The sequence below is a fragment of the Physella acuta genome, unplaced genomic scaffold, assembly GCF_028476545.2.
Source record: "Physella acuta isolate Inbredline_101_S28 unplaced genomic scaffold, ASM2847654v3 ptg001889l, whole genome shotgun sequence".
In the NCBI taxonomy this organism is placed as follows: Eukaryota; Metazoa; Mollusca; class Gastropoda; family Physidae; genus Physella; species Physella acuta.
In genome coordinates, this window is record NW_026733394.1 from 1 (window position 1) to 52500 (window position 52500).

A 52500-nucleotide genomic window follows, 5' to 3' on the forward strand; every position below is an offset into this window, starting at 1 on the left:
AAACCAAACGGTTTTATCGAACGAGATTAGGCTCGTCTTGTTTAAAAAAAAAAAAAAAAAAAAAAAGGCCGCTCAACAAGTATCTGAGCGGAAACAAAAGTTATCTTCCCTTACCGTTTGGGACGGTGTTATCCAATGGTGACAAGTGGTGACGCGACTACAGGGGGCGCTCGTGCTCTCATCCCCGCGGGTCGTCTGCTGGCCTATCGTATGCTGTTTTCATTCTGCTTGATTGGTTGGTCCTACTGTTGGAGTTGTTTTGAGCCACTCTCTCAAGTTTTTTTGTACACTTCGTTACGATACTTCGTATCTATTCACCCCCCCCCCTTTACCTCTCCTCCCACCCCTTTTCTATCTTCTCACCCACCCCCCCCCCCCTTACATACACACTACACATACACGAACACATTGTTGGCGTTAAACAACAAGTCGTAATAAACTTAAATAAAATATGGATATGGGCAACTATCAGACTAAACACCGAAATATTTATATCAGCTACCATGATAAGACTAAATACCGAGATATTTATAATCGACAACCAGAATTTCTTCGCCCCCCCCCCCCAAGAAAGCCAACGCCCCCCTCGAACGAGATGGATTTACTAGCGCCCCCCCCCCCCCCGGAAATATCAAGTGCCCCATTTCCCCCCCCCCCCCCCCCCCCCCCCCGGAGAAAAAAGCCTGGAAGAAACACTGTCGACAACTATGATAAGACTAAATACCGAAATTTTTAAATTTTTATATAGACAACCATGATAAGACTAAAAACGAAATATATCTGTAAATCCTTAATATGACTACTTATAAGAAAAAAACTTTCATAATCTACTAGTTTTAAACCGTTCCTGAATAGTTTCGAAATAGTTAAAACATTCCTAAAATTATAATAATCTTCTATTTTTAAGACCGTCTCAGAATAAAATAGTTAAAACATTCTAAAATTATAATAATCTTCTATTTTTAGACCGTCTCAGAATAGATCCAACATTTTGAATTTGTTAATAATCTCTTAGTTTTACTTCATTCTGAAACAGTTTTAAAATTCTAAACTCTAACAATCTGCTGATTTATTTAAAAATGTAATGTAAGTTTTAATCTAACCCGTTCTAGAAACGTTCAAACATTCTGAAATTTCGACACCATGCAAACTTCAGCCACTGAAGTCTGTAGAAATTGCTGTCGTCTCTTCTTTAAAAAAAATAAGCCAGTTTTGTAAATGTACATGCAAACCATTAAAACAATGTTAAGCTTGAAACAAAATGCGAAACATTGTCTGGCCCAAATGGGACAAATGACATGCAGTTAGAAAATTTTTTCACTTTATGATGGTAATCTAAGACATTGCCGTCTAAAAATAGTTCATTCATAGCCAAGTAACGCTTCGGTCATACATTACATTAAGCCAAGTTTACCTTTCAGATGCGGAAAAATCTGGCCATGTTTTTGTTAGTTGTTTTTCGTTCCTGCCAGGTTGCATTGACCAGACTAAACGAAAATAACCGAAGGACAGTACTATTTGTTTTACGCTCTTTGGTTGGTGGTGCGACAAGGGAAGATCATCGATGTAGATCAGGGCTCAAAGAGCCAAGGGAGATCATTCTATTAACACGGTTAAACAAGGGTAGATAACCGGCGAGTAGACAAATGGATGCATAGTATAAACACGTCAGCTAGGGTTGTTAGTCGGCAACTCGACGTTTCTGTGTAGTTTTTGGTGTGCTCGTGTGCATACACTGATGTGTTCGATTGACAAATTGTCTTTTTACGATCGTTAAATTTACAAATAGTCTTCTCACGGTTGTTTGGTGTGATTTACGAAAAGTCTTTTTACGATCATTTGGTGTAATTTACAAATAATCACAATCTTTTAACATGATTTACAAATAATTATTTCACGATCTTTTTGCGGTGCTTGTGTGCGTAGAATTAAGCGCTTGGATTAAATTGTTGTTGAGGATTGGGAATAAGCTCTTTAGCTGAGAGTTGAGACTTAGCTCTTTTGTTTGAGGCGGGGGATTAATCTCTTTGTTTTAAGAGTGAAATATTATACGAGAATAAGTTATAGAACGATATTTTAGGCAGGGGTTGATTACAAAATGTTTTATAGTGATTTGTACAATCTGTGAACGTTCGTAAACCTGAAACGTGACACGCAAGGCGCTTGAGTGGAACCCCCAGGGAAAGCGGAAGAGAGGGCGCCCGAGACAGACCTGGAGGCGGAGTCTTCTTGAAGAACTGAAGACAGCAGGGACGTCTTAGGAGCCTGCAAAATTACTAGCCGTAGACAGGACAAAATTGGAAGGTTAGGGTCCCTATGTTAGAGGCCCTATGTTAGAGGCCCTATGTTAGAGGACCTATGTTAGAGGACCTATGTTAGAGGACCTATGTTAGAGGACCTATGTTAGAGGACCTATGTTAGAGGCCCTATGTTAGAGGCCCCATGTTAGAGGCCCTATGCTCCACTAGGAGCAAAGAGGATGAAGTCAAGTCAGAGGCGTAGCGAGGGGGGCGGGGGGTACATATGTCGCCGACTTTAGGTGGCGCCAAAATAATGGTTTGGAAAATGAAATTGAAAGTTTGAGGGGGGGGGTGCAAATTGAAAGGTTGTTCCCGAGGGGGGCGCCAAATTGAAAGTTTGTCCCCGGGCAAGGGTCGCTACGCCAAGTCAAGTAAGTCTTTAACCTGGTAGTTAAGACTACAACCCTAACCATATCACACCCGAATGCTATGACGTAACAAATCAAAAAATGAACAACCTATTCCCATACTTTTATTAGCTCAATGTTCGTATCGTTTTAAGCCATGAAGAACATGTTTTTATTGTTCCGTAACTGTTTCGGTTATCGTTTTGTCATGGAGAACATGTTTTTATTGTTCCGTACCTGCTTCGGTTATCGTTTTGACAATATTGTGTTTACATCACAGCCGCCTCAGTTTGTGTCGCCCTCTGCAGCAGACGTGCCTGATAAGGGCGGGGCGCGAAAGATTAGATTTCCGGTTGTGTTTTTCAATGAGGAGCCGCCTGGCCCGTATCACAGCGTCGCAATGTGTGAAGGGGAACTTGAACCTCTCGAGATTTGAACCAGGTACGTTTTTTTGTTTTTTTTTTTCTGGACAGGATATTGACACGGTTATGTGGAATTGTGTCAAATTAAATGGTTTGATCTGTAAGAAAGAGTTTTCTTAACAGCTTCACTGTCCGTAATCTAGGTTTGTACGCCTGTCTCAAGTTTCAATGTGTACATATTAATATGTCCTAATTTAAAATGTGTACTTCTGTTCTAAGTATAAATGTGTACATCAGTTCTAAGTATAATATGTACATCTGTTCTAAGTATAAATATGTACATCTGTTCTAAGCTAACATGTGTACATCTGTTCTAAGCTAAAATGTGTACATCTGTTCTAAGCTGAAATGTGTACACTTGTCCGACGTATGTGCTGTCACTTGTGGCCAGTGCACGGTGTGAAATCAGAACGTGGTTCACTATTTACTTGTGTCTGTTTGGATGTTTCTTCTTCGTTCTTAATTTTAGTGTTGGAAGGGATCCCTTCTAACACAATGAAGTATACGTGTCAACTGGTTATGCGCCATTGAGGCCGTTGACTCCGATTTCAGCCTGCTTTTATTTTTGGATCTGTTTCCATAGCCTTTGTCTATCCAAGAACAAACTACAAGGCGGTAGTTGAAATTAAACTAGCAAATTTAGATATATTAGTAAAATATTTAACCATGAGACATTGTAGATATTATCGTGATTTAACCAGGAGATATTGTAGATATTTTAGTCATTTAACCAGGAAATATGCAGTGTTTCTTCCAGACTTTTTTTTTCTCCGGGGGCACTTGACTTTTTCGGGGGGGGGGGGGGGGGGGGAAGCGGACTAAAATTGTCGTGAGGATGGGGGGCGGACACTGTTAAAAGTATATATTTTCTATATAAATTCCATTTCGTTCGGGGGGGGGGGGGGCGGTAGACTTTCTTCGGGTGGACTCCTCCCTCCCCCACCCGAAGAGATGCCTGGAAGAAACTCTGAATATGATATTGTAGCTAATTTACTGACTCAACCAGGAGATATTGTAGATATTTTAATAGATTTACCCTGCAACTATTATAGGCTAGTTTGTGCAATTTTTTAATGCTATTTCCACTGGGTTGTTTTTAGTTTTTTTTTCCAACTCTCACTATTTTTAAGGAGTTTATTTATTTATTTATTTCAAAATATTTTTATCCGAATTTTGAGCTGATGTCGACCGTGTCCCACAACCAAGGCTTTAGCAGGTCAAATCAATAAGACGCGATAGCACGTGATCCTGGCTCGTCCCCATAAACAACAGGTGTTAATAAGCTCACATGTACGTTCCTTCATTAGGCCAATGTCAGCGTGACCCGAGGCTCCCCTAACCCACGCGGGATGTGAAGAGGTTCAAATTATTTATTTGAATCATTAGACCTGACCTTTGACCCATGTCTCTCATATGGTTCCATAGTGTTAACAGGGGTTGACCGCAACTAAGAAAAAAAATGTATTCTGTCTTGACCACCTTTAACAACAGAATTAATCCTTTCCGACCACAATCAACAACAAAATTAACCCTATCCTGACCACAATCAACAACAAAATTAACCCTATCCTGACCACAATCAACAACAAAATTAACCCTTTCCTGGCCACAATCAACAACAAAATTAACCCTTTCCTATAACAATCAACAACAATATTAACCCTTCATCAACAACTGAACTAACCATGTCTTGACCGCAATCAAGACAAAAAATTAACCCTGCTCTAACTATAATCAACAACAAAATTAACCCTTTCCTATCACAATCAACAACAATATTAACCCTTCATCAACAACTGAACTAACCATGTCTTGACCGCAATCAAGACAAAAAATTAACCCTGCTCTAACTATAATCAATAACAGAATTAACCCTTCCACGACTATAAATAACAACAGGGCTAATCCTGTCGTGACCAAAATCAGAATTAACCCTTTCTTGACTACGATCAACAACAGAATTAGCCCTTTCATGATCACAATCTATAGAAAAATTAACTTTGTTCTGATGGCAATCATTAACATAATTAACCCTTTCTCGACCACCGTTAACCATAAAAACCTGATGCATGATCGCCCTTATAACGCGGGGGCGGGAACATATTACCTGGATCAGCTCCCAACCCCGGGCTCCCAAATCTGCTCGACTGGGATGGGTGTGTCGCCTTCCTCTAATTTTTGTGTAAACAATACAATCACATGACCCACATAAGGCAACTTAATACACGTTGACACGACCTTGATAATCCCACGCACAAAAACATAATTAACCTAATTAGCAAGAAATTTGTCTCCTTTCAAAACATTCCCCGCCCCCGACCCCTGCCCTCACCCCCCCCCCCCCTTCACTCTACCAAGAACCATATGGTGCCTTTAGGCTTAGTCCAGAAACGACGTCATTCTTTTTTTAACGAGTTGTATCTCTTCCCCTCCTCACCTACCCATCCTCCACCCCATACATCCCCGTAATGACGTCACACGTCAGCTTACCATTCCCACTTAAGTTGCATTATTTTTAAAATTTTAACACATTCTTTTTTTTTCGATATTGTAATATTTGAAGGGATTTCCTTCAATCCAGTTAAGTTTTACTTATCTACATGATTTGCGTTATATAGCCCGTTGATTCCGATGAAAGGCTGCATTTCTTTTTGGATCTGCTTCCATTGCCTTTTATCCACCCAAGAACAATCAACAAAGTATTTTTTGTTTTCATTTGAGTTTTCTCTCCTAGATGGCCTCAGTGTTTTTTCAGACTTTTTTCTCCGATAGGTGGGGGGGGGGGGGGAGGGTGGCATTTGAAACTTTCGGGGGGAGGGGGCGGACTAAATTTTTCGAGGGAGGTGGGGGTGGCGGACAGTGAAAGTGGGGGTGGAGGAGGGCGGTGGACATTCTTCGTGGAGGGGGGGGGGGGGGCGACGACTAAAACTCTGAAACACGTTTTCATCCTTCGTCACACAATTGTCACAAAATTCCAAAATCCTCCTCCCTCCAACTTTCCTTTTGAGTGTGACGCCGTTAATGGACAACCCCTTTAACGAATCCGTCTAACAATATTCTATTCTCCTTGGGGTTAATTGGTGCTTCCTGACAACAAGGACCAATCGCAGCCGATCGACATAAGAACCGAGCAGCAGTAAAAAGATGGATCGGGAACACCGACGGCGCTCACTTTTCCGCTCACCATGCCAACTTAAGTTGCATTTTTTAAATATTAACTCATTGATCCTTTTGTTTTTTCTTTTTGTTATTGTAATATTGGAAGGGATTTCCTCCAATCCAGGTAAGTTTTACGTATCACCGTGATTTGCGCTATATAGCCCTTTGATTCCGATTAAAGGCTGTATTTCTGTTTCAATCCAGGTAAGTTTTACGTATCACCATGATTTGCGCTATATAGCCCTATGATTCCGATTAAAGGCTGTATTTCTGTTTCAATCCAGGTAAGTTTTACGTATCACCATGATTTGCGCTATATAGCCCTATGATTCCGATTAAAGGCTGTATTTCTGTTTCAATCCAGGTAAGTTTTACGTATCACCGTGATTTGCGCTATATAGCCCTATGATTCCGATTAAAGGCTGTATTTCTGTTTCAATCCAGGTAAGTTTTACGTATCACCATGATTTGCGCTATATAGCCCTATGATTCCGATTAAAGGCTGTATTTCTGTTTCAATTCAGGTAAGTTTTACGTATCACCGTGATTTGCGCTATATAGCCCTTTGATTCCGATTAAAGGCTGTATTTCTGTTTCAATCCAGGTAAGTTTTACGTATCACCATGATTTGCGCTATATAGCCCTATGATTCCGATTAAAGGCTGTATTTCTGTTTCAATCCAGGTAAGTTTTACGTATCACCATGATTTGCGCTATATAGCCCTATGATTCCGATTAAAGGCTGTATTTCTGTTTCAATCCAGGTAAGTTTTACGTATCACCGTGATTTGCGCTATATAGCCCTATGATTCCGATTAAAGGCTGTATTTCTGTTTCAATCCAGGTAAGTTTTACGTATCACCATGATTTGCGCTATATAGCCCTATGATTCCGATTAAAGGCTGTATTTCTGTTTCAATCCAGGTAAGTTTTACGTATCACCGTGATTTGCGCTATATAGCCCTTTGATTCCGATTAAAGGCTGTATTTCTGTTTCAATCCAGGTAAGTTTTACGTATCACCATGATTTGCGCTATATAGCCCTTTGATTCCGATTAAAGGCTGTATTTCTGTTTCAATCCAGGTAAGTTTTACGTATCACCATGATTTGCGCTATATAGCCCTATGATTCCGATTAAAGGCTGTATTTCTGTTTCAATCCAGGTAAGTTTTACGTATCACCATGATTTGCGCTATATAGCCCTATGATTCCGATTAAAGGCTGTATTTCTGTTTCAATCCAGGTAAGTTTTACGTATCACCGTGATTTGCGCTATATAGCCCTATGATTCCGATTAAAGGCTGTATTTCTGTTTCAATCCAGGTAAGTTTTACGTATCACCGTGATTTGCGCTATATAGCCCTTTGATTCCGATTAAAGGCTGTATTTCTGTTTCAATCCAGGTAAGTTTTACGTATCATCATGATTTGCGCTATATAGCCCTATGATTCCGATTAAAGGCTGTATTTCTGTTTCAATCCAGGTAAGTTTTACGTATCACCATGATTTGCGCTATATAGCCCTATGATTCCGATTAAAGGCTGTATTTCTGTTTCAATCCAGGTAAGTTTTACGTATCACCGTGATTTGCGCTATATAGCCCTTTGATTCCGATTAAAGGCTGTATTTCTGTTTCAATCCAGGTAAGTTTTACGTATCACCGTGATTTGCGCTATATAGCCCTTTGATTCCGATTAAAGGCTGTATTTCTGTTTCAATCCAGGTAAGTTTTACGTATCACCGTGATTTGCGCTATATAGCCCTTTGATTCCGATTAAAGGCTGTATTTCTGTTTCAATCCAGGTAAGTTTTACGTATCACCATGATTTGCGCTATATAGCCCTATGATTCCGATTAAAGGCTGTATTTCTGTTTCAATCCAGGTAAGTTTTACGTATCACCATGATTTGCGCTATATAGCCCTATGATTCCGATTAAAGGCTGTATTTCTGTTTCAATCCAGGTAAGTTTTACGTATCACCGTGATTTGCGCTATATAGCCCTTTGATTCCGATTAAAGGCTGTATTTCTGTTTCAATCCAGGTAAGTTTTACGTATCACCATGATTTGCGCTATATAGCCCTATGATTCCGATTAAAGGCTGTATTTCTGTTTCAATCCAGGTAAGTTTTACGTATCACCGTGATTTGCGCTATATAGCCCTTTGATTCCGATTAAAGGCTGTATTTCTGTTTCAATCCAGGTAAGTTTTACGTAACACCGTGATTTGCGCTATATAGCCCTTTGATTCCGATTAAAGGCTGTATTTCTGTTTCAATCCAGGTAAGTTTTACGTATCACCGTGATTTGCGCTATATAGCCCTTTGATTCCGATTAAAGGCTGTATTTCTGTTTCAATCCAGGTAAGTTTTACGTATCACCATGATTTGCGCTATATAGCCCTATGATTCCGATTAAAGGCTGTATTTCTGTTTCAATCCAGGTAAGTTTTACGTATCACCGTGATTTGCGCTATATAGCCCTTTGATTCCGATTAAAGGCTGTATTTCTGTTTCAATCCAGGTAAGTTTTACGTATCACCATGATTTGCGCTATATAGCCCTATGATTCCGATTAAAGGCTGTATTTCTGTTTCAATCCAGGTAAGTTTTACGTATCACCGTGATTTGCGCTATATAGCCCTTTGATTCCGATTAAAGGCTGTATTTCTGTTTCAATCCAGGTAAGTTTTACGTATCACCGTGATTTGCGCTATATAGCCCTTTGATTCCGATTAAAGGCTGTATTTCTGTTTCAATCCAGGTAAGTTTTACGTATCACCATGATTTGCGCTATATAGCCCTATGATTCCGATTAAAGGCTGTATTTCTGTTTCAATCCAGGTAAGTTTTACGTATCACCGTGATTTGCGCTATATAGCCCTTTGATTCCGATTAAAGGCTGTATTTCTGTTTCAATCCAGGTAAGTTTTACGTATCACCGTGATTTGCGCTATATAGCCCTTTGATTCCGATTAAAGGCTGTATTTCTGTTTCAATCCAGGTAAGTTTTACGTATCACCGTGATTTGCGCTATATAGCCCTTTGATTCCGATTAAAGGCTGTATTTCTGTTTCAATCCAGGTAAGTTTTACGTATCACCGTGATTTGCGCTATATAGCCCTTTGATTCCGATTAAAGGCTCTATTTCTGTTTCAATCCAGGTAAGTTTTACGTATCACCGTGATTTGCGCTATATAGCCCTTTGATTCCGATTAAAGGCTGTATTTCTGTTTCAATCCAGGTAAGTTTTACGTATCACCGTGATTTGCGCTATATAGCCCTTTGATTCCGATTAAAGGCTGTATTTCTGTTTCAATCCAGGTAAGTTTTACGTATCACCATGATTTGCGCTATATAGCCCTATGATTCCGATTAAAGGCTGTATTTCTGTTTCAATCCAGGTAAGTTTTACGTATCACCATGATTTGCGCTATATAGCCCTATGATTCCGATTAAAGGCTGTATTTCTGTTTCAATCCAGGTAAGTTTTACGTATCACCATGATTTGCGCTATATAGCCCTATGATTCCGATTAAAGGCTGTATTTCTGTTTCAATCCAGGTAAGTTTTACGTATCACCATGATTTGCGCTATATAGCCCTATGATTCCGATTAAAGGCTGTATTTCTGTTTCAATCCAGGTAAGTTTTACGTATCACCGTGATTTGCGCTATATAGCCCTATGATTCCGATTAAAGGCTGTATTTCTGTTTCCACCCAAGAACAACCAACAAAGCATTTTTTTTTCATTTGAGAATTTTATCTCCTAGATGGCTTCAGTGTTTCTTTCAGATTTTTTTCTACGAAAGGGGGGGGGGGGTGGCACTTGTAACTTTCGAGGGGGGGGGGGGTGCGGACTACATTTTTCGACGGGGGGGGGGGTGGCGGGCACTGGTAAAAAGTATATATTTTCTAAATAAACTCTTTCTTTCGGGTGGATGGGGGGGGGGGGGGGGGTGGAGGAGGGCGGTAGACATTCTTCGTGGAGGTGGGGGGGGGGGGGGGGACGACTAAAACTCTGAAACACGTTTTCATCCTTCGTCACACAATCGTCACAAAATTCCAAAAATCCTCCTCCCTCCCCTCTATTCCCTTTTGAGTGTGACACCGTTAATGGACAACCCCTTTAACGAATCAGTCTAACAATATTCTATTCTCCTTGGGGTTAATTGGTGCTTCCTGACAACAAGGACCAATCGCAGCCGATCGACATAAGAACCGAGCAGCAGTAAAAAGATGGATCGGCGACACCGTCGGCGCTCACTTTTCCGCTCCGTGACGTCACGACCAGCCCCCTCTGATTGACGCGAACTTCGCCCACGGTTCCCCCCACTTCACCAAAATGGCCTCCGGTCAATCCATTTACCGTTAAAAAGAGAAAGAGTTCCAAACGATGCTGAGTAAGAGATCAAGAACTAGCAGACGACAAATTGAGGTGTTCCGGGGAGCTTTTCTGTACAGGAAATAAAAAAAATAAGTTGGGGTTGAAGAGAAATAAAAAAAAAGTTGAACAAATGAGTTGGTAGTAGTGTCCCTTGGGGTGACGTCACGGTCGATCGGGCCGGCTAATTGATTTCGTGACAAGAAAACCAGCAACACATCAGAGATGGGTGTGTTCTCATTAACCGCTGGTGTAACACAGGCGAGCATTGATCATGTTGACACTCCTGGCCAGTGAGAGAAGGGGGGGGGGGGGGAAATAGGTTTTTACCCATAGGTAGGAATAGTATTGTACTAAATTACTTTTTGCAGTGGCGGATTAAAAATGGCGAGGGGGGGAGGGAGGGCAGCCAGTCGCCTCTGTATTTATCTGACCACAAACATGTTTTACCCATTACAGATTTCAGTTTTTTATCTTTTAGTTACATGAACCCCAGTTTAAGTTGCAGCACGTTTTATCCAATGAGATCCAGAGGCGTAGCGACCCTTCCCGACGCCCGGGACAAACTTTCAATTTGGCGTCCCCCCTCCCAGGGACAAACTTTTAATTTGGCGCCCCCTCCCCTCATATATTTTTTTTTATATTTATAATGCCAAACTGTAGCTAAAATGAGCTTTTAATTTTTTTTCAACCCATTTTGGCGCCCCCTAGGGTCGGTGCCCAGGGACATATGTACCCCCCCCCCCCCTCGCTAAGCCTCTGATGAGATCAGTCGGTGATTACGTCAATAAAAGTGGTATAATCTCAAGATTAGAAGTTTCCATTTCCCGCCACAGGAATGGCCAAAATAACATTTGGAGATGGCCTTTGACTGAAGGATGACGGCCATGGACTTTCAGTTTGTGTATCTTTCAAGCAAATTTTAGTAGTACATATATTTATTTATTTTTGTGTGTGTGTGCGCGAATGTGTCCTCGTGCGCCTTATTCCGTTGCGCATTTTCTAGTCCATTACAATAAAAAGCAGCATAGTGATATAAAACAAGATATAAGTAATCTCCTTGTTTTTGTTTTTATTTTTTTATTTTTAGAAGCAGTTGCTGCTAACACAGTTTCGACTACTAGCCCGAAAGTCTCGCATTCGGATCGCGGGCTCAAGTCTGTAGGACGTATTTGAGTCCACCCAGCTCTGATGGGTATCTGACTCATGTTGGGGAAACATAGCCGGATGGGCATAGTGCTGACGACACTCCTCAGTTCACAGGAAACAGATGAACTCTACTACATCTGCTCCGTGTATATTGGACACGAACGGGAAAAGATAATGATGACTGCTATCCCATAGCTACATTTTTCGATTGATATTCATGCTTTGAGTCTGAACAATAGATATCATATTTTTCAGAAAGATGACATGAGTTAAAAACAGAGTTTCTTCCAGGCATCTCTTCGGAGGGGCGAAGCCCCCCCCCCCCCCCCCGAAAAAATTCTACCGCCCCCCGAACGAAATGAAATTTGTATAATTTATATAGAAAATATATACTTTTAACAGTGTCCGCCCCATCGAAGAAAGTCTACCGCCCCCCCCCCCCCGAAAATTTCAAGTGCCCCCCCCCCCCCTGGAGAAAAATGTCTGGAAGAAACACTGGTTAAAAATATAGTCATCATGTGTCGCCCCTCTATAGTTTTTACCTCAGTTTAAAGCTGATCCATTCATAGACAAACTCGAGGCCATTACTGGAAGCTTAATGTGCAATAAGACTAAATATACATAGATAAGTTTATATTTTCATCCAACATTGTGTTATATTTTGCATTAATGTTTTATAATGTTGTGTACTAAACTGCTGTATATTAAGTTTAACTGTTCCTATTGGCATGGTAGACAAAGAAGAAGTTGGTGCCTTATGAAGATACGTAATTAAAACGTCAATCAACTATTTATATTACTCAGATTTTCGTAACTACCTTTTTTTTAGCGAACTACGGGCTAACCATTTAGGAAATTTATGTGCTGTCGTTCTGGGATTTAAGTAAGCTTGAATGTTTACAAAAATAAATAATTTAATAACTGGGTTCAATAGCTGGCATCTGAACCACACTGGTCTTGTTGTCAATAGCCTACACGATTCTAAGAAAGTAGTTTTTTTTTGTTGTTTTTTTTTATATTCATTCACATTTCTGAAATTGTAATTGTAAACTCAAAGCGGTAACAACAGCACTGTTACCTACAGCTGTAACTTAACATAGACAACTTTTATTTATGCGACCCAAGAGGTGTGTTCAAAGACCCCCCTCCCCCCAGCCGCCACCACCCCCTCCTACGCCACTGGCCGTGTTGTCAAACGTTGTGTTACGTGTCTATTGAACACAAACACCACATCGCTTCAAGCTATACAACTGGTAGTTTGGCGATTGCTAGTTTTCGATTGGTAAACAAATCAACATGGCGGCGGATGTAGGCTACTCGCCAGCAGACGATCGATGCTACCCTTGTACGGGCAAGTTTTGTTCGGTCAAAAAAAAAGTTTTATTTTTTTAAGTTGTAAAAACAAGTTTTGTTATATATATATATATATATATATATATATATATATATATATATATATATATATATATATATATATATATATATATATATATATATATATATATATATAGGCTATGTAGATAAGAGATTTCCTTAGGAATGCCCTATAGTCTTCGGCTATAGCATCAGACAATAATATGTAAACAATTCAAGTAAAGGATGGGTGGGGAAGAGGGTGGTCACTTTTTAGAGAACGTCATACACATTAGGCGGAGATGAGCTCCTCACCTTGATATTGATGTGTCAGTGTGAGTAGCGGGGGGGGGGGAGAGGAGATAGCGTGTTTGTGCGCGGGTGAATGTGAGTGTACATGAGTTTTTATTTTTTTTAAAGATCGAATCAATGCGCAACTAAAAAAAATTACTCCAAGCTTGGCCGAAAACCACTAGAATACTAACCAGAAAGTCTTGAGTTCGAATCCGGGTCCATGGAACGTCCCTAAGTCCACCCAGCTCTGATGGGTACATATCTCAAGTATTTAAAGTAAAGGCGTCTTGGCAATTTCTTCACAAGTGAATGCCACTGAAACAGGTGAACTCTACTTCACTTGCCCCATGTAGGATCAGGTTCAAAAAGGGAACTTTATTTTGGCCTAAAACGTGATGAAACATTGACTGGTGTAAACATGAGCCTCTAAACTCTAAACTTTCATCTAATAACTTAGTCCCATTAGGTCTGCATGTATCTTACATGTATTTGATTAACAACATTAGCTCTACTACGATTTACAATACAAATCCGTACATCAGAGCCAGAAAAATGCGCATACTGAAAATTGAACAACGAAAAACTGCTAATGCAGAAAAAATACGCAAATATAAACTATACTAAGACACTTCAATTTTGTAATATTTCGTGGAAATGTGTTTAATTAAGCTACATATGCATGTGGTCGTTCTTTGTGAATGTCTATAAATGCTCGCTTTAAGAAAACAAAAATCCCTTCGCGTATTTTTTTTTTTTGCGCAGTTGTCCGTTACGCATCTTTCCAGTCACCGAGCTAAACATGTTTGAAAAATCGTCTTTATAGATACCTTTCTTCTGAATGTGGTCTCCTTTATGTCATGCTTTCTTCATTTGTTTTGCCTGTTTTATATAAATAAAAATAAAGACCAAAGCAGTCTATGGACACGACAGGCTCTGTATTTAAAAACAAAACTTTATAATGTATGAAGTACAGAGTTTTGTTTTTTCTTTGCCAGCTTTATTAATTTCTTAAACTTTGGTCTGGTTTTCTTGGCAAAAATTAGGAAAGCAAATCGTGAAAAGAAGGGAGGTAACTTTTAAAAATATAGGGAAATAGTTGTCGTTCTTTTCCTGTGGTTAGCAATCTAACAAAAACACCTTTACGTAAACTTAAGGGGCTTGAAATGATTATTTTTTTCTTATTTAGGAAGAGTTATTTTCAGCGTTTAATGTTTTTTATTTTTAGCTTTCTGGTTTGTTATTTCGTTAAACCCGCTTCTCATCGTTTACGCAGGCAAAGGGTTGCAATACAAATCTCATCTTTTGTAAATCTGATTGTAGAAAAAAAAACAATGTCCCAGTATAGGGCTGGTAAGTAGGTCACCAACCATCTCTACGGCTCAATAAAACCTAAATGAGCCATATAACTGGTTGGTGACCTACTTACCAGCCCTATTGGGTAATATCTGCTGGTAATGTGAAAACACGGAAGCAGCATTCAAATTTCAGGTCTTTAAATAATTACTTTAAAAAGTATTGTTAACCACTGTTGACTTAGCAAACATTCAATACAATATATATATATATATATATATATATATATATATATATATATATATATATATATATACTTACATATATTATACTTATATATACATGCTACATATATAGCCTATATATATATATATATATATATATATATATATATATATATATATATATATATATATATATATATATATATATATATATATATATATATATATATTGCTGTAGAAACTTTCACGAAGTTTATGTGAACCCAAACTCTGATCGAGTGGTAGAGCGCTCCAATGCTGACCTGAAAGTTTTGAGTTCGACTCACGAAATCGGGCCGAAACTGAGTCCAAACAACATCCATGGGCATCAGACTCGTGTTGGTAAGAGTAAGTAAAGCAACAGTTATGTTGGCCATAGTGCTGACCAAACCCTTTAATGTTAAATAAACAGACTAGCTCTGGTTTATCTGATCTGTAGGCTGTTAGGTCTAATTATTTTAACACACATATACACGCAAACACACACACACACACACACACACAAACAAACAACAAACTACTAACACAAATGTTAAAATACGCAGTTACGATTGAACTCAAGAATTAAATCGCAGAAGTGAAGAGTTTAAAAAACACGTGTAGGTTTCTAATTTACAAGAGTGTAGTTTATTTTCTGTTGGCATATTTAAAGAGTTCTACACGGGTTTCTCGTAGTGCCTTTTATAAATGTATCACTACCTCTGTAATTGTCCTTCAGTTGGAACAGCAGTTGTTCTTTTTTTTTAAATTATTATTTTTAGACATCTCTTTCACATAAATAATAGAATATCTCACAACAGTTAGGCTGGGTAAATCTAATTGAGAAATCTATACCCTAGCGCTGACGACCGGGAGAAATGTGACGCGTTGTCTAGACAAGTCTAACGTTGGCCTTTACATTGTGCTGAATCGTTGGTAGTTATCTTAGTAGATGTGTGTAGTTAAATGTTGGTCACAATGTATGTGTGTTAGAAATGTTGGTTACAATAAGTGATAGAAACGTTGGTTAAAATATGTGGTAGAAATGTTGGTTAAAATATGTAATAGACATATTGGTTGCAATATGTGGAAGAAATGTTGGTTACAATCAATATGTTGTAGAAATATTGTTTTAATATGTGGTGAATTAGCTGTTAGCAATACGTTCTAGTTTAGTTCAGCGTTTAGTTAATAGTAGTAATGTTTCTTTAAACAGTGTTTGCAAGGGTAACAGCCACTCAAAAGTTTCCACGCATTCCTCACGCTTAAGAGAGTTAAGACTTTTTAATTTTAAACAGTTTGAAAGTAGCAAGGGACTTAAGCTAACAAAATTAAAACCATTAGCTTTTGGTCGTAGCCTCCCCTGTTTAAAAAAACAAAAACAAAAAGGTGTAGCCTAACTTAACTAGAAAGTCTAAAGATACAGGTTTAAAATACACAATTTAAGTGCTATCGAGACAAATTCTTATACAGCATCGTTATCTAGTTTAATGGACACCAGCGAGAAAAGTCTCAAAGGTATTTGAGAGGTGTATAAATTCATTTAAAAATCATGCACAGCGTAGTTACAATTAATATGGTTATAAAATCCTGTCTATCTGTTTTTTCTCGGACTTTACTAAAGATTGGATGTATTTGATGTTTATAATATTTTCGGTAACTAAATAAAAATTTTAAAAAAAGCAAAAACAATTTGGTTTTCACGTGTAATGGCGACATAAACAATGGCATCCTGCTATTGGATAGGCCGCCATTGATTTTATTGTACACATTGTAAGCTAAAAATAGAAAACTAGGTCATGGGGTTTTAAATTTGCATTGTAATTTAAAAACTTGATCTGCAAAGTTTTGTAAACAAATAGTTATCGATCACTAAGTTACTGTACAGCCAATCAATATTTGTCTTACGAAAGTGAAACATCCGGTTATAACTTAGGCTTGATGAAAATAAATAGAAATGTAGCCTTAAACTCAACAAATTATTTTCAAGTTCTCTGGATTTGCAACTTTTATAACATTTATTCTAAAAATATAAAATTTCTAAATTAATTTTAGGCTTAGGTTTTTTTTTTATTTTTTTTTTTACGGTCTAAATCTAAAAAGCACGTTTTTATTCCATGTCAACAACATTGGGGACGGAATCTCGTCAACTCGCTCGCCTCCATTGGAGTACATTGATGTGTATTTTGTTTTATATAGATCTAAAGTATCATAAAAATTAAAAAGTTTAACTTTTTAAGTTTAATTTTTGTTGACAACAAGCAAGGGAAGTCACTATGAATTCAAAATGGCATCTTCCACTGCAGTCGTAGTCAGCGCATCGCTGGATCGTAAAACGTATTCTCAGACAACAGGTACCTTTTATATATATATAAAAAAGCTTAGTCTAAAAATGGCTTTCGATCTAGATCTAGATCTAGTTCCCATCCTCCTAATTTGAAATATAATAATACTGTCATCCACATTTTAAGGCTAGCTACTAGATCTAGCTACTGTAGCTAGCTGCTAGAGGACTAAACTAGACTTTATTTATTATTACATATATTACATAATATTAATTACAGGGCTAGCTACCCTATTCCCTATCATACTTAACTATAACTTAACTAACTATACTATGCTATACTATATATTTATATAATATTCTTTAACTTGTTACTTTACTTTAACAGACTAAAAAACTAAAGTTCACTAAATGCTGGGTGTCACTGTCAGACTTACACTTTTACTTTCGAAGTGTCTACTCGGAATAAGATTTTTCGGCAAAAGATAGTTCTGCGCATGCGCAGTGACCTATGGCTAGGGTTAGGGCTAGAATGAGGGTTAGGGGTAGGATTAGGGATAGGGTTAGGGATAGGATTAGGGCTAGGGTTAGGGATAGGATTAGGGCTAGGGTTAGGGATAGGATTAGGGATAGGGTTAAGGATAGGATTAGGGTTGGTATTAGGGTTCTGCGGTTGTAAACACACGCATGCGCAGTACCATCGAAAACATCGCCGCTAAGTCGTAGTTTCTCTCCATTGCGCATTTAAATAATTTTGACTTTAACCTGTAGACACTTTGTCACTTGTTTTCTACTCACTGTTCTGACTATCTGTACTAATTTAGTACTAGAATCTAGATTTAGTAATTAAGTCAAATCTAGACTACCCTGTAGTTAGCTTAGGTCATCACATTTGAAAACAAAAGTCTAGTCTCTACTTAAATTAAGCTAAGTATACATTTAAAATATCTCTGTTGTTTTTTTTTACCTCTTATTTTTCTGAATTTTCAAACTTGATGACTGAGATCTTCTTCTGTAATTTAGATTTTTTTTTTTAACTTTTAAATTATTTCTACATAGGTACAAGTAAAGTAAGAAGAACAGCTCATCAGATTCCTGATGAAATATTGAAAGATGTTGAAATTAATAATGCTATTAAACAGGTAGAAGCCATTTGGGTTTTTTCATAATGAAATATTTAACCAATATTTAAAGTTCTAAAAGGGCTATTTATTTTTGTTGAAGTCTTACAAGTTTATTTTAGTTGCCAGATAACTACAATTTTGAAATACACAAAACAATATGGAAAGTTCGTCTTAATGGAGCAAAACGAGTGGCTCTGCAGTTCCCTGAGGGGCTTCTGATTTATGCGTGTGTTATAGCAGATATTATAGAAAAGTAAGTCAAAATTATTAAGTTAAGATAAAAAATCTAGGTTGTGTTACTACCCCAGATTTTTCAGAAATAGTTATACTATATTCCTCAACTTCAGACACATTCTATATATATTAATATTTTCTCCAAAATGTTTCTTCAGAAACTAAAATGTTATTGCTTTTTTTTAATATTGATATTCAATCTTCAAAGAGTATTAATATCACCAGTGTGAAAACATTATAATAACCTCTAGATTCAATGTATTCCTTAGTTATATATGATATGTAACATCATACCTATTTAAACTTGAAGATTCAATAAAATAATGATTGTATGTTTGAAGTTTCACAGATGCAGATACAGTGATAATGGGAGATGTAACATATGGAGCCTGCTGTGTTGATGATTTCACAGCTAAAGCCCTGGGAGCTGATTTATTGGTGCACTATGGCCACAGTTGTCTAAGTATGTAGTCTTGTTACTTCATCTAAGCACAGCAGTTTTTTTGTAAACATATTTAGTTTCACCATTACATTCATCTAAATTTTACCTTTAGTCTGCTGAATTACATTTTATTATATTCTTCCTTATAATTTGTTTAATTTATTATTTTAACTACTTAGTACAACTTGAAACCTGATGATGTTAACTTGTGTTATTATTATTTCCCTTAGTTCCCATAGACCAGACAGAGGGCATTCAGATGTTATATGTCTTTGTTGACATTAAAATTGACACAATGCATTTTATTGAAACCCTCAAACTGAACTTTGAACCAGGAAGCAGACTAGCCCTGGTCAGCACCATACAGTTTGTCGCTGCTCTGCAGGTGAGTTTGTTATCTCCCCTGCCTGTGATTTAGTTATCTCCCCTGCATATGAGTTTTTCAAACAACAGTAGGTGAGTTAGCTACCTGCCCTTGTTATTGTTTATAATTTGCTCTGCATGTGTATATGTTATCTCCCCGGCATATGAGGTTTTTGCTACCCTGTAGCTACCTCCACTAATTGTTCACCATTTGCTCTGTGGATGTGTTTGTTATCTCCCCTGTGTGAATTGGTTATCTCCCCTGCAAATGAGATGGTTTTTTTCTCTCCTTGTTCCTGTTTGTGATTTCTTAAGTATACCAGCTAAGTACATCTTGCCACATGTATGTAAAAATTCTCCCTATTTGAACAGAGCGCTAGACAACAGCTGAGTCCAGAGTACACAGTTATCACTCCCCAGAGTAAGCCCCTCTCACCTGGGGAGGTTCTAGGCTGTACATCACCAAAGCTCTCGGACACTGACGTCATTGTGTAAGTTAGAATTCCTTATGCTGCTGTTTGTATGTGGCAGCAACTGGTGGTAGAGAACTAGACTGCTAACCTGAAAGTCTTGAGTTCAAATCCTGGTTCAAGTCAGTAGAACATCCCTGAGTCCACCCTGGGCATAGTGCTGACCACACTATCTTCTTGAATGCCGAGGCCATTGAAACAGATAAACTCTACTTCATCTGCTCAATGTGTCTTGGGCTCAAATGGGAAATGATGTATGACTAAAAAGTACCCTCTTGATCTATGACAATGATGTAACTGACCAAAAAATAGAAAGACAGTCCTCCACTGGCATTTGGAAGTAGCTGCAACTTGAAGATAAAGAAATTTAGAGACAGCTGTCCACTGGCATTTGTTAGTGGCACTGATTTAAGCAATCAACAAACAAATTGGAACACCATTGTCCACTGTAATCTGTGGCTTATCATTCTTAACAAATAAACCAACATTGTAGTAAGTATCCCTGTTTCATGTGTCAAGTTTATTTGTTTACCTTACTTAACAGTTTATTTGTTTACCTTACTTAACAGATACTTAGGAGATGGAAGATTTCATCTTGAGTCTATAATGATACACAACCCTGTTATTCCAGCATACAGGTATAGAAAAAAATAAAATAATTTTTTTTTAATTTATAATTAGTATTATTTCTATTCTGTATACCTGAAGAGTTTTGTTTTCATTTATCAAACTAGTATTGATTTCATGATAATATGCCTGTTTTTATAACCAAGATATTTTTTGACTGCTAGATATGACCCATACAACAAAGCCTTTACCAGAGAGTACTATGACACACCCAAAATGCACCAGATTAGACAGGATGCCATTGCAGTTGCCAGTGCAGCAAAAACCATTGGAATTATATTGGGGACCTTGGGTCGACAAGGGTCACCCAAGGTTATGGAGGTGATTTTTTTTTTCATTTAATTTATTCATATTTTAAGTTATAGATTTATAACTGGGGCTATTTTTAGTTGTGAATCTTTTTCTAGTGTTTACACTTGCAGCATCTATACTATAAACATCTAGAAAAATAAACTTCACTTCAAGTTCATTTTATCAGAACATGTATAAGGTTGGGGGCCTACTCACTTATTCCGATGGTTTGTCTAGACATGTATAGTATACATGTCGCAAGTGTAATCATGGTGTTAAAGAGTAACAATTGCAATATATATTGAAGCAAGTAGAAGAAATCTTAGTTTTTTTATACATACATTTATATAATTTAAGTTGCTCAAGCACAACGTGAGTGCTTATTTTATTTACTTGTATATATTCCATATAACAGTGTTCAGATTTTATATTGCCTGTAATTTTCTACACAGAAACTGAAAACTCAAATCAAAGCTTCAGGTCGAGATTATATAATTGTATTGTTGTCAGAAATATTCCCTGATAAACTCAAACTAATGAGTGATGTTGATGCGTAAGTACATTCTTATGCTTAGTTATTTGCTTCTATTCTTTTATTTTCCTGCTTTTAATACTGTAACTTTTAATACTGGGATTGATTTTTTTAAATTTCACTTCTAGTAGTCTTTTTCCTTTGTGAAAATACTAGATGTATACCCTAGAACTATTCCCGGTAAAATGTACCTCATATGTTTATATTGGTTGAAAAAATAGTTTCCTGTATTACAGATGGGTACAGGTTGCTTGTCCAAGATTGTCCATAGATTGGGGTGCTGCTTTTGACAAGCCCCTGCTTACACCTTATGAAGTAAGTCTTAACTATATAATCCTTAAGGAATATAACTTTACACAATACACAATTAATTTTAAAGATCGGTCAATAAAACATGGCATTTCAGAGAATAGTTGACCATATTTATTATTTTATTTACTTTGATCTTTGTCAATGCATTTCTTTTTTTAAATAATTTTCAAATTACATTGTATGTTGCTTTTTTTTCTGTTAATTTAACTTATATTTATAAACGAAAGTTTGCAAACATTACAGTACAGTCAAAATTTTAAATAGATGTGTAATTTACTGTAATGGAAATAATTTTAAATGTTATTTTAGTACAATTTCCTTTAGACTGAAGAAACTTTCTGGACTTAATTTGTTCTAGTTTTAAGCCTTATATTGTTTCAGCTGAATGTCGCCCTCAAGGTTACACCATGGCAGTCTACATATCCTATGGATTATTATGCCAATGACAGTTTAGGACCTTGGACTGTAAACAATGCGGCAAACAAACAACCAATGGTGAGAAAACAAAGGGTCAAGCCTGGGGGTGACAACTGCTGCCAACAGACTGACAGTGTCACACAGTCATGTCATGTCGCAGGGACGTGACGTCTGAGTGTTTGTGTTGTGTATGGTTACATGATATGTAGTTTATATTGAAACTGAACAATTTGGGAAGTTTGAAATTAAAAGCATCTGGTTATGTCTGAAAGAAATTATTTTGTTTCTTAAATTTATCTAAATTGAGAGCCTCAAGATCTGTCATACTGCTTATTTATTTGACTTGCTGATTTCAACTCCACATGCAACAATAAAAATATAGTTTATTAATGATAAAACATTTCGTTTACTTTAAAATTTATTTATTTTGTATTTTCTTAATTCGGGTTATCACAGCTTCAATTAGTAAAAGACTAGCAGTACACAACAACAATTCATTGTTTTATTTGTTACACCCCATACCATTATTCCAATCCACCATTTTATCCCTCACTAATTTGGCTGCACCAGCTGCGGAAGCCACAGCATCGCTTTCTTTCAAGTCAACCAACACACTGAGCTCTCCAGGCACTGTGTATAGCTCTATCAGTCTCTCTTTCACCACTGGGTTGTTGACAGCCACGGAGCCTGAAAGCAGCAGGCGCTGAATGCCTCTGTCAAGTAGATATTTAGCTGGGACCATGCAGTGTAAGTGGCTGACAATGCCCTGGCAGGTTGCCCTGAAGATGGCGCCGATGTTTGAAAAGTTGATGGAGTTGATGCCTGAGATGTGTCCAGTAGATGCTGGGTCGTGGCGTTCTCCGAAAAATACAGGAGAAAAGGTCAAAGTGTCAGTGCTGTTAGCATTCTGTGATAATTTTAACAATTTTTGTAGAAGTAAAGATGGAGGAATATCAAAACCTGTTTCTGAAAGAAGAAAAATATATTTCTTAATCTCAGATGAATATAATTGACTTTGAACTAAATGATATTATCAAATCGTCTAATTCAGAATTATTTTAGTCAGTATACTGAGTATATAGTGGGGCATTGTTTGTGAGTATCCACGCTTATAAAATACTAAGAATCACTGCTACAAATCGTGCTTTGTAAATTTTTCTGCCATTTTCAAACAAAAAAAAAAAGATCAGTTTGATTACTAGCTCAATATCAATGAACTAAAATTTTGAAAAGCAGTGTTTTGAGCGATGCCAGACATATATCCCTAACAGTTGAAACGCAAACCATTTCACTGTATATAGTTTTAGAGGCTATGCAAGTAAGTTAAGTTTTATTATACTTAATGATGGAAGGATTGCCTATCAGAATAGCTTATAATACTAACTCACATTGATCTGAAGAACTTTTAAGTTCAACTGTCATTATTTCATATTTAAAATCTCAGTTTAGGAATCACTGAGATAATACTAATAGAATTTAAAACAATTTTATTTCGATCAAATCTGTTTACATTAAGGTATTCAATTTCAATTACTGAATTTTAATCTGTAAAGAGACTTGAATTATTGATAAATCCCTGCTACAGGATAATTAACACCAGAACAGCCCAGCTCACACATGGATCAAATCTCTGCATCAGAATTACCTAGATCTGTAAACCATTGTCCCACACACTCAACAAAATGTTGAATGGCATTTCCCCCATTCAGTCCAGCACACAGTGCTAACTGCTGGTCATTGAAGTATGGGAAGAATGATATACTTGGCGGAGATTCTTCTCGCACTTGCTCCTTATCTTTGTTGGCGATGATGAACCCTAGCTGAATTGAAGTGCTGATGTTGACAGCTGTTATCAATTTTTTTAAGAAGAAAAAAAAAAGGTAGATAAGTAACTGGGTTTACAAGCAAGGAAAAGAAATAGGCAGGTATATAATAGAGGCCTACAACTTAACCTCTATGCAAACTATTGTTTGTTATAGGATGCTTAAAGCTTATCCTATCTATTTTAAAACCAATTAGGGACTGATAAGGACATTAAAGGTTTATACATTCTATTTTAAACAAATCAAGGACTGATAAAGCCATCAGAAACACAACAACAAAAGATTACACATCTACTTGTGCCATATCTCATGACACTGACTAATTGGGCAATCTCCAAGTTAAATTTAGAATTAACTGGCTGTATAAAAAGGACCAATGTTTTCATTGAGGTAACTTTACAAAAACATTTGCCAGTAAATCTAAAACTTCTGAGCTCCTGTAGTGACAAGAAGAAAAATAATTTTCAACTTTTAAACAAGTCTTCTATATAGCAATGGAAAGTGAAAAAACTGGAGGTAGGTTGATTTTCTGTTTCAATAGATAGCCATTTAAAAAGGAACATCATATTTCTAGAGGCTTTTCATGTGTTACAAAAACCACTGCTTTGTAAAATGAACCGAGTTAATTTTCTACTCAGTATTTCAACCTGTTCACTTATATATTATATAGGGTTTCAAACCTGTCATTAATTAAAAGATAAGGCTATTATTATGACCTTCTTGAATGTATATTTATGCACTAACATTTAAAATATGTATTATATTATGTAATAACAAGAAATTTTGAGGTGGGTTATAATTTTGTTATATGGGGTTGAGTAGTGGTACAACTAAATGTAATTAACATTACCTTTGATTTCCTCTATTATTATTATTCAAAAATGTTTAATGGTCAGATAAATAAGTTTACACACTTTTTTCCCTAAATTCAAACAAAAAAAAAGCTATTTTTCTAATGAAGATGTTATAAACAATTTTTGCATTACCAGATTAGTGGTATAAAGAGTAAAGGGGGTGGCTCCTAGAAATGTTGTATAATAATGTTAGATGGTGGTTTATGAAATGCTATATGTTTTGTAGTGTAACAAGTGTAAGCACATGTGTAGAAAGATATCCCAGTTTTGTGTTGCGTACTATGTGCAGGATCCCTAAACAAACACCTTAAAACCTACCACACTACAGCAACATTTTCTTACTGCTGATGTCTAGTTGACTTTATTAACTCCTACACTGAAAATTCATTTGACCAAATTTGACTTCCTCAACAGTTTACCCAAGTGGGTCCACCTACCCAGAGGTCATGGTCAACAGTCAACTCCATCTGCCACCACCCTACACTGAAGCACCACCACAATACACTGAAGCTCAAGGGCAACAACTCCACAGATCTGAAGCACCAAACAACCAGAGTTACTCCCCAGCTTATGGTTCACAGCCAGACTATGTCCAAGCTTTTCCTCAACAAAATTTTGTTCACCCATTTGCAGCCGAACACAACCCAGCTACAGCTTTTAGATACAGCTACGCACCACAACAGCCAGAGTATGCGCAAGCTTTTCCCCAACAACAAAACCCCCTTAACCCTTTGGCGCCTGGTCAACCACTTACAAACAACTTCTACAGCACACAACACCCAAGACAGCCTCAGATAGTTGAAACTGTTGGGATAGGGAGGAGAAAAGTTTTATCTCATGTAACAGACCTGGAAACTGGCAGGGAGTACAGTGTCATGAAAAAGACCAGCAGAAATGGTCGGCGCAGTAAGGAAATAATCAGAGAAGTCGGTGGGCCGACAACCATTGTCAAACAGACACCAAAAAGAACTGTTATCCGCCAGAAATAAAAAAAAAATGTAGTGGACTACCAAACTTTAGAATATTTATTTATAATCGCACCACTTTCATCTCAGGAAAAAAAAATTAGGTTTACACATAGATGATTTAAAATTTTGTCTCTAAGTAAGTTCAGCTACCAATATACCATTTTCATACATTATTAAAATATTATATCATCTAATAAGTCTGGAATAAAGACCATGCTAAAATAAATTTAAATAATAGATGAAAAGCATAAAAAAACAACTCGATAATAAATATTTTTATCATTTACAGTTTTTTATGTTGTTTTTAGATGTACATCCGTCATTCAAAAAAAATTAGAGTAATAGAAAATTAATATTTTTAAAAAATCAACTTTTCTTCTACATTTTGGTTAGGAAATAACCAGGTATGATAAAATATGTATCTAACACACAAATATTGCACTGCTGATAATAAATATTTTTATAAATTACAGTTTCTTAAATTAAGTTATTTTAATTTTTATATCTGTTATTCCATAAAAATATGAGAGTAATAGAAAAATAATATTTTACACAATATGGTGAACTCAATAGTTAATAAACTTTTCTTCTACATTTAGGTTAGTAAATCATGAAGTATGATAAAATATGTATCTAACATACAAATATAACTACATACCTGCATCATAGTAAATCACCAAGTATGATCAAATATGTATCTAACGTACAAATATAACTACACACCTGCATCATAATAAATCACCAATTATGATAAAATAGGTATCTAACGTACAAATATAACTACACACCTGCATCATAGTAAATCACCAAGTATGATAAAATATGTATCTAAGGTACAAATATAACTACACACCTGCATCATAGTGACTCTTTAGTAGAGCGTACATGGCGCACTGGACATCACCCATGCCTACGTACACAGGCACATCCACTGGCCAGTCGTCATGTGATGAGCTGACACGGCCAACTGGTGTTCCAGATGGAACTATCTTCGGTAGCAAGTGACAGGGAAATTCACTCGACTCAGATCTGCGCATAGTCCAAAATTGTTCACAATTGTTCAATATAGTAAAGAAAATGTCATGAAACATTTTAGATCTAGATCTGTTCATAGACCAACATTATTCAATATAGTAAAGAAAATGTCATGAAACTTTTTAGATCTAGATCTGTTCATAGACCAACATTGTTCAATATAGTAAAGAAAATTTCATGAAACTTTTTAGATCTAGATCTGTAAATAGACCAACAATGTTCAATATAGCAAAGAAAATTTCATGAAACTTTTTAGACTTTTTAGATCTAGATCTGTTCATAGACCAACATTGTTCAATGTAGCAAAGAAAATTTCATGAAACTTTTTAGATCAAGATCTGTTCATAGACCAACATTGTTCAATATAGTAAAGAAAATGTCATGAAACATTTCAGATATAGATCTGTAAATAGAACAACAATGTTCAATATAGCAAAGAAAATTTCATGAAACTTTTTAGACTTTTTAGATCAAGATCTGTTCATAGACCAACAATGTTCAATATATCAAAGAAAATTTCATGAAACTTTTTAGATCAAGATCTGTTCATAGACCAACATTGTTCAATATAGTAAAGAAAATGTCATGAAACTTTTTAAATATAGATCTGTAAATAGACCAACAATGTTCAATATAGCAAAGAAAATTTCATGAAACTTTTTAGACTTTTTAGATCTAGATCTGTTCATAGACCAACATTGTTCAATATATCAAAGAAAATTTCATGAAACTTTTTAGATCAAGATCTGTTCATAGACCAACATTGTTCAATATTTCAAAGAAAATTTCATGAAACTTTTTAGACTTTTTAGATCTAGATCTGTTCATAGACCAACATTGTTCATTATAGTAAAGAAAATTTCATGAAACTTTTTAGATCAAGATCTGTTCATAGACCAACATTGTTCAATAAAGTAAAGAAAATGTCATGAAACTTTTTAGATATAGATCTGTTCATAGCCTAACATTGTTTAATATAGTAAAGAAAATTTCAAGAACTGTGTTTAGTATTAGACTTTTTAGATCTAGATCTATAAATAGATCAACATTGGACAATATAGTAAAGAAAATATTAAGAACTTTTTTTAGAGTTAATGGCTCATGGGAGAAGCACTGTGCACTGCTGTCTATATTTTTGCAAACACAATTTAGTTATAGTAAACTCGGAGGCTTTCTAAAGACTTAAACCCAGCAACTGCTCCAGACCTATATGTGCTCCACCACTCAACCCATTCCATCTTTCATCTAGTATTTTATCAAATAACTTGTTTTTAAAATAAACTAAAAATCAGTTTCTTGAAAAGATATTCTTGTAAATAGACTAGAATCTTTAAGACATCTTACAATGCTGAGCTCCACCCTTGAGTTGATTCATCATAATAACCCAGGCTGGCAGCAAGCTGATCGGATGTTACAGGCCTTTCTAGGCCACATAAAACAGACACCAGCAGGTCCATGATAGTCCCGCAGCAAGTGAAGTTTCCATCAGTAAAAAATGTTGGTTTATTTTTAGCCAGCCAGAAGATGGTAGCACAGCCATGACCAGTGGATAGAGTTGTCTGGGAGTTTTCTGAACTGGGCAGGGTTTCTATAATTTAAAATACAGAGGTCTGGTGATTTCTGAATTGGGCAGGGTTTCTATAATTTAAAATAGAGGTTTGGTGATTTCTGAATTGGGCAGAGTTTCTATAATTAAAATAGAGAGGTCTGGGAATTTTCTGAACTAGGCAGGGTTTCTATAATTTAAAATAGAGAGGTCTGGTGATTTCTGAACTGGGCAGGGTTTCTATAATTTAAAATAGAGAAGTCTGGTGATTTCTGAATTCGGCAGGGTTTCTATAATTTAAAATAGAGAAGTCTGGTGATTTCTGAATTGGGCTGGGTTTCTATAATTTAAAATAGAGAAGTCTGGTGTTTTCTGAATTGGGCAGGGTTTCTATAATTTAAAATAGAGAAGTCTGGTGTTTTCTGAATTGGGCAGGGTTCCTATAATTTAAATAAGATCTTGAAAATTTTCTTGCAAGTTGTATTAAAAAAATGTTGGGATGAAGCAGTTGGGAAAGCCAACCTATCAAAAGGTTGATTTTGCACACACTAACTTCATTCTTACAGTTATATTTCTAGTATTTAATCAGGACTAGACTTTATTGTAAAAGCAGAGCAGTTACACTATTACTGACATTAATTTCACAGAATTCATTACTTTCTAATTTATTTTTCTTTAAAAATACCCTTAAAATAATATTGAATCCTGTTCCCTTCGCTACATTATTTCAAATAGAGTGCATATAAGCTCAGTATCTGAAGACTAAATAAAATACTTACTGATGAAGTCCTCTGAACATCGTTGATCTTGCCATGTGAATAAATGACTACAACAACTTTCATTAATTTTCAAGAAGCTATTTTGTTTTCCTTCAAAAAGATTTTGCCATAGCACAACACCATGCATCTGGCCAGTAACTCCAATTCCTAAACAGGAAAAATTAAAAGTAACAGCTGATGTTATTTTTAAAGACTATTTTAAAACGTTTCTCTTGGACTTATCAAGTAACTACAATTATTAACTACCAGGCTTTTAATTTGAAAAAAAAATTTGAAGTGTAGTATGCTAATTATATGGTTAGGTAGGGAAGAATGGTCAATCATTAAGTCAAGCCTCAAGTTAATATGTAAAAAGTTAAGGAAGCTGGATAGGATGGCATGGTAGAGCACACAACTAGACATACTATCCAGAAAGTCTCATCCCACTATCAAATCCATATGACGTCCCTGAATCCACCCAGATCTTGAGAAAGTAAAAGCAACTATAGGCAAAGGTGCTTACAAGCTATCTCTTCATAAGCAGGCATCACAGAAACAAACGAACTCTACTTCATGTGCCCCATTGACCACTAGGTAAAAAAACTTTCATGTGTCAGCTGCCATTTCCGAGAGGGCGATTTAATTTCTTTATACTTTATTTTTATTAGCAAATAGCAAGAATTAAAAAAATTAAAAATGTTGTACTTATGTACACAAAAATACCATATTCATATTAATTCATAGTGATCACCTTTGATATTATGTTTCACTTCAGCAATGAGGGGAACAACTACATTCTGTATAGTAGAAAATATCTTAAGAACATTTTGTTCATATCCAGAACTTCCTATTTCACTTTTAACATCTGCTGAAGTGGATAGAGATGAGGATGAAACTGTTTCTGCATACTGATTAATTAACACAGCTTTCACAGAGGTTGTGCCAAGATCAACTCCTAGCCATAGTGCATCTTGACCAGTTGAGGCCATGTTATTTTGTCTGTTTACACAGGTACAACTTATAACCAATATATATAGGCCATATTATATATATATATATATATATATATATATATATATATATATATATATATATATATATATATATATATATATATATATATATATATATATATATATATATATATATATATAAAGCAAAGTGGTCAGGTGCCCGATAGGGCACTTCCCGGCGCCGCAGGCGCGTCAAATTTGGCACGATGGTGCCTTGGGACGATAGAACACGAGGGCCGGTGACGGTTTGCCGAAAAGTCTACGGACAGGGGGTCAAAACTGACCTCGACTGACCGGCGCCTTATATGGGCTATATTACGAAAAAAAATTTCCTCCGACGACCCCCCTTGAAATTTTGTGAGGTGGTAGAAGAACGCCTAGGGGTGTCACAAAAAACTTGGCATATCTGGGAAAACTTCGTAAAGGGGTCAAAACTGACCAGTTGTATTTCCCTGTATAATCTTTGTATTTTATGGGAAAAACAGAGGGTCATTTCAACGCAGACTTTAGGGTACTTAAACTCAGTATATCTGGCTAATTTTTTGCATACTCTTTGGTCAATTGCTTGACCTTTAGGAAAAACTGTCGGTTTCACTTAAAGCCCTCGACGAGGGCTAAAAAGTGACCGCCAGTGAAATTCTCTTTATATAAGCTCAATTACGAAAAAAAATTTCCTCCAACGACCCCCCTTGATATTTTGTGAGGTGGTAGGAGAACGCCTTGGGGTGTCACAAAAAACTCGGCATATCTGGGAAAAATTCGTAAAGGGGTCAAAACTGACCAGTTGTATTTCCCTATATAATCTTTTTATTTTATGGGGGAAACAGGGTAATTTCTACGCAAATTTTAGGGTACTTACTCTTTGTATAACTGGCTAATTTTTTGCATACACCTCTATAGATGAATGGGTTGTATGGAAAAACTGTTGGTCAGCATCAAAGCCCTCGAAGAGGGCTAAAAATGACTGCGAGTGAAATTCTCATTATACGAGATTTGGTCTATGAGCAGGGGAGGTAACTTTTTAATGTAACAATTTTTTAATATTTTGTATACTCTTTTTAAGAAAAAACAAAAATCATAAAGTATAGCATTGTTTTAAATGGTTATTTTGTTATAAATTAAGTTTTGTATTGTATTGAAATTGTAAAATTAATTGCAAAATTTTATGAAAGCCCTTTCAGTTCTAATAACCTTGCGAGTAATAAGTTTGCGAATATTCCATCACTATGGGTGGGATGAAAGTACTCCACTGTATAAATTTAGGCCCTAAGCATTTAACATAACAGCCAATCACCTATTAATTAATCATTCAATTTCTCAACTTTTTTGAAAACCTAAGCGAAGCTAGGCAGTATGCCGTGTATATATATATATATATATATATATATATATATATATATATATATATATATATATATATATATATATATATATATATATTATATAGGCCCTATATATTATATTATAGGTGGTTTGGCCTAATTTAAATCTGTTAATAAATTAATAACATTATTAAGTATAGAGTATTAAAGAGTAATAATATTATAGTCATATAGTGATCTATTAATTAATACTTATTAGGCCTAATATTTAATATAGGCCTATAGCCTAAGTATAAGTTTTAAGTAGTTTGGCCTATTGTCTATAACTCTATAGTATAGTTTAGTGATAGTCTAGTGACTAAAATAAAGACTTTATCCGGGCCTACTTTATATATAGTTAAGTATATAGTATAAAGTATAATTCTAAGTATATAGTTATACTATATATAGTGATATAGGCCTACTATATATCATATTTTTTTTAATGGTTAATTAATCTAAATAATATTATTAATCTACTAACACACAAGTGTACGAGTAAGTACTATAAGTAGATCTGGACTGTAGGAGTAAGTAGATCTGGAGTCTAGATCTATGACTATTAATAATTACGAAGTGTCTACTCGGAATAAGATTTTTCGGCAAAAGATAGTTCTGCGCATGCGCAGTGACCTATGGCTAGGGTTAGGGCTAGAATGAGGGTTAGGGGTAGGATTAGGGATAGGGTTAGGGTTAGGGATAGGATTAGGGTTAGGGATAGGATTAGGGATAGTAGGGTTAAGGATAGGATTAGGGTTGGTATTAGGGTTCTGCGGTTGTAAACACACGCATGCGCAGTACCATCGAAAACATCGTCGCTAAGTCGTAGTTTCTTTCCATTGCGCATGCGTATCGCATGCGTATCTTATTCCGACTAGAATCGGCCTAATAATTATTATTTAATATTTATTAGGCCTATATAGTATATATACTATATAGTATATAGGATTATACTTAGGCCTATACTATTTATTTACTATTATTAATACTATTATTATCATTATACTCATTATACTACTGATTGGACTTGGTGTAGTGTAGTGATACACTATTATTTAATATTTATTTATGTGGTGTAGGAAGCATGTACTATGATGCACCAATGTAATTTTAAAAATGTCCAAGCTTGTTATAACCCAGTAACTAAACATCAATTTTAAAATTTCCCATTATGTAGTGTAATTAATTACTGTACTTAACTAGATCTTTATGACTTATATCTATAATTATAATTCTATATAGTTGACTATAGATCTAGATGCTCTAATAAGTCAAATGTCTAAACTATTAAGCCCTCACATAGACTAGATCTAGATCTTGGGCACTATATCTATCTAGATCTAGAATCTAGATCTAGTTTCTAGATTCTTCTGAATAGTTGTAACTCATGCTTAGTCTGCTAAGGGTAAAGCCCGTAATCCGTAATAATAATAATTAATAAGGGCACGAGAGGCCTAAAAATGGGGTTAAGCTATCATTTAATATTTTAAAAGACAAAACACACCAATGTGTTTGGTTTGACAATTGTAAAAAAAAAATAAGTGCATATCACATACTTTGATTTGGATCTATCTAGATCTATTATTAGACAGATATTTTATTTTAAGTTAGATATTATGTTGACCATCTGAGTCTACTAATAAATTTAATAAATCCTCCCTGTTCTTTTTATTTAACCTGGAAATGAAATCAAACATTGCTTATTGCCCTTTGAAAGGTCAGCACATGCAATCTTGGAAGTGGTGCTAGTCAGAAGCATTTTCATTTCAAGAGGAATAGAACTTAAACAATTATGGCAAAAGCATTGAAATTCGCATCTTTTACCTCAAAAGTGTTAGCTAATGGAAGTGCTAAACTACTACCACTTCAAAAAACATCTGTTAATCCATTGAAGCAATGTATTTCAAAAATTAACAGCAGCGTTTCTGAAAATCTATCTGCATCTTCAAGGGCATACAGCACGCTTTCATCAGTTGTAAGGCCAGTCTTTCATTCGAAAGGATGCTGCTGTCCTATGTGCTCTAAGACTGGTGTTGCACCTTTCAGTACAGAAGGTATAGTATTTAAATCTACATCTATTTGTTTTAAAAACAATACAGCTCAATACGGGATAATTTTAGAATTTAGGTAGGTTAGTAACTCCTGAGTTGGTCCTAGCTAAAGTCTAGCTAGATCTAGAGGAGCTTACACTTTTCGGACACACATAGCGAAAAACGCAACGTAAAAATTCCATGCGGTCTCATTCAGTAACCGCTTAACATAGAAAACAAAAAAAAGTATCATATCTATCCGCAACCATTCTACTTTAATAATGTGTGTGTCATTTTGTATTCATACGCATAGAACTTAAGCTATTCTTGTTATAGTGACTGGGGGGTCTTAACGTGTGTTCGAACACATGTAATACAGTTTTACATGTGTTCGGACACCTTTACCCGTCATCGGACATAGCACTTTTGGTTCATTTAGAATAATTTAATGTCAATTTAATGAATAAAAACATATATTATATGCATGTATTAGGTACTAGGATAAATTTTCAAAATTGGGTTTTTGAGGAAACAACTACTACAGTTAAAAGGAGCAGAAAATTACAATAACAGAACAGTTTTCATTTTTGATGTAGCTCAAACGGTTAAATAGTTATGATTTTTTTTCGTACTAAAAAAAGCGTTTTTTTTAAACATAGGATTTTTTCAATTTCTGTGTTAGAATTTTTTTAAGCGTTTACTAAAATTGTCATAGCCTGTAAACCGTGTGATCAAATTTGTTATAACTTTGTAGTAACTTAAGTTATCATATATGTTAACATAATAAAAAATAAAAAGAGAACTTCATAGGTAGAATTCTAAAAAAAACTGGAGGGGAGGAGGGGACCCCCTTATTTTTGCATTCACAGTGCTTTCATACAATCACAGTTTAAAGTTAAACTATTTGAAATATCAAGCTGAAAATTGCTCAGAATGTGTGGCTATGGATGAGATCATTAATACCATCAAAATATTGATCATAATTTGAAAGTTTTTTGTTCAAAGAGCAAATGAGCTGATAAATTATGCATTTTTACAAAAACCTAAATCTGGTTAGTGTAAAATGGAAAATGATGCCAAATTTGAACTTTTAAGTATTTATGTCTCAAAATTGGCCTGATTGTAGTTAACCCTAAACCTAAATAGATACAATCAAATTGTATGTTTTAGTTATATATGTTTGCCTAAAATAGGGGGTGGAAGAATGTACCCCTCTATATTTTTAACACCGAAACTTTTCACACAACTCAAAATTAACTCAAACTATTTAAAATATCAAGCTGAAAACTGATCAGAATGAAGTTCTGTAAGTGTGTCTGTTAATATTATATAAATATTGATATTGGTAAGTTTTATAAATGGTTATATTATATGTGAATTCTAATTTTTTTAAATATATGAAACCATATTTTAAACTATTGTAATTTGTTTTAGAAAATTAAAGATGAACAAGTGATTTATTTCCATCAAAGAAATTTAATTTTCATCACTGTTTAATATTACATTGTTCTTCCTTTGCCTGTGCTGTAGAATTGCAGTTTCTATCTGGAATAATGAACATTACTTTAGTAACATGTCATTAAAATAAATGAAACATAACTAATTAGTAAACTGACCAACCACTGTAGACATACGGTCATTAAGATCGACTTATTAAAATTCCCGACAAACCCCTTGACATCATTAATGACTTATTGTGCGTGACAATAACTCCCGTCATTAATGCTCACGGCAATCTGTGCATAACAATGAATCCCGTCATTAATGCTCACGGCAATCTGTGCGTGACAATAACTCCCGTCATTAATGCTCACGGCAATCTGTGCGTGACAATAACTCCCGTCATTAATGCTCACGGCAATATGTGCGTGACAATGACTCCCGTCATTAATGCTCAAGGCAATCTGTGCGTGACAATGACTCCCGTCATTAATGCTCACGGCTATACAGTTCTAAAATCTAGCTCTCGTAAAAATGGCTCAAAATAAACGCCGTAGATAAAAAAAACTAATTTTGTTAGTATTCAAGATCTAAAAAGTCCACAACATTAATCTTAGAAGAATTCAAATAAACAGGACTACTGCGTTTACAATCAGAACAGAGCGTTGAAAACTTGGAATACTGTTTTAAATCCTTCATTATAAACTACGGTAAACGATCTTCCATAAGTGACGTCATTAACCCTCCCCCTATCCTCATTGGTACACTACGTAACCTTTCTTAACCCCAACCCTCGATGCTCACGTAGAACAATGTCAACCTCGGGTCAACGCGTCGTTCAGTGACGTCAGAGGACTGAGGACAGATTCCCGGTGAACGTCGTTAATTTAGGGGAAAAAAATCACAACCAACAATAATAATGTCAGTTTCGCGTGTTGGTTTAGTAATTTAGTAGTGGGCCATCCATACAATAGATCTACATGACGTCACGGAACTGGAGTCCACCGTACTTACTCAACCCCCCCCCCCCCCCGTATGCAATGTATGCGTATATGACAGCATTTCAAATAATAAAATATATAGGCCTAAATAAAGAGTCAATGGGGAATGTGCTATTATTTTCTAGAACTGTCAATTCAAACGATATAGTGATATTAATTAAACAAAGTCTATACTAAATAATAAAAAAATAACTGAATACAGTGTAAATTGAAAGTCATATTTAATAAGTCGGTAGTGTTGTTAGCGTGATCAGGCTAGGCCTCCCACGGTACTTCCGGCTTTCCTTTCGTTTTGAGCCGTAACCATCAGAAATGGCGAAGTACATACCTTTTTAGGGAGTGAACCATTAACAATGGGAGCAACTTAGAACTCTAAATTAATAAAGATAATACGTAGAAATGGTCCCTTTGTTTGATTCTCTACATAAAGTGCGCGTGTCTTCAATAGTTTTTTTGTAATGAATAAAATAAACTTACCTTATTTTCAAAGAATAACTCCTCTTTTTTGGGTCCAGAAGAAAAAAACAAAAAAATACAAACAAGCTTGATATCCATTTTTATCCTTAAAACAATCATCACAAGAAAATTGATCACACGGAAGCGGCGAATTAAGCAAATTTTCGAACATCGTCACTCGCGCGATCGCCGAAAACGCAACAGCCTGGTAACGGGAGAAAAATGACGCCTCGGACGCCGCAGCGCGAGCGTAATCCTAGTACCTAGCATGTATATTGTGTTATTGATTGTTTGTGAGGTAATTTTAATAGTATAAAACCTTTTTCCCACACTCACAAAGTTCATCCCATTCAGCCATTGCGGCTCGCGCAGTACGCTGCTAAGCCAGCCAGGTCACATGATTCCCCCTCCTCTTTCGCATTCCACTGCCTTCTTGACCTTATTTTGACCCTTTCCCTTCAATAACCAGCCCCTTTTATGCTCTAAATTCTTATTTAGTAATATTTTTGTGTTGCTGTCCGCTCCCATGTAAGGCCAAATAAGTTAGCGAACACCCCTTTTTTATTGTTCAAGCACAAAAAAACCCATTAACCTTGACATTTACGATGTTCCATACATATATAGAAGCTATTTATAGTGTAACCTTTTAGCTAAGCATTGATTGGTTCAAGTTTTGCCCCTAAGTCCAACCCTAGGTCACTTCATCCGGCTGGTGTAAAAATAGAAATGTGCGTACCATGCAACGTTAAAAAATTTCTAAAAATAATTCTTGAGAAAGGAAACGGAAGTACTTGACACGGGAGTGTTCATAAATGAACAGTTTACGTGCAGGCGCCGTGGTTTCGCGTGAGACATGCTAATTAAAGTTTCTATGAGCCAAAAACCGACGAAGTGTTCGCTCCTACGTAATTTTTGGTGTGTGTCCGAAAAGTGTAAACTCCTCTAGATCTAGAAATCTAGATAGGAGAGTCTAGAGAAGTTTACTTAAGCCCGGACACTACATCGGTCCGGACACTTAGTTGGTTTTTGGCTCATAGAAACATTAATTAGCATGTCTCATGCGAAACCACGGCACCTGCACGTAAACTGTACATTTATGAACACTTCCGTGTCAAGTACTTACGTTTCCTCTCTCAAGAATTATTTTTAGAAATTTTTTAACGTTGCATGGTACGCACAATTCTATTTTTACACCAGCCGGATGAAGTGACCTAGGAGCAAAACTTGAACCAATCATCGCTTAGCTGAAAGGTTACACCAGGGGTCTCCAAACTTTTCAGTCCGAGGGTCGCATTAGCTATCAAATTTCAGTTCGAGGGCCAATTTCTTCCAAGCATGTCTTTGATTTTTCTGTGCAAAAAACATCTCTGCGGGCCGGATGAGAGGACTTCACGGGCTGTAGTTTGGAGACCCCTGGGTTACACTATAAATAGCCAAAAACCGACGAAGTGTCCGGACTGATGTAGTGTCTGGGCTTAGAGGTAAAGTTCCACAGCCATTTACTCATAGATCTAGCGGAAAATTTTGAACTCATGGGGCGCTATTTTGTAACCGTTTCACAGTGAAACAAACAGACAGTACTATATTACTCTGCTGCCATTGTACTCTAATATGTAGGGTGAAGTGCCAAAACCACTGTCAAAACCAAGATGCGATCACATTCCTGTTTTGTTTTGTATAGAACAACCAATTATTATATGAAGCGATGGCCGCAGCGTGTGCTTAACCGTGTGCAGAACTTTTCTCTATATCTAGTTAAATCTAGTAGTATTGTTCACTACCCCGGAGGCGTGGCTGGTTGCTAACAACAATATGGATGCATGACTTCCGACAATTTTTCGTCTTAGTGCCAGAGACCTTCTTAGTAGGCCTATTACTTTTAAAATGTTTATCACGAGTAAAATGGCGGGTTTTCACGTTATAAAAACATGCTATAGGTGGCAGGGCTAAATATGCCAGAATAGTATGTTAAAATTTGCTTTGGAGAATGAAGGCTAAATTTAAAAGTCTGTGTCATTAAAATTAATAGAACTTTTAAAATTTCAGCCTGGAGAGTACAAAAATGGATTAGAGGTTGTAGAGGTTGTAGAACTATTAGGGTTATCAGTCGATGGAAAAAATAAATCAAACATTGCAGGCACTTTTAAAAATAAGACACTACATCTGAATGTCAACCAAATTTTTTTATTTTTTTAAAACCACAAGACCGCTATTTGGTGATCACTAGTGAGGAACTCTGGGTGCATGGCCACTTAAAAAGTCTAACCGGATTTGTAGTTTTCTTTAGCTTCAAATGTAAAAATGATTGTCATGGAGAGGTGTGTCGTGCATGGCAGTGAGTGACAATAAATATTAAGTAATTTAGTTAAAAACGAACTAAAAACTTCAAAATTAGTGCCTAATGTATTAATTATAAATGTCAACCATTTATATTAGTGGTCATGTTTAAATTGAAAAGTGGGTAAATTTTAGATATAGTAAGAAAATCTAAGATCTAGTAACAGATTATTTTTTACAAGTTAAATTTTCATCTTTTTTTTTGCTAGGCCTAGATTCTTACTTTTTGCACAATGATTGTTAATGCCAAAATAAAATGGCTTTTTTTTTTTTTTTTTTTTTTTTTTTTTTTTTTTTTTTTTTTTTTTTTTTGCTAGGCCTAGATTCTTACTTTTTGCACAATGATTGTTAATGCCAAAATAAAATGGCCTTTTCTAAAAACTTTGGATTGCCGAATTTTTAGGCCTACATTTTTTGTTTTTCTATGATCAATTTTGGCTTCTAAATCAGCTTGGGTCTTAAATTATATAGGCTAGTTATCTAGTTAGCTCGCTATTATACAGAGTTGCTTAGGCTTACCATTAGTAATATGATAAGTAGGCCTTTTCATGTTCGTTTAAATCATTTTTCTGATTTTTGTCATTGCATTGACTTTTGTATTTCAGTGGACAAAGAAATTTCAAAATTTTTGACAAAAGAAATTGAATACGAACAGTCTAAAGGAAGTAGCAGCCTGCCGAAGATTCCAGGATTTGAAATTGTTGCAAACGGAGGTGATGTCACTTTAACAAAAACAAGTGGAAAAGAAAAGTGAGTTACCATATAGGCCTACACTGTATATCAATTTAAATATAAGTATAATTTTTGATTGCTAGTTTTAGTTTGTTTTTTTACCTTGAAAACTAGTAGTGCATTAATTTATTTATTACCAAATTTTAGCTATGTGGTTGCTTTTCTTTTTACAATATACTAATTTTATTAGATCTAGGGACTAGAAAATCTATGTTGAAAATCTTATTTTCAGAATTGTAGTGAAACTGAATGTTAATGGTGCTGTGGACTGTGTCATGTCAGAGAATCCCACTGACAAAGAAAATGATCCACCTCAAGTAAGCCTATCATTTTACTAGTGAGAAGTTGCATTTATTTCCCTCACTTTTAAAAATTATTACTTAATTCTTTAACTGATGTGTTCTATAGATGATCTGTAGGCCACCCTTTGATGTTGAGATCAGTAAGGGGGATGGGAAAAAGTTGGTGATTGAGTGTTCTTTTGCCCAAAATGATAGCTCATACATCGATGAGGAGGCATCTTATGACAAGAGCAGAGAAACAGACCAAATAGGTATGGAAAATAACTTTTTGTTCTTTATTTTTGTTTTAAGCCAAACTTGTTTTGATTTTAAAAGAGCGAATCCTACCTTCTTTGACTGTATTATTCTAGGTCATCCAGTCACTTATCTTGGAATTTGTATTTATAAATATTCTTCTTTTCCATTTTATAACAGTAAAAGCATCAGTTGGGAAAATTTGCTTCAAGAATAAATTATTTATTTTTTTGTTTCTTTAGATGATCAGTTCGAGATTCATGAAATTTCTTTCCAAGAAGAGGGATCTACAGATGGAGGGTACTCTGTTTCAGCTTCAACAATGGATGCTGTAAGCTTCAATCATTTTATATAAGACTTATGTTGGTCTATAGCCAAAATATTGCTTTTGTAAAGAACCTAATTTCACATAATAAGACATTTAATTTTTTCATTGTAATATGTTTGTGTAGCATAGAAATTCAATAACATAAACAGGCAAATGGAAATTTATCATTGCTGAGCTTAATAAAAGCATAAAAAATTGTATACCCAGTTTTTTAGATTGAATTGTAGTCTTATCAGTATTTTTTAAAATATTGGCACTGGCTTTTGATAGTATAGTGTTTGTATAAATATATAAATGTATAGTGTTTGGTTTGTCCTGAGATTTTCATGTATGTGTTATTGAATTTTTAAGATGGTTTGTCCTGACCCAGTAATTTCCCTTATGTTTGCAGGAGCTGTTTGACCTGCTGATGGATATGCTGGATGAGCGTGGCATCAATGATGAGTTTATCGTCCACTTGGTCGACTACTGCACAGCTTATGAGAACCAGCAGTACATTGGGTTCCTCAAGAAGTTACAATCATTCGCTGACAAATAATTTCATGTTAGTATTTGCATTTGTTCTGTAGTAAAACTCATGTTAGTACACTGTATGTTTTATTGCATTTAGGGGCTTGTATCATACTTCACTGAAAGAGAACAATCTTGCTTTAAGTTAATTAAGCAAATTCATTCTTTATAAAAAAAAATCTCAAATGTCATTTTTCATTTTATAATTATTTTGTAAATGGTCCATTAATAAACATTTGCTATACAATTAAGTGTTGTATCTTGTGCTATGTTTGGTCACATGCTAGTTGAGTGTGGTACTAAAATATTAAAGATCTGTTGTAAAACCAAGGTTAGAGAATCTGGTTGTAAATAAAAAATGAGCAGGTTGTTAAAATAAAAGTACTAAACTGATCCTGTAACTGACAGTGCATGCTATAATTTTTTTCTCACTGGACAAACTGGGTTGCAAAGGGCTTTCTGTGGGATTGCCAACTGGTAGACTAAACCCTAGGAATTAAAAAAAAAAAACTAAATATTTAGAAGAATGTGTGAAGTTTGTCTCAATAACAACTGGAAATGGAAAAGAAACAATGCGTGCTGAGCAAAGTTCTCAGTCATGAGTCTATGCCACTTTGAAAACTAAAATGTCGTTTTGAGACTTGCCATTCAGTTTCATTAAAAAAAATTGAGTTCTTACGTTGGCATGTAGCTAGACGTGAAATTGATTGCCTATCGGATGTTAGTTCCTTTTATGTCTACATATCTCTGCGGGAATATATTTTCAACACTTTTCAAAACAGAAATAAATGAGAGAAAAGAAGGCTGAAATCGGAGCCAACAGGCCAGATAGTGCATAATATGTTGACAAGTAATACATAATTATTTTTAAGAAAATCTGCATTACTACAATTAACCAAAATTGAGAAGAAATATAGATCCACCTAGACTAAAAGTAATTGACAAATTTAAATGTGAGTCAGTTAAGAAAACTATTAAGATAGATGCACAGCGTGTTCAACTAATCTGAGAGTTATTCAAATTAAAGAAATAATAAAAAGGTATTAAATATATACACAGGTTTAAAATAAAGATGCCTAAACTTGTACTGCTTATCACAGTTCAGTACCCGGACTAAGTGAGCTTGCTACAATATCACCCCACAGAAGCGTAGTGACTCTTCCCGGAGACAGACTTTCAATTTGGCGCCGCACGCCCCCCCCCCCCCCCCCCCATATATTTATTTTTAGATTTATAATGCAAAACTGCAGCTAAAATGCACTTTTAAATTTTTTTTACAACCCATTTTGGCGCCCCCTGCCCACCCGCCTCGCTACGTCTCTGTCAGACCAGCAACTATGTAGGTGACCTCAGCTACACATGGAGGTAAATAAATAAAGTTTTCATCATACAATGTTAATTACAGTTCTTGCTGTCATGAAAAGGTTTGTCTCTAGCATTGAATAGTAATACTTTACATGGTAAGTTTGTTTTACAAGGAAAGAGTCATTCTTAAACAATGTCACATTCCATCTGGATTTTATGACAGGGTGTTTATGTCTACTATAAGTATCACTAGTGTTAACTTAAAGGGCTGCCCTATATTATAAAATCTATAAAAACAGTCCATGCACCTTTGCCATGAACTCTGGGCGACTTTGTGCAGCAGTCTTGTGAGCCCAAACATGGGCCACATGTTGTTTTTTGTTTGATTTAGTTCAAACTTTACTTACTGTAGTTTAGTATAGAGAAGATGGTTCTGAATTAGAAAGAGAAGGTCTAGCTGATGTCATTTATGGACAATTCCCTAATAGTATAATCTATGTAACAAATAGTGAAATAAGTTGCATGCAAACTAGCACAGCAATTACTTTTTAAATATCAACAATGCCATTTTGTTTTTATCATTTTGATCTTTTCTGCTTTCATTTAATTGCTACCACTTGGTCTTTGATACACACACACACACTTATGTTTCTCCAATTTTATATTACTATTAAATAACTAAATCATAAATTCACAAAGAAAATTACGATTTTAAGCAGCATTTTAATTTGCAAGTAAATAAAGCATCTTTAAAACACACATTTGCCATTCAGAGGGATCGGTAAAATATTTTTTGAAAATCTATTCTGGTGCTCATAATTGACTGATCAACTGATAGCCTTGGTTGAATACAAATGATTGTAAAATGACTAAGTTTTTTTTAAAAACATGTATAAGCAAAAAATATGGAAGGTTGAAATATCAATGTAAAAAACTAAATTAGACACTTTTTTGCACATTGATCAAAAAATATATCACATTTTAATAAATAATTTTTGCACTTTAAGATAGTTTCATAAAAAAAACAAAATATTTTTTATGTCCTAATAATACTTGGGGTAGAAATTTAAAATAGTTTCATAAACAAACAAAATATTTGCTATAGTTTACCTAATAATACTTGAGTAGAGATTTAAGAGATTCATAAACAAACAAAATATTTTTAAAGGCTAACCTAATAATACTTGGGGTAGAAATTTAAAACAGTTTCATAAACAAACAAAATATTTTGTATGGTTAACCTAATAATACTTGGGGTAGAAATTTAAAACAGTTTCATAAACAAACAAAATATTTTGTATGGTTAACCTAATAATACTTGGGGTAGAGAGATTTACTTTGTTGACTGCTAATACAAAGAAAAGTTCTTTAAAAAATGTACATTTGTATATTGCACTGGAATGTATGTTCTAAAATAAGGAATTCATTTTAATAACATGCCATGCAATTTACCTTTACATGACTATTTAATAAAATCCTATGCAATTTACCCTTACATGACTATTTAATAAAATCCTATGCAATTTACCCTTACATGACTATTTAATAAAATCCTATGCAATTTACCCTTACATGACTATTTTAAAAATCCCATGCAATTTACCCTTACATGACTATTTAATAAAACCCCATGCAATTTACCCTTACATGACTATTTAATAAAACCCCATGCAATTTACCCTTACATGACTATTTAATAAAACCCCATGCAATTTACCCTTACATGACTATTTAATAAAACCCCATGCAATTTACCCTTACATGACTATTTAATAAAACCCCATGCAATTTACCCTTACATGACTATTTAATAAAACCCCATGCAATTTACCCTTACATGACTATTTAATAAAACCCCATGCAATTTACCCTTACATAACTATTTAATAAAATCCTATGCAATGAACCATGTAAAATTATTAGCAAAAGCAGATTATAGTAAATATTTAAAAATGCTAATACAAAGAAAAGTTCTTTAATAAAATGTACATTTATTTATCACACTGGAATGTAAGTTATAAAATAAGGCAATAATTTCAATAAAATACCAAGCAATGACCCTTGAAAGACAATAATTTAAATAAATAATTCCACATAATTAGCCTTATAAGGCTTAAATATAAATACAATCCCACTCAATTATCCTTATATAACAATTATTTAAATAAAATCCTGTGCAATGAACCTTATACAATTATGAGTAAAAGCAGATTATAGTAAATATTTAAAAAATGCATTATATTAAAATATATGGTGTAATAACAGATAAACACCTATATTTTAAATAAACAAAAAGTATAATGAATATCACAAAATATGTTTGTAATTATTAAAAATAAAAAAAAATATTAGCAAAAAAATTGGTTTGGTGGTTTTTGAAAATTTCTTAATATAAATGTATATATAAAAAGTATAGTAATTATTTCACAATTAATTTTCAGCCCAGCTTTCTAATAGCAGTAGATCTAGTGGAATTCATTGTATGAAAGTTGATCAAAAATACATGAAAAAATGAATTTAAAATTATTTGTAACACAATACAGAAATATAAAAGTTTAGGTCAAAAAAATAATTTCTGAGATCTCTCCTGGCTATCCATTGTTGTCCTATATATTTATTTCTAGATGTCATTTCACAGGAAGAGAAAAATGTCATTGTTATTTAGGTATACTAAGAGAAACAGGCAGGCTCCCTTATGTCTTATGTAGGGAAATTTTTAGTTGCCTGACGCAAATAGAAGGGGGATAAAATAAATTTAAAAAATAATCTCAATCATCTCAGCCTAGACCTACTTTAACCAAAGAAAGGGGATACTACCGAAATAAATTCCATTGTTCTGATAGGGTTAATTATCCTGACCGCAAAAAATACGTATTCTTTCAGTGTATTAGACTGTCATGATTACAAAGTCACATAAAAGCAGAAGTAGTACAAGAAAAAACGAACCCAATTCTAAATAATGATATAAGTTAGGGGACGGATACATAATCATGAGATCAAATGATCCCATTTCATAAGACAAGATCAAAGACGGCTTTGAAGTGGACGGGTTGAGGATGGTTAAACAGATTTAAAAGTTTTCTAACAACCAAATAATTGATGAGTTCTCCTAATAGTACATGGGGTAGAGATTTAAGAGTTTCAAAACAACAAAAATATGTGCATAGTTAACGTTAGCTGGTTTACATGGGGTAGAGATTTAAAATAGTTTCAAAACAACAAAAATATTTACATGGTTAACATTAGCTGGTTTACATGGGGTAGAGATTTTGGAGTTTCAAAACAACAAAAATATTTGCATTGTTAACCTTAGCTGGTTTACATGGGGTAGAGATTTTATGTTTCATAACAACAAAAATATTTACATGGTTAATCTTAGCTTGTTTACATGGCGTAGAGATTTAAAATAGTTTCAAAACAACAAAAATATTTGCATAGTTAACCTTAGCTGGTTTACATGGGGTAGAGATTTTGGCGTTTCATAACAACAAAAATATTTACATGGTTAACCTTAGCTGTTTTACATGGGGTAGAGATTTTGGAGTTTCAAAACAACAAAAATATTTACCCAATAATAATATTAATCTAATACTTAACTTGGTATGATGCAAAAAAAAATTATATTTTCAAAGTAGATCTATATTTTTACACCACACTTAAATGCAAGTTTAAAACTAAGACAATAATTTTTAAAATTCCAACTTACTGAACCCTATACAATTATGACTAGAAGCAGATTACAGTAATATTTGCAAGCAGGCCTACAATCTACATTGTATTCTAAAATACCAATAAAATCAATATTAGGCCTATAAATAAATAATTTAATGTATATCTACTTCATATTAAAAAAAATTATTTATAGGAGCCTACCTAGTAACACTAAGTATTGTAAAATTAGGTTAGGCTATTTTTTAAAATTCTCACAGAAATAAATAAATTTATTTATAAACTGTTGTTGAATTATCCTGCTTTTAACAAAACACTCTGCCCTTTATTACATTAAATCAGTTTTTCAAAAATGTGAGAATTGTTTCATACATTGATTATAGGCCTATTAACATAGCTTAAACAACTACTATACAGTAAAGAGGTTATAGGCAAATAAAAGCATATGTAAAGCAATATTTTCTAAGCTAACTCCCATACTGAACAAAATTTTTAAAGTAATTTTTTAAGAAACCAATCAATGAAACAATATTATTTTTTAAATATCAGGAGAAAAGAAAAGACACGCTTGTACAGTGTTATTTTTTTCTTGCCGGACTTAATGGGTCTTACAAACGTGAAGTTTGTACCTATCTAAAAAAGCGCCCTATCGACTTAACTAAGGGGAGACTACTGTTTTTGACTTATTTAAAGGGAAACTAGGCCCTACTGAAAAAAACAAATTTAATTGTTTTGACTGGTAGGTTGACAGCATAAAATTCAACACTTATTCTAAAAAGTAAAACTACTCGACTGTCATAATAAAATTACATAGTTACTTAAGACTGATATAGGAGCACAACATGCTCTCATATCTGCTAGAATGTCAAGGGTCTACTATAGGACTGCAACAGATTTAAATCTGCAAGACTTTTTTAGTGGTTACACTGTTACATAGAAGGCTGAAAAAGAACTACAAAAAATTTCACCATTTTAAAATGGTGATTCCCTCATCTACCTCAACATCCAGGTTATCATTAAGGATTGAGAAGAGATAAATAAACTTGATTCATCAAAGCGCACAAATGACAACTAATTTGTTTGCTTTTATTTACCCTAATCATTAAACTTAAAATTTAAATTGAAAAAAAAAAATTTCCAAAAATTTAAAAGCTTTACATTTTTTTGGGTTCATTTTTGTTATAAACCAAAAATTATTTTGTTAATTCATTTGCAAACACAATCATGAGTAAGAGAACAGAGAAAAAGTTTTTTTTTAAATAAGCTAGAATTAATAAATTAATTTGTATTTCAATAATGGGCTTTGCTTGCACAACTAGGTGTTTCAAAACTAATTAATTAGTCATTGCTTTTATTTTATAATTAGCTTTTAACACTTTTGGTTTTGCATTTTAATACATTGATAATTGTTAACCTACTTTACTTAAAAAATTCCGAATTCTAAAAAAGAATACAACTTCTATAATTTTTTAAACAAGACAGCTCATACTAGTCTAAATTTATTTTCCATGATGAACTCCAGAATATTTAGACAATTGTGTTGATTTACTCAGGTATTAATTGGCACCATTAAAATGTACGTCTTCTGCATAAATTCCAGAGAGCTTGCCGGACCTAGAAGTTTGAGAACAAACAACAAATAGAATTAAAATACAACATAATTTACAACAGTAGGTCCAGTTTTGTTTATACGTTAACAATAAAAATTAACAGTGTTGTAGGGAACATGTGAAGGGGGATGAATGGGGTTGAATGTTGTTTGTACTTTGAACCCTGCCCCGTTCGTCGTCGCCCCCCCCCCCCCCCGTGTTTTGAGTTGTGACAGTGACGTAATTATTTGTACCTGTTTGTGTACATGTATATAAGGTATGTGAGAATGTGTATGATGGCCTCAGTCCATCAGCCCAGTACAGAGGCGTAGCGAGGGGGGTGGGGACATATGTCCCCGGGCGCCGACCTTGGGGGGGGGGGGGGCACCAAATTGAAAGTTTGAGAGGGGGGGGATGCAAATGAAAAGTTCGAGGGGGGGGGGGGGTGCAAATGAAAAGTTTGTCCCCGGGAAGGGTCGCTACACCTCTGGTCCAGTATGTTACGTCTACAAGGTTAGTACTTCAAATCAATATCCGCTGTATCTAAGGTTTCGTGTACTAGTTTGTGTATTTAGAATAGCTTGTGTTTGTGTAGACAGTGTCAACGAGTCTTTGTTTTATTTTGCCTTGCGCTGTGTAACCGGTATGTGGTTGTTTGTCTTAGATCTATATGTTGTGCAGCATACTTGATTACACGTAAGGGCGCATCAGTGTGTTCATATCAGTTGTTTGGATGTACAATTACACTAAGGCCAATATATTGCTCTAAAATACATAATGTTCTAAAATGTTATGACACATTTCTTGTGTATTCGTTGAACTGGATTTCCAACAACACAATTAAGAGTTAAGTATCCACATGGTATGGCCCATTTACTCAGACTTTAGCCTTATTTTCTTCAGAATTAGCTTCTATAGCCTTTGTCCATTCAAGAACAAACTAGAAGAAAGCAGTTGTTTGATTTTGGAGATTTCTCTCCTAGATGGGTTGCTGTCCCCAGTAATCAAGCCTCATCTGCCCGATTACAGTTTACAATTTTAACAACCAACCGTTAAAATTAATATCATTTAATTTAAAGCAAAACAAAAAATGTTTTTCTATAAAACTAAAACATAAGGAGAAACAGCTGTAACGTACCTCCTTTTGGCCAAGACAGTGGAAGAAAAGAATTAAGAAGCCCTGGGGAAAAAATGAATTTTATTTATATGTATTACATTTAGGTCTAGATATAGATAGAGCTAAGGAATAAGTACAGATTTAGATGTAGGGTCTTGCTTGACAATAACTTAAGTTAAATACTAGGATCTGTAAATATTAGTATGGAAGCTCTGGCTTTGTGTCACAGGTAGTCCTTACAACACCACAGTAGGGTGGTAAAAGGTTGTCAAGCTATAACTATTTTAACTATTTCACATTAACATATGCTCTGACACACTATTTCACATTAACATACACACTGACACACTATTTCACATTAACATACACACTGACACACTATTTCACATTAACATACACAATGATATACTATTTCACATTGACATACACAATGACACACTATTTCACATTAACATACACACTGACACACTATTTCACATTAACATACACAATGACACACTATTTTTTTTTTATTTGTTGAGAATCTACTCAGGAGCTGACTAAAATAAGTTTTTTTTTATTTGTTGAGAATCTACTCAGGAGCTGACTAAAATAAATGGAAAAAAAAACACCAGAAAAACATTTTTTTTTAAATTGTCTGATAATAAATACCAGTACCTGAGAGCTAGTCACGGCAATGAAAACATACTGTGTGTAGATAGATTTGTCAATAAGAGTGAGGATGCCCACAAACCAGGAAGAGCCTAGGAGACAGGACAAAACCAAAATGGCCCTGAAAGCTGAACTGGAAAAAAAAAGATCATATATAAAATAGATATAAATGTTCTAGGTCTCAACTCTTTCTTCATCAGACCCACACTTTTCTGCGCTGTTGACACAAACAACTATGCTTTATATGCATTTAAATTCAAGAAAATCAATTTATTATTTTCTTTACAGTGCATAAATAAAAACTCAAAATTATAAATTTCTTTAAGTATGTTTATAAAGCAATCATTACTATAAAAAATAATTTAAATCTAATTATGATGACATTAATTTCATATTACAATGTAATAGGATTTTGACCGACGTGTCAAGTTTGAGACCATAAAGTTTGGTAGATTTGGTTGAAGTTTGGTTCTTAAGATCACACCCAGGACTAATGATGTGAGTACAACAGTGGAATCAAGTGAAATATAAACAACTTGTAAAACATTTGTAACAAGCAAGTAAGTCAACAAGTGGACCAAGCAAAAATGTATCAAAATGATTAATACGACACTTCTTGTTTTAATTTGGATATAACATTTTGTGGGCCCTGGAATTTGACGCTTCTTGTTTTGCTTTAGATTTAACAGTCTGTTGGCCCTGGAGTTTGACGCTTCTTGTTTTGCTTTAGATTTAACAGTCTGTGGGCCCTGGAATTTGATGCTTCTTGATTTAATTTAGATATAACATTTTGTGGGCCCTGGAATTTGACGCTTCTTGTTTTGCTTTAGATTTAACAGTCTGTGGGCCCTGGAGTTTGACGCTTCTTGTTTTAATTTGGATATAACATTTTGTGGGCCCTGGAATTTAGGGTACACTTAGCTGTCCCAACTGGTCCCATTTAGATGACAATGATTAGATTACCAGATAAATATGACTGTCCTATTTTTTTCATTGGAGAATGTTTGAAATAAGAGTGCAATATCAAGCCTGCTAGATGTTTTGTTTTTCTAAAGTTTTTATATCTGGTATACAAGGGGTAGCATTGGTTATGGCATATCTTAAGGTTAGGGCTAAGATTAGCAATGACATTGGTTACTTTAATACATTAGTGAGAAGTTTACCATGCATGGTCTGGCATCAGTTACTTATATGGGTAACAAGTTCTTTCAGGCATCTATTGCCTCTCCTGGAGCAAGTCTATTAGTAAGAAGGGGTTACTGGAACCAAGCACCTATTTAAATTTAAGCTCAAAAGCACAGTTGCTTTGTTTTTAAAAAGATTTACATCAAAACTTACGTCGCTCTTTGATAGTGAGATCTATCTCTCATGGCTCTCGTCCTCAGCATTGTGATGATAATGTACACCAAAATTATGCCATTGATCTGTAGATAAAAGTGTATTACCTCAACAGTTGAGTACATATGATTTCTTGCTAAAATCAGTGCCTATTCATATGTACGGTAACTTTACATGGATTCTCTTTTCTACAGATAAACATTTATCTAAGGGATATTTAGATTCCAAATTTACATCACCTTTAACCAAAAAAAAATGAATTAATAATTTCAGTTTCATTGTCAAAGTTATTTTTTGTTTGGAACTTCTATTGGAAACATACAAATATATGTCTTTTAAACTTTTATATTTATGATACAATAAACTAATTAAATATCATAAATGTTTAGCTTCACCCCCCCCCCCCCCCCCCCCACACACACACACATTTGTGAATAGGTACATTTGAAAATGTCATGGCAACATGTACAACTGTTACTAGATAGTCTATTTTTAGGAGTATAGCCCTTGATGAGCCAGAGATGACACTACTGTCCACATTGAGTTACCGTCATTCCAACCTAAGAAACAGCTAGGCTATTCAATGTTTGTTTAGTAAAGGAAATGCTTCTGAATTTAGATTTAAGTCATTAGGTGATAGACAACATGTAGTCAAATATCTGCTTTTGGTGGATGTAAATTCATATCTCCGCCTATACAAGAGGGCTTCAGAGAGTCCGCAGACCCCAATTGAAACTTATTCTTCTTCTTCGGTTTTAATTGTATTATTGGACAGAACTTGTCTCCAACACAATTAACCTGATATGCACCATATGAGCCATTGACTCCAAGAACAAATAATAAGACAGCAGTTGTTTGATTTTGGAGTTCTCTCTCCTGGAAGAGTTGCTAACCCCAAGCTATTGAGGCTAAAAAGAACAGATGAAAATGTATGTAACTTACAATCAGTATCACAAATGTATGTAACTTACAATCATTATCACAAATGTATGTAACTTACAATCATTATCACAAATGTATGTAACTTACAATCAGTATCACAAATGTATGTAACTTACAATCAGTATCACAAATGTATGTAACTTACAATCAGTATCACAATGACAGGCACAAGGAATGCCCAAATGACGCCTCTTTCTGAGGTTAGCCAGCAACTGTATGGAAAAATAAATAAAAATAAAAATACATTTTTAAAAATTATCAGACACACACCCACAAACAAATACAGACAAAAACAATTTGTAAAACTGAGTTTTTCCAAGGCATGTAGGTGTAAAACATTGAGATTTGTGAAAATCGAAAAAAATTTTTTTATTACAATACTTCCCCTATACTACACTTTTTGGACAAGAAAATAAAGTCACAGAAAGAATTAAGCATTCAAGATTTTTAAAAATCAAAAGAAGAAAGGTTGAAATTTATGTTACTAACTGTTTGTCATCGCCATAGCCATGGAAGAACGTTGCGTACAATGATACCATAACGATTGTCAAAGGGGCACCTAAAATCATTAGATAAAAAATGTTATTATCAACCACTCAAAAGCATATATATCTATGTAAATATATATGTATATATGTGTGTGTGTTATAGTCAAAGCTGGAAGTGTGGTTACAAATCACTGAGGAGCTTAGCCAATGACCAATGTGGTTTTACTTCAGTGCTTTATTACACTGGCCAGCCACTTCACTGCCTTGGCCAATATTTTGCATGTTTTGGTGTGATGGCAATTTGAGTATTCTGGCAGTGGTTTCATTGTGAGCAATGCCTTCCTCTGCTCCTTTGCACACAGCATTTTGGTGTGATGGCAATTTGAGTATTCTGGCAGTGGTTTCATTGTGAGCAATGCCTTCCTCTGCTCCTGTGCACACAGCATTCTATATTCAGACCAACATGGACAACAAGCTGACATCTAAAAGCCAAATGACCAAGGTGTAACTTTGATGTCAGGTCAGCCAAAATTTGAGGTCTTGATTATAAAACATTATGATTGATAATAAATTAAAAATTGTAATCTGCAGAACTATTTGTTTAAGTCTGTTGCACAGATAAGGCATATTTTAA

At 34.9% G+C, this 52500-nt stretch overlaps 5 protein-coding genes across 12 annotated transcripts in view; 3 read left to right on the top strand and 2 right to left on the bottom strand.

The window, feature by feature from the left end:
- Positions 1-13010: 13010 nt before the first annotated feature.
- Positions 13011-22402, top strand: LOC131931085 (2-(3-amino-3-carboxypropyl)histidine synthase subunit 1). Of its 3 annotated transcripts, none has more exons than XM_059287786.1 (13): positions 13011-13106; positions 15164-15312; positions 17210-17297; positions 18287-18369; positions 18471-18604; positions 18927-19048; positions 19258-19412; positions 19763-19881; positions 20430-20498; positions 20652-20808; positions 21231-21331; positions 21547-21625; positions 22004-22402. In XM_059287786.1, the coding sequence occupies exons 2-13, from the start codon at positions 15286-15288 to the stop codon at positions 22205-22207; spliced, it is 1338 nt and encodes a 445-aa protein (XP_059143769.1). In that variant the 5' UTR covers positions 13011-13106; positions 15164-15285; the 3' UTR covers positions 22208-22402. The 3 variants fall into 3 exon arrangements, with proteins under 3 accessions (XP_059143769.1, XP_059143770.1, XP_059143771.1); XM_059287787.1 differs by having other exon boundaries at positions 15164-15306; positions 17206-17297; XM_059287788.1 differs by lacking the exons at positions 13011-13106; positions 15164-15312 and adding an exon at positions 16320-16332.
- A 45-nt stretch (positions 22403-22447) lies between these two features.
- Positions 22448-33060, bottom strand: LOC131931084 (sedoheptulokinase). 6 transcript variants are annotated; one of them, XM_059287783.1, is made up of 7 exons: positions 32954-33060; positions 29775-30022; positions 29045-29191; positions 28064-28307; positions 26538-26713; positions 23685-23885; positions 22448-23005 (listed from the first exon to the last, which is right to left on the bottom strand). In XM_059287783.1, exons 2-7 carry the CDS (start codon positions 30010-30012, stop codon positions 22542-22544), a joined length of 1470 nt encoding a protein of 489 aa, XP_059143766.1. In that variant the 5' UTR covers positions 30013-30022; positions 32954-33060; the 3' UTR covers positions 22448-22541. The 6 variants fall into 6 exon arrangements, with proteins under 6 accessions (XP_059143766.1, XP_059143763.1, XP_059143768.1 ...); XM_059287780.1 differs by lacking the exon at positions 32954-33060 and adding an exon at positions 32697-32808; XM_059287785.1 differs by lacking the exon at positions 32954-33060 and adding an exon at positions 32783-32799.
- LOC131931087 (uncharacterized) lies at positions 23981-26155 on the top strand. The gene is made up of 2 exons (XM_059287790.1): positions 23981-24378; positions 25131-26155. The coding sequence occupies exons 1-2, from the start codon at positions 24357-24359 to the stop codon at positions 25703-25705; spliced, it is 597 nt and encodes a 198-aa protein (XP_059143773.1). The 5' UTR covers positions 23981-24356; the 3' UTR covers positions 25706-26155.
- Positions 33061-33093: 33 nt separating the features above from the next.
- LOC131931086 (conserved regulator of innate immunity protein 3) lies at positions 33094-41012 on the top strand. The gene is made up of 6 exons (XM_059287789.1): positions 33094-33451; positions 39267-39411; positions 39626-39710; positions 39802-39946; positions 40172-40260; positions 40649-41012. Exons 1-6 carry the CDS (start codon positions 33190-33192, stop codon positions 40793-40795), a joined length of 873 nt encoding a protein of 290 aa, XP_059143772.1. The 5' UTR covers positions 33094-33189; the 3' UTR covers positions 40796-41012.
- Positions 41013-42787: 1775 nt separating this feature from the next.
- LOC131931091 (uncharacterized) overlaps positions 42788-52500 on the bottom strand; it is a 41127-nt gene continuing 31414 nt past the window's right edge. Inside the window, exons 15-20 of the mRNA XM_059287794.1 lie at positions 51868-51937; positions 51524-51590; positions 50437-50522; positions 49105-49231; positions 48469-48510; positions 42788-47355 (exon numbers count right to left, since the gene is read on the bottom strand). Coding sequence (XP_059143777.1) covers positions 47311-47355; positions 48469-48510; positions 49105-49231; positions 50437-50522; positions 51524-51590; positions 51868-51937 — 437 coding nt within the window. The 3' untranslated portion in view covers positions 42788-47310. The remainder of the gene's footprint in view (positions 47356-48468; positions 48511-49104; positions 49232-50436; positions 50523-51523; positions 51591-51867; positions 51938-52500) is intronic.

Excerpts from the sequence above, each read along its gene's own strand:
- LOC131931084 (XM_059287779.1), bottom strand. The coding sequence starts at position 30,924 with ATGCAAAAAATTAGCCAGTTATACAAAGA. Across the intron at positions 28,308-29,044 it reads ATGTTCAGAGGACTTCATCA|AAACCCTGCCCAGTTCAGAA; the intron begins GTAAGTATTTTA and ends TTTAAATTATAG. Across the intron at positions 23,886-26,537 it reads AAAGAGTCACTATGATGCAG|CTGTCAACATCAGCACTTCA; the intron begins GTGTGTAGTTAT and ends AATTGATAACAG.
- LOC131931085 (XM_059287786.1), top strand. The coding sequence starts at position 15,286 with ATGGGCATCAGACTCGTGTTGGTAAGA. Across the intron at positions 19,049-19,257 it reads CTATGGCCACAGTTGTCTAA|TTCCCATAGACCAGACAGAG; the intron begins GTATGTAGTCTT and ends TATTTCCCTTAG. Across the intron at positions 20,809-21,230 it reads GGTCACCCAAGGTTATGGAG|AAACTGAAAACTCAAATCAA; the intron begins GTGATTTTTTTT and ends TTTTCTACACAG.
- LOC131931086 (XM_059287789.1), top strand. The coding sequence starts at position 33,190 with ATGGCAAAAGCATTGAAATTCGCATCTTTTACCTCAAAAGTGTTAGCT. Across the intron at positions 33,452-39,266 it reads TGCACCTTTCAGTACAGAAG|TGGACAAAGAAATTTCAAAA; the intron begins GTATAGTATTTA and ends TTTGTATTTCAG. Across the intron at positions 40,261-40,648 it reads CAGCTTCAACAATGGATGCT|GAGCTGTTTGACCTGCTGAT; the intron begins GTAAGCTTCAAT and ends TTATGTTTGCAG.
- LOC131931087 (XM_059287790.1), top strand. The coding sequence starts at position 24,357 with ATGGAAAGTGAAAAAACTGGAG. Across the intron at positions 24,379-25,130 it reads GGAAAGTGAAAAAACTGGAG|TTTACCCAAGTGGGTCCACC; the intron begins GTAGGTTGATTT and ends CTTCCTCAACAG.